Raw genomic sequence first — 71,547 nt, forward strand, 5'->3', positions numbered from 1 at the left:
CCCTTGCTCCCAACACATGCAGTCTCACATCCTCTCAGAACTCAGTGTAACATATCAGCTGTAGATAGACACTGTACAGACTGACCCCCTTTGCTGGAGATGATGTGTATAAAGTATTAATTTTTAATCTGCTTTACCCATTTTAATGGATTGATTTTTTTTTGTTTTTTGTTTTGACTGACTGACTGACTGATTGGGTTGAATGCATTGAGACAAAATAAGATGATGAAGAAAAAAACCCACACAAAACAAATCGGTGGGGGAGGTGCGCTGTGCTCAGGATTCACCAAAACCCTGTTGGCTGTCTAAATCTGTTGGGAGTGATTTTATTTTATTTTATTTTTTTGTTTCTGTTTTGGTTGGATCTGCCTGTGGAAGACATGTACTTAATAAATGTGTCCGACCAGCCTAGTCTTTCCTCTCTTGCCTTTGCTTGTATGGAGCAGGGTGATCGCAGTGCTTAAGGACACACTTTGTTTTTAGCAATGATCGGTTCTGAGGGTAGTCCAGAGAGCATTGAAAATAAGCTATTTTTTAAAGAATGTTTGCTATGTCTGATGTGATCAGTTCCTTTTTTATAGTGGTATCTAACTTAAGTTGGGTGAGTCTTTGATGTACTAACACACCCAGTGTATCCCCAGCCCTGAGCAAATAATAACTCATCATTCAAGGTCCCTGTGGCTTTGTGGTTTACAAATCTCTGGGTTAACTTGGCTTGTTTTGTAACTAAACCACATTTTGGCATATGCTGCTGATGGAGCAAAACAGTGAAGGACAATACAGTTTGTCAAGGTCATGAATGTTCTTTTGGTGTCATCACAGAGTACTATGAAAACAGGTATTACAAAACTATGATTTTTATTATACATTTGGAGAACATTTTTAGTATTGAGTAAGTATTAAGCACTTTTGGAAAACAAACAAACAAACATTAAGGCAGATTTACACAAAATCATCCCAGCTATCCAAATCTCAGTGGCCAATGCCAAGTGGTCAGTGTATGCCTGATGCTCTTCTGTTGAGACATCAAACCTTAAACTTCTTCAGAAGATCCACAGCCTCCTTATGCACCTGCGGAGAAAGCAGTTCATCATTGATTCGGGTAACGAAACGGGTCACATTTTATAATGCTGCATATGACCGAACATAATGGACCATTTTTTTTAGATCTGTACCATTCCAATGAAAAGGAATGTAAAACGTATGCTTTTGGAATTGTGTTATGAGTCTGACTTTTCATGCAACATGCAATGTCATAACATGTTGGGTATTATGGTGATGAAGTATAACTAGGGTGCATGAACAGATATACTTTGTCATAATGTTACAAAGCACTGCCAACAAGGGTTTAAGACTCAATTTTGAGGTCAACACTATTGCAATTATAATTATCATGCTGTTGTAGTGTATGTGTCGCATGGGTGACGTTTTTTAGTAGTGGACTTCATGTGGGGCAACCAAAAAACGAATGCCACCGTTATTGTATTGTTGTGATTAATACTGGGTAATTAATGTATAGTACGCAGTACAAGCAATGAATATGCTTCTTGGAGAATCTAATAAAAATCCAAATATTTAATTCATACAATAGTGGCATTTAGCTGTGGTTGCACCACCTTGACGCCTGCTACTGAAAAATGTCAATGACTTAAACGTTTAGTGCGGGAGAGAGATCGAGAGAGAAGGTGCTCACCTCTTTGTCCTCCTCTGTCTTAGGGACATAGTCCCGCGCCCGTGTCAGCCAGGCCACAGCGTTGTCGTTGTCTTTCATATTCATGTAGGTCTTGCCCATCATCAGCAGGTTCTTGCTGTAGAAGTTGGGATCCACTGTTGCCAGGGTGAAATGAAGACCCAATCAAAACAATATTCTGGTACAAAACCTCATGAAAGACAATGGCTTAGTTCATACACTGTTACAGCTTTTTAAATGTTTATGGGGCATTGTGGTGGCAAAGTCACATGTGACTGTGGTGTGGGGAAAATGTTAGAAACACAAAGACCTTCTACAAGACATCTGTTGAGCCTATTTTATTTACTGTGTTCAACGGTTAGTTACATCATTTTAAAAAAATGTTTACAGGGCATTGTTGCTATAGGGGAATGGAGACAAATGTATGTGACTGTGGTGAGGGGAAATGGAAGAAACCATCACAGTACACACTTATACATACAGTACAGATGTTCAGCGTATTTACTTTTACAATGTTTTAAATGTTTATGCTATATTATTGCTACAAAAGGGGAGTGGTGACATGGTGTACTTGTAAAAGGTGGACTGTACCTTCCTCTGCTTTCTGGAAAAAGGCAAGGGCCTGAAAAGGGTCAAAACAAGACAAAATGTTGCAAATCATTAGAAAGGGAGGTGTTTCAATGCCTTTCATATCTGTGTTGCTCCAACAGTTAAAACTGAAAATGATTTATCCAGAGATGCATCAGGGGAGTTAAGAAAAAGGGAATTACATTACAGTTACATTTTATTAACATGAGACATGAGTCGCTGATCTACTTGTATTGACTGCTCATTGCAGTGAGAGTTGGTGGGATTTGTGAAGGTTTTTTCCTTTCTGAACATAGAAGGACATAAACAAAAGAAAAGTTCCCAGGTACTCAGGAGTACATCCATAGAAAGATGAAAATACATTTAACAAAGAATGTTCATGAGTTTAAAAAAGTTTTAACCCCAGGGTTAGACTTTTTAAACTTGTGAATATTCTATATTCTCTTTGTGTTTGCTTTGCTCTGACGAAGACCACAGTTGTGATGGAAAGAATGCTGGATTTAATTATGAATAGCCACAATTAAGATACATGTAAGCTTCTGGATATACTCCTGAATACCTGATCTTTTCTTTTGTTTATCCTGGAAGTCCCTACCCCAAGAGCACCCCTTTGGACTGGTTTATACACCTTAGCGCCTGGTTGAATTCTCTCTGTATAGAATAGAACATTCCTGCATTGCAAAAACGTATGTGTATGTATGTGCGTGAGAGAGAGTTAGGCTATTTGAGGGGCTTGGATGATCATCTCACCTCCTCGAATGTGGCAGAGGGTGGGGAGGCAAAGATCATGGCAGCTACTTTGCGCTGGTACCAGGGGAGTTCCGCAAAGGCATAGCACCTGTCATGGAAAAAAAATAACACACAACTAATGTTTTCTTTTCTGGATCAAGGTGCACAATTTCTTGAAATCAATCATTACATTTTAGGTCAAACTACCACAAGGGGTCAATCTAGATTGTACAAAGTGAGAGGGACCTACTTGGATTATAGATGTGTGTAGGCAGAGAAAAATGAATTTCAAAAGCACCAAAAGTGCTTATACGCACATATGAGGTACCTTTTGGGGGGAAAAGAGTGATAAGATCAGTTCTTACCAGTAGCCAAGTATGTGGAAGGAGGTGGCATCTTTAGGGTTGAGCTCTACTGCCCTCTACAGTAGAAAAAAGGAAGTTCAGTTAGCTGTGCATTGTTGACATGATGATGCTTGCCTCTTTACAAGTCTTTACAAGTACGTCATAAATATGTACTAACCTCTAGATGTTCTTTGATGATGTAGGAGTTCCCGATTTTCACTTTGACTCCTTCATAATCTCCTATGTCACTAAGGCACACTGCATACCACTAACAAAAAGCAAAACAACAGTCTTAGATTATTGTACTTACGGTACAAAGCGGTGAGAGAAGCACTTTCAATTGAGAGTATAACAACTGTAATATAATCAAGGGCCAGGTAAGGCGAGTTTTTGTTGAGGACAAGAGAAAAAACTTCAGAGGGACAAATACTAGGAAAACTAGATTGCATTCTCACAGAAAATGCTGGAAGCGGGCTTGCCTTTTGGGGCAGAGATGAAACAAAGTACTATTGAGAAAATATCATTTTTTTTGTTGCAATATCTGGCTTGCATTAATTGCAATGAAGTCCTTGTCTCCAGGTACTAACTTTACTGATATTTATTTTCACAGAGGTGCGGGATTAGGGATATCTGAACTCTATGGAAGTGCCTCCCTACAAGTGGCACTGGCACCCTGGGTGTACTACATGTCAATATGTAATTTCATGAGGGATGGGATAATTCCAGTGAACAGCTCTTCAGATTCAGAGCCATAACCTGTTACCTTACATGACTCTCTTCCACCACTCTGTCTGTGTTTACCTTGTGAGCGGCAAAGCAGGCTTCATTCTTCTCTAGGGCCAGGGAGGCGTACTCCAGCGACTCATAGGTCAGCTGCTTCTTTTGCTCCGCCCCTACGTGTGACATCAGAGCCAGGTCCCGGCACGCCCGTGCCAACCTCCACAGACACTCTGCGTCATCGCTGAACGACAGGAGTAAACGTGAGTGTATGTTATTCCCCACCCAGACAACGCCTTTGTGTCAATTACCCTACTTTCTTTTAGAATCCATAAAGTATCTTCTTCACTCATCGAATGACTTATTCTGTACTATGGGCCCCGTCTTATAAGCTTACACTTAGTTTCACTTGGGGAGCCCTTTCCTTCATGCTGATGAACTTCTTTCGTTGCATGCAATTGAAGGATAAATAATGGTGCAAAGAAATAAATTCATTTATTGGTTCATTCATTCATTCATTCTTTCATTCATTCATTCATTCATTCATTCTGCTCTACACTGTAAAACATTGCAGTCAGTTAAACACAAAAAAGGAAGTTGCCCTGCTGCCTTAAGTTTGTATGTTAACTCAACTTGAGAGAGCCTCGAATTGAGTGAAGCCTCAACCTGAGGCTGCAGGGCAACTTACCTTTTTACATTTAACTGGATGCAACATTTTACAGTGTACTAAATGTGCGTTTGGCTGAGCAGTTGTGCAATCTTTTTTTAACTTCCTTTTTGCAGCCTGGTGGGGCTGTTCCAACAGGTCAGGGGCAGCTGATGACTAAACATTGCAACTATGCTCAGCTGCACTCCAACAAAAGAGGCTTTGAGTGGGCAGGTGTTAGAAATGGCATGTGACATATTAGAGGCACTCAAAATTCCATGTTGCATAGCAACGGTTGCTAGGCAAAGCATTTCCCTTAGCAACCAGCATCAATTATGCAGTTTCTAATTGATTTTGTGGTATTAAGGCATATGTACCCTGAGCCATTGTCTTAAAATCACTGTAGCAATGCTGAGAAAGGCTCCATATTACAAATATGCACCCTTTTCCTTACAGTAGCAACCAGCATCAATGAAAACAGGTTCCGAGCAATTATGTGGTATTGTGATGTTTGAATATTGACCGTGTGTCCTAAATCACTACATGAATCCTTCAAGAGGTTATACATTAGCAACGTGTGACAATGGCCCCTTTGATGTCATTTTGTTTCCATTTAAGTCAATTATGTGAAAAATACAATTTACACTTCAATTTACTTTTTGAAGACATAATGTCTCAATATGGTTTATATGTCTCAGTACACATCAGGCCTGTCTTTATCTTTATACATGAGCCTAGTAAAGCCAATTCAGAGGTAAAAAAACTGAACATTCTGGTAAGACAAAAAGCATACATGAATACAGTTAGGACAGTGCTGTGTTGTAAATTGTGACCTAGCAAAGTTATTCTTGACATGTCCTGGTAGCCTTTTATTAATCACTATATACATATAGTGAGTTGGGTGCTACAATATTAAGATACAAACTGGTTTACAAAAAGTTGGGACACTTGGTATTTTGTAAATTAAAACAAAATATTCTTCAATTCATACAAACATTCGATCCATACATAAGATGGAGAGCTGTGCAAAGAGAGGAAAGCTGAGAGGAAAGCAATCCAAGTTGGTTCCTCTACATCAGGACAGTTTTGACCATGGGGTGGCCAGGTTGGGGCCCATTGAAATTCTGCTACTTGGAAATATAACAAGTTCATATTCTGGTTCTGGGCATCCTGTGTGGTGTCGCATTGAGAGCAATGGTATTAGAATAGAATAGAATAGAATAGAATAGAATAGAATAGAATAGAATAGAATAGAATAGAATAGAACAGAAAGCCTTTATTGTCATTATACAAAGTATACTGAGATTTGAGCTTCCCTACGAGGTGCACAGTCCTTTATACTGTAGATGAATACATTCCAGTAAGTGTAAGTTCACTTTAGTGACAGCTTTGGGGAAGAATATTCATTTCAAACTAGGCTAGTCTATGTGGTGCTGAGCGGTCAGTGTGGTGTACCATTGATATTACTGTAATTATAGCATAAGCATATAGCATAAGCATATCTCATCATGCATGCAAACTTACTCACAATACATTCAGACTATTAGCTGTGGAACTCAGACTGTGAACACTATGGAAACCAATTTCAGTCTTTTGCCATAGCTGATGTTTGTGAATCTGGCAAAATGGTGAGGGCTTTGGGAAGAATGTGTGTGGTCTTTAAACACCTTCATCTATGACTGGGTTACTCTTGAACAATGCTCAAGGAACATTTCACTCCTCATCAGGATTGTACAGGTAGCTGTTAATACCTGCTGGGCATTGCTGCCTGTCGCACCTCCTCCGGTGCCCATGGGTCAGCGAGAGAAAATAAGACTTGTGACACAAACATCTTTATTGTATCAATTACTAGACAAACATAGGGAATACACATTCATAATGCATAAGTATCATCTTCAGGTCTTGAGGTAGGGTATAGTGAGGATTCATACATTTCTCTCTACAGTTGTTAATGTCACACCTCCCTAAGAGATGGTCAAGGTGTGAGTTCTGTGATTCTATCTCAAGAAGGCTTCTCTAAACAGTTGCGATCCAATGTCTCCCACTCACCAAGGCTATCCTGCCACAGCATATCAAGAGGGCAGTTGGCTATTGCTATGCAGGCATGTAGTGTTGTATCAGCAGTTGCCCTCTCTGGCTGAGTGGGGATGGACTGGCTCAGCATGGTGGAAGGTTCTTTGGTCAAATTTGCCTAAAACCAGTGCAAATTGTCCAGAGTTGCTGAAGTGTTCTTGATAGAGCAGATGTCAAGACTATGTGTTTATGCGCATCTCAAATGCACTGACTACACAAAGCTGACTGTAAGAAAACAATGCTGATGGCAGTGAAATTCTGCCAATTGATAGTAGAAATATTATAGCCTAGTGTTATATAGAAATGAAAAGTTTGGTACTTTTAACTTTGTAAATACAATATACGCTAAGTAGAGGGGTGTAATATTATTAACCTGACCAGTATAGAGAGAAACACATGTCTTTGCATTCCAAATACTATCTGTTGTTTTGAATGTAACTTATCTTTAACTTGACATATAATTAGGCCCTTTAGGTTGAAAGAATTTTACAGTCATCCTAAATATATTAGTCCATTTAGTTTTGGATATAATAATGAATAATACTGGGGTAAGCATGAGGATCACTGTCAGATGACACTTCTCAACACAGCACGTATGTATCATGTACTATACTGTATGCATTCTTTCTTCCTGATTTTTTTTTTTGCCTGGTCAGTTGGCAGTATTTGGTACATGTATTTAAAGATAGGCCTAGAAACATTTGTAAAGCCAGTTTCACTTGATATGATTTTAAAAAGACATTATCATTTAACATGGAATTATTCGCATAATAACAATGATTTTGGGTGGATAAAATTACATCATAAGGGGTCATTATGGTACATATTTGCCATATAACTTCTTGAAGAATTGCTACAGTGATTTTAGGACAATGTCTCAGGGCACAGATGCCTTCATACCACAAAATCAATCAGAAATGGCATAATTGATACTGGTTGCTAGGGAAAGTGCTTTACCTAGCAACCGTTGCTAGGCAACATGGAATTCTGAGTGCCTCCACCCCTGACATTGATAAGCATGTCCTAATGAACACTTGTGCCAAGTTTCATGCTTGTATCACCTTGTGAGCGATTCTTCCAGTATTTAACACCCATTGCTTACGCTAATGCGTTCTGTATACCGTCCCTTAGTCGTAAATTGCGCCTATAAAAAGAACTTCTCTAACCATTCACATACAGTATTTTCCTGAGGTAACAGTTGTGTGTGCCTGCTTGGATGCAAGTATGTCTTTGTCCTCTTTCCAGATGCAAGACCGCATGAATGCACGCATACAGACACACACACACACACACACACACACACACACACACACACACACACACACACACACACACACACACACACACACACACACACACACACACACACACACACACACACACACACGCTTGGATAATTGCCACATACCTGTTCTTGTACTGCAGAAGAAGCTGGTGCAGTTTCTCCGTCTCTCCAGAGCTGTACAGGTAGTCAGCCTGTTCAAGGACCTCCTCTACTGCAAACACAACACACAGACCAGAAGTGAATAAAATAGGATTAGAAGTAGTTCATGATTTAAGTACAACACTTGTTAATGATATTACATGGTTATTGCACACCAGTTATTGCCCTGTGTAAGAGACAGTTAATGAGGAATTCATGTAGAAAAATAATTTAGGTCACAAATGTTTAAATATGCTACAATTTAAATTTTAACCCATTTTGTCCTAAGCCCTTTATGGGAAAGGGTGCCCTCTGCCTATTAAATCCGAAATATCTCAGCCTCCGAAGCACATACAAACATGAAATGAGTTACATTTAAAAGCCAAGACCCTCCTCTTGCATTAGAATGTGTTCATTCAGCTCTAACATACCCACATATTTAATAAAGCAGCTCAAATCTCAAAATCCTGAATGCAGCGTATATGTGTCTCCAGGACACAATGGGTTAAGGAATTCGTAGTAATTTTGATATTTTCTAGAATTCATAACTTGGTAAGTATAAAAGGATTATTGTAGAAAGTAATGTTGGCTCCCACTACGTAATGCGAATTTAATATTGCTTGTATGCACGTTCGAGGTCAGATTGCAGCTGGATGAGATGGAAGCAACACAGTTTTTTGACCAATCTGTACCGAGACTTTTAATTTCTTATGTAAATGTATTTTTTGAGTTCTTTAAGTAAAAATCATAAGAAGACTTGGTTTCATTCGAGTGATTCAAATACTGATTGCTAGACAAGCTGCAAAGGTGGTACACAACAAACCTTGAGGACACGTAGTGCCACTTCACCGTGCACCTAATGAGTAGCCAATGAGGGTTTTTTTTACTACACCTCTGTACTTACCATGACAACACAACACTACATGCGTTATGCAAAAAAAAAAATCCCCATTGTAACCAACACTACTGTGCACTGTGCACCACGCATCCAATCATCTCTAGATGTGAAGTAGATATGCTTGATGTTTTCCAAAAACAACTCCTCATTGGAGCATGTCCATGCACGCACTTTTATGAAACACTTTGGTCCCATGCCCGCCACCCACCTTCTGGCTTTCAGATGTGAATACTAATGCTGGGTTTTCTAGGAGGCTTTTTTTATTCACATTTGAGCAAAATGTTCACACAGAGGCAGTATACCAGTTCCATGATTTTACATGCAGGGCCATTATTAAATCAAATCGATGCAAAAACATTCAAAAAGATAAAGTGTTCCATCATGGCTGATTTCAGCACCTATTCCTGTTGTCTTTCATCCCTCCCTGTGTGCATGTCAATTTGAGTATATCCTACTCCTTAAAATACGTGTGAATGGTGGATGCTCAGACAGTGTTATGTGAAATACAAGGTCCTGACTGAGGGAGTGGATGCTTGAGACTCAGGTGTTTGGGACTGAACAGGATGCCATTGCTCCAGGGACTTTAACCTTGCAAATGGCTAAAAGTCGTTTCAGATAAAATCATCAGCAAAGTGTAATGTAATGTAATGTAATATAATGTGTAATATAAAATGAAATGAAACTCACCAGGACTCAGTGCATAGACCGTGGCTGCCTTGTGTAATCTCCGGTACAGCTCACCCCCCAGATAGCACACAGCAGGTACAGAGAGCAGCCAGGCCCCACCAGCAGCCTAAACACACACACACACACACACACACACACACACACACACACACACACACACACACACACACACACACACACACACACACACACACACACACGCACATTACAATTTAGTAACATTACACGTCTGTAACATTTCTATCTAAAGTGACATTTACTACAGGGTTGATTACAATGTACAAGTGGGATGCCTTCTCTCACACACAGTTATGCATGCACAGGGTAAATGCCTGGATGTGTGCATCACCGAAAGAGCAGCTCTTTGTTTAATTTTACAGCCAGGTCAGGTCAGTTTCCCACACCAGACTCCCCGAACTGACCGATAATAGCCTTCAACGCCTCAGTCTAGTCTAAAGGCAACCCCATGTCAGGGCTTAGAGCCAACCAAGCTACCGAGGCTGGGACTCCTGAGTTCTTCTGCATTCAAAAACATTTTACACAAGTTTGCTTCCCTTCTTAAACACGATACCATCACGTTTGTTTACATTGGGTATTTGGATAAACAAATAGTATTTTTCCATTTACATTCAACACACACAACTCCAACATTTGGTAACAACATGTATTTCGCAACAGAGACTGTTCAACAATCGATAGGGTTTTATGTCTAGTTTTACGAGCTGCTACATGGTTTGGCGAGGTTGTTTGGCGATCGGATGCCCTTTGCCCTAAATCGATACATAACTGCAACACACATACTTCCTTGACATTGAACACGTTTGGAGAGCACATACCCCTGCATGTCCTTTAAACCATAGAGGCTGTCTTGTTATTGCCGAGCGCGAGCGGAAAGTCTTGCTGAATGGGAAGACAAGCCGGGCAGCAGACCGCAGACTGCTTGATGTCGCCATGACTTCACAAGCTACCACTAAAACTACTAGCTGAAGACAGGACACCTCTCAGCCTAGTGTTGACAGTCCGTGGCCGTCAGGAGGCGTTCGTGAACTGCAACGCCCACTGCGGTCAGCTGTTCTTCCGATCTTTTAACTAAAGTTTTGTTCAACGTGTTGTTGAACATAAATCACACTTTACCATAGATTGTTTACGTTCTATGCATTTTACATTGATGACGGTTCTTTATGATAACGCTAGTGGCATGAGTAACGTGTTTCCTTGCACGTGTGGAATCAGTTCGTTGTTACTTAGTTCCGCAGTCAAAACCATGTTTCAGTACCCTCTTTTGATGTCCCGTTTGTTAAAAAAAAAAAAAAAACTATAATGAGTCGTTCACCTACTGTAATACTGAGAATAAAATGCACACCATCCAAATACCGGTAGTAGGCTCTGTGTCTATAATATTCAAGTCAATGATCTCCCAAGCAACCCGCAGCAGAAGTTGGATTCATGCATGTTGTACGAAAAGTGCTGTGGAAAATGAATGCTATCCAGTAATGCTATCAGATGCGATCAATGGGAGTGAAAAGATGTGGCTTGTTCACAGACTAAATGGTCTGGGTGCCGTCTTCTAGAAACATTGCACCAGTATCGTTGAGTTCGTCATATACTTTTTTTTACAGCTTGTGTTTCTATTCTATCTGTTCGAAACTCCGCCTTTGTACATTCCAGCCCAGCCCAATTTATGACATCATCAGGGGTACCATTTACGACACCGTGAGCAGAAGCAGGGCAGTTGTCATATTTTCCAGCTATTTTCAGGCGATCCTGACCAATTTAACAGGTACGTGTGGGCATGCATGTGTCTAAGTTTATTTATTTTTATATTAACATAGTTGTTGTAGGTTAAGTGCTGAAATGGTAAATGTGTGGATTGCAATCCTGTTTGTCTCTCGTTTCGAAGCTAATGTTTACGTGCCACCTATGGCAACGCGAAATCTTAATATGTTTCTTAGTTCTATTAAATAGTTTTGATATTTCGTTCTTATTTACTAACTTGTACAAATGACTGCGTCGGATTACAGCAACTTCACGTTTCTCTTTCCCCTAACTTCTTCACTCGAATCGTAGCTTATGTTTCGTGCTTTGGATTTGACAGTCTTTGAGGTAGGGACAACATTCGCCAACCATACTTCAGTCGAATGTAAAGAACATTACAGATCCACGTGCCTGTAGGTCTACTGTGGTTGTTGATATTTGCATCCAGATGTTGATTATTATCACATCCATGATCAACACAAGAAATTGCCCTTTTCATGTCAAAACAGTGAAAAGCTATCTACTGTCTACCACCACCACCACCACCATTAGCCTACCACTGTGTTACTACTAGGCTACTACGACCACTACTAATCCTACTAGGCCTACTAAGCTACTGTCACAACCATTGAGAGTAGGCCTAAATAGGTTACAACTACTACCAGAGATTCTGGTCTCTCTGCTACTACTGCAAACCTAGTGGGCCACCTGTAAGAAAGCGCATGAATAGAGCTACTGTGGCAGTAAAACGTATATTGTCAAAAGATGATTGCTCAGTGACATGGACAGTTAAAGGATCTGCTGTCATCCATGGCATGTGCTGATGGATTTGTGTGAGTCATTTCGTGTGAGACCAATGACTGTACTGTAGGCTATAGTCAATAGTCTAGCTGTTTAAGTGTCCAGTTTTGGAGAGTGGAGAGAATGGAAAACATGTGTATATTGTTTTGTTTATTGTTTTTTGGCGTCATGTGTATCAGTGTTGTGTATGTGGTAGCTATGTATGTCCAAGACAAATTTCCTTCGGGACCATTCAAAAGAATCTTGAATCTGTTGTTGGCAATAGGTAGGCTATGGCGCAGCAGTGCGTGTCAAAGGTGGAACTGACGGTGTCCTGTGAGAATCTGCTGGACAGAGATGTCACGTCCAAGTCTGACCCGTTGTGTGTCTTGTTAATGAACTCATCCTCATCGCAGTGGTTCGAGGTAAGACATTCTCAACTTGCAACCTGGACAGGATTGAAAATATCATCATCATCATTATTTATTGTAAACAAACCTAATTCATTGACAATTCACTCTGTAGGTGGGCCGCACTGAGAAAGTACAAAACTGCCTCAACCCAAAGTTCGCCAAGAAATTTCTGTTGGACTACTATTTTGAGGTGGTGCAGAAGATTAAGTTTGGCATTTATGACATTGACAACGCAACGGTGGATCTAAGTGACGACGACTTTCTTGGGGAGTTTGAGTGCACACTTGGCCAGGTATGACATATTTTGAATACAGAAATAGAGACAGACACATCCCTTTTTGTTATATGCCCGTGACTGTGAGTATTCTCATATTCATTTACGTTTTAAGTTGTGAATTCATACATTTTAAAACATATCTATTGATACCTTTCTACAATAACAGCTTTGTGGTTGTGTGTAGACATTTCCTTCCAGTGAATATTATAGTATTAAATTCTTAATCAGGACAATGATAGAGTATGCTCCCTTTTTCTTTTACTTCATACAGTGCCGCATGTTTTTGCCCCCCAACTGATCCATTGAGTGGGGCTCATGCAAGATTTATGGGATTATTCTCTTAACAAATGAAATAATCACTGAGAAACTGCATTTTTGTTCGCTTGGGTCATCCTTGTTTAATGTTTACATACATTTGTTTGGTGATCTGAAAATGCTAAAAAAAAAAAGTGTGTCAAATATGCAAAAAAAAGTAAAATATCAGTAGGGGGGCAAAAAACATACGCATGGCACTGTGTACTGTACACTAATGTCATGATGTATCCGCTGTAAATTGCCCCATTGTGCTGTTACTTCAGTTGCACAACTTTTTAGGAAGTCGCGATCACTAAATGCCAGGACTGACAATATAATGGAACAGCACATGTCCATGTACAGTATAAGGGTCGACCGATATATCGGCCGGCCGATATATCGGGCCGATATTAGCGTTGTTCAGGTGTATCGGCATCGGCCGATACACATGGCCGATACGGCCGATACGCACCCAGCGTCATTTACAAGAGTCTTTCATGCAGATTATGCACAATTTTGTTTATTTATTATTATTTTTATTTTTTTTACACAACTAAAGACTATTAAGAGTCTGTCATGCACATTTTTGTTTATTTATTGTTATTACTATTATTTTACATTTTTTTGTTACTTGTTCTTAACGTCAGTTCAGTCACTTGAAATATTTATTATTTTATGTTATTCAGGTTTTATAAAAGCACCAAGACACTTTATTTTTGTATTACTTGGTTGTTCATTGTTCATTGTTTTTTACTTAAAGTTCTACCTCAATTTGATTATGTTAAATAAATGGCTATTTATTTTTAACTTGAGACCTGGAATATTTGTCATTTTTTAAACTTTTTTTTTTAACCCATATCGGTATCGGAAATCGGGTATCGGAAATCGGGTATCGGCCATGGGCCATGGGGAAAAAAATCGGTATCGGATCGGCCATTAAAAAACCTGTATCGGTCGACCCCTAGTTTTATTAAACATGTGGGTACAGTATATCACGAAAGTGAATACACCCCTCACAGTTTTGCAGATTTTTGAGTATATCTTTTCATAGGAAAGCATTACAGAAATTTCACTTTGACACAATGATTAGTGACCTTTTAACAACATATTTAACCGCTTAGATTTCTTGTTCACTCAGAAAAAAACAAAATACAGCCATTAATGTTTGAACATGTACTCACAAAAGTGAGTACACCCCAGATTAAAATCCGGTAGAGAAGGGGCTGTGTTGGCTTGAATCGTCTCGAATTGAAACAAAATGAAAAGGGATGAAAAGGGAGGTCATCAGTGTGCGTTTCAACCTTTCTTTGCATTGAACTTTTACATTTTGAGTCTGCATCTGGCTTAAATAGATTGGTGTGAGATGTGAATGCAATCCTATGGAGAATATCAGGATCTGCTTCAGTAGTCACAGTGCATGATGACATGCATGTTTCTTTTAGGTGTATTTCAGATTGCCAATGTTGACAACATTCATGCATCCCCAAACCATGTCAGTCCCACTACCATGCTTGGCTATGGAGAGGCTACACCTTTTTTGTAAAACTCACTTGTTTACCACCACACATGCTTGACACCATCTAAAGCAAATTTGTTTATCTTGGTCTCAAGAGAGATGAACAGAGTAAGGATATGGATCACTGGAACCATGTTGTGTGATCTGAAGAGACCAAGATAAACACAACACAGCCCCTTCTCTACCGGATTTTACTTTGGTGTGTACTCACTTTTGTGAGTACATGTTCAAACATTAATGGCTGTATTTTGTTTTTTTCTGAGTGAACAAGAAATTTAAGCAGTTAAATATGTTGTTAAAAGGTCACTAATCATTGTGTCAAAGTGAAATTTCTGTAATGCTTTCCTATGAAAAGATATACTCAAAAATCTGCAAAACTGTGAGGGGTGTATTCACTTTCGTGATATACTGTATGTGGCCTGTGGTAGACGACGAGTGAATGTACGCACATGCCACCTCACTGAGGCCAGGTGCAGGACAAAGGCATATCTATCAACAGAAAAAGTAGGCAATACTGGTGGTAATAAAGGCAATACTGCACAACAGACTGCGTCTGTACATCATCACTGTCTGCCTGTGTCCTTTCAGGTTGTGTCCAGTAGAAAGCTGACCCGTCCATTGGTTCTGAAGAACAAGAAGCCTGCAGGAAAAGGAACCATCACGGTAACGCACTAGAGCATGGCTGTAGTTAACACATTAACACACCCTGAGATCTCTTCGCTGTTAATGTTGGATGTATTATGTGACACTCAATGGATCTAGTTTCAAATTACAGTATTTGTTGTCTATGAGTGAGCACTCTGTTTTCGTTTTAACTTGTTACATAACATATACAGTACAGTACTTCTCAAAGCATTATAATACTATGCAACACAAGGCACACTGGTCCCCCGTTGTCAAACTTTCCCAAATACGTTATTCCATTAGAAGTGTATTAAAAATAGTTGCTCATTCTGACTCCCCTTGCCCGTCTGCCAATGCTCTGGAAAAAAAAAGAGACTGGACCAACTGGATATTCTTGCTGCAATATCATTTGCATTGGTTTTTCCACTGACATCATTTAATGCACGTTTTACGGCTGGACACTTTTTTTAACCTCCTCACTCGTTCAGTGGGACTGTGAAGCTACATATTACTGCTAAGGACTTAATATAGTGACTAGAAGCTCCTTTTCAACTCGGAAACAGCAGCAGAGACAATCCAAATGTACCATACATATTTGTCAAATGCTCATTCTTTGTAAAGCAACTGATTTTTATGTCTCCCTTCAGATTTCTGCTGAAGAGATCAAGGATAACAGAGTGGTGAACTTTGAGGCAGAAGCCAGGAAACTTGACAACAAGGTTAGCGGAACAGCTCTCTGAAATTTCTTGTTCTCTGTCATGCTGGTTGGATATCACTGAAGGGAAGTTTTGAACATTTTACAGCTCACCTGTTTAATCATTTACAGAGGGTGGAAGAAGGGAAGGATATGGGTGGTTGTCTTTTTCCATAGGCTTTGAACATGTCCATCTCTACCAACTTGCTTAGCAACTTGCCAAGCAGTTTGACCTGATTTTTTAATATTTGTTTTGAATCGTCTTTGTCTTTGATTGTGATAATGTGTTGCCAGTTTGTGTCATGCTAACTAATGTTAGTCTGTTTGTGAGTAACCTTAATTAGCGGATCAAGTTACGTTATTCACAGTTGTCGTTTTCCTTCAAAATGGAAGATCATATTCCTTTCTTCCTCCTAAGGTTCCTTTATACTGTTTATTACACTATTATATTACACTGTTATATAGGATTTCTTCGGAAAGTCAGATCCTTACTTGGAGTTCTACAGACAAATGGACTCGGGATGGCAGCTTGCTCACCGGACAGAGGTACTCTCTCTCTCTCTCTCTCTCTCTCTCTCTCTCTCTCTCTCTCTCTCTCTCTCTCTCTCTCTCTCTCTCTCTCTCTCTCTCTGTCTCCTAAGCTACACTTTATAGCACCGCTGGGGAGAGTAGTGCCATGACACCTGCCATGTGAAAACAAACAAATCATGCCGTATACATGGCAGTTTGCGATCTTTGAACTTCACAATCTGTCAAGACCATCCTTTTACCCACCAGGAGTCTGCTCTCATTTAAGTAACCCGTTTAACGTGCATTGTACTACCCAGTACAAATTAGGTTCTGGTTGTATATGACTTATAGTTATAAACCATAAGGTCTATAACAAAGGGCCCTGGACAAAGAGGTCAGTTTTCTGGCGCCCAGGAAGAAGGAGCTGCCCAGAATTTGGTTCCCATGATGATCTTGTATGTATTGAGGAGAGCAGACCTTCCAGAAGAGTTTTGTCCCGGTGTCATCTCGATATAGCCTATCCATTGCTCTGCTCTGCACACTGCTTCCGGATTAGTGGTTAGGGAAGGGGTAAGGACTATGTTAATAGCCCACTGGTAATTGTGTTTGGCAAAGCAACACTTATCGACAGAACCCTGGGCCTGGCCAGCAAGGCTGACAGTAGTGGGCCTGTTATGAGCATCTGTTAAGCAATGTGTTTAGCACAACAAGTGTCAGCTACATCAGCTGTACTGGTGAGAGATGCTGATGCTGCTCGCAGGCCAGGCGAGGAGGAAGTCAGTCAGCTAATTTCATGAGGACGGAAGTCTGTTGTATGGAGGGCTGTTGCAGGCGATAGCCTCTTTCATCGTTTTGTTTCCCATCAATCAAAAAACCTGAAACTGTTGCAAAAGTGCATATCAAAATGTGTTACCAAATTGTTTGTTGAACTATCATGTAGCAACACTTAGTCACATGAATAAAAGAATTAACATTTTTTTATTCTTTTGACAAATATCTTTATTATTTTTTCCTTTTAATTAGCAAACAACCACATACAAAAACAGAATAGAAACAAAATAAAAAGAGCACAAGAAGGCACGTTGACAGATGTAATCTTCAAGCATAACAGTATGTAGATACAAAATCTTGAGATTAACAATGTGAAGACAGTAAAAAAAAGTAATAACATAAGCAAAAGAAAAAAAGAAAATGGGTTATACAATTTCAGACAAACCCCCTCTCTCCAAAAACTCCATTAAGGAATCCCAGATCTTAATAAATGTGTTATATTTCCCCTTGATGACGGATGTCAACTTCTCCATGGCTATACAGTGTGAAAGTCCTTTAGTCCACATTTGCTTACTTGGCCTATACATAGATCTCCATGAAAGAGCTATTTTGTGTTTTGCTTCAAGTATACAGTATATGACCATTGATTTCTCATACTTACTGAGGGTACAATTTTCTGGGAAAAGTCCCAGTATACAAAGCTTAGGACCAGTGCTTAATTTGAGGGGGAGCAAGGGGGAGCTAGCTCCGGAACCTCAGACGAGAGCTCCGGAAGCTTGGATGGAACCTCATGGAAAGACATCACAGACCCTCCCCTCGGGGGGGAGCCACCCATCCTCTGTGCTCCGGGACCTCCCGCTTCACAAATTAAGCACTGCGTAGGACACAATGGAAGATGTGTATCAGTTATCTTAGACAAAGTCTCAATTATCTCCTTCCAAAATTCTTGGATAATGGAACATTCCCAAAGACAATGAAATAGAGTCCCTTTTTGTGTACCACATTTAACACATAGATCAGGTGTGTTAGGATCAATACGATGTTGTATTACTGGAGTAATATATGTTCTCATCAGCCATTTGTACTGAAGTAACTTAAATTGTGTATTTATTGTTTGAACTTGGCTTTGTAAGCATACGTGCTGTCATTCTTCATCAGTTATTTCTTCTTAAAGATCTAGACACCAGGCGTGCCTTTTATCATCTGAGGACTCTAATGATTTTGCAATGATATTGTGATAAAATCTAGGAATGAGTCCAGGTCTGCCACAATAGTTCACAGCTATCATTTCAATTGTGTTCAGGGAGGGCATGTTTTGAGTTTGTTTTATAAAATGTCTAATCTGCAATTATTTGAAAAAATGCTTGCCATCAATGTTAAATCTTTGCTTGACAGTGAAACTTAAAAGAAAGTTGTTGTCATAAAGATCTGATATTTTATTGATACCCTTATTAGACCATATCTTAAAGCCAAGATCATTTGTACGAATTAACAACTTTTAATACATTTTTCGTACTGTCGTGTTTCATGATATTTTCCTTAGTCTAATTGTTAAATTGACTGCAAGGCTTAGGTAGGTAGATAGGCAGGAGTCTTACAGGTTTCCCCCCACATATTGTTCTCGAACATGCCATAAATTCTTTGATAAAAAAACGTTTCAAGTGATTTCCCAGAGTTATCATGCTGTGATGTGATGGGATCACAACTGTGGTTTTAATTACTCAGATATTTATGAATAATCTGTTTCCACAGGTGGTGAAAAATAATCTGAACCCCAGTTGGAGGCCCTTTAAAATCCCCTTAAGGAGTCTGTGTGGGGAAGATATGGACAAACCTATTAAGGTGAGGGTCAACTACACACACTCCTCAGTGGACACACACACACACACACACACACACACACACACACACACACACACACACACACACACACACACACACACACACACACACACACACACACACACACACACACACACACACACACACACACACACACACACACACACACACTGGATCAAGACGGTTTCCAGTTGCATGCAGCTTTGCACTCGATAGGCAATGTATTGTCACTATGCACAACACGACTACTACTGTATGCTCCCACTTTGAAATGCTGTAATGTTGTGTTAAATTGCCCAGCATTATGTCTGTGTCTGCTGTACATGTGTATGTTGTCTCATTGCAAATGCTTGTGTATGGATGTTGTATTGCACGCATTTAGGCTCAGGTGTTAAATGATGAATAACTCATAAGTCAATCAACTTTCAGCTGTAATTTTTCTTGAGCAATACACCCGAAGGTACATGTAAGTTTCTCAACATCAACATTGTCTGTATGTGCGTGGGTGTGTGTGTGTGTGTGTGCTTGTGCACCTGTGGTCTTATTTGCCTATGTGTGCCATCTTTTCTACTGCAATGATCTGTGCATGATGTGTGGAGATACTGTATGTCGGAGTAGGTGTGTGTATGTGTATATGTGTGCGTGCATGGCATGCATGCATGTATGTTTGCTATTGGATGGGCTATATTTATCCAGTGGAACACAAGCAGGAATCATGTGTGGTTATTTCCACAGCCAGTCGGTTAGTGGGTCATATGGACACGGACATCTGCATGCTGTGTGACTGACACTGCTGAGTAAAGGGTGTGCTTGTGGGTGTGAAATGGTAGAGAAGCTTTTTTTTCCTGTAAGTCAGAGGAATTCAATTATATTTCAACGAGGGCCAGTTTTTCAAATTCCTCCCAGTAAAGGGGCCGAACTATACATATGTATTATGGTTGCCGTGGTTGCCGATTGTCAATGAAAAAAATATGGGAGTCTTCATTGAAGTGGAGGGTCTGGGTGTCCTCCCCCAGAAAATGTAGCATTTCTTAGATGTATTTCCTGCATTTTAACGTCCCGTGTCCCATTTCGGCATGATAACGGAGCACATACTTTTATCTCTTAATTCCAAAAAACGATTCTGTATTTGAAGGGGCTTGTGGGGGGCCCAGAACCTTGCTGTCCAAGGGCCGCATCTGGCCCCAGGGCCGCCATTTGAATAGCCCTGCTGTAAGTCATTGTTGGCAGCCCTTTCATGTACATGGGATTACTGGCGATTCTATTCACTGTTGGCTGAAAACGCTTTACTCCATTACTCCATCATAGCTACATTGCTATGACTTAACTGAGAATCTGGAGTATCTGATGAAGAAGACATCGTCATTATCATTTTGGTGACAATAAGGTTACAAAAGTGTTTATATAACAGGGTTCTTAAAGGTTTGTATGAGGAGGACAATTGTGAACCTTCCCGTTCACCCCCCATAGTGATTAGTAAAGTCTCTCTCTCTCTCTCTCTCTCTCTCTCTCTCTCTCTCTCTCTCTCTCTCTCTCTCTCTCTCTCTCTCTCTCTCTCTCTCTCTCTCTCTCTCTCTCTCTCTCATATTCTCCAATTATAGATTTTTAGGGCTGAACATTAAAACCCATCTCTTATTGATTGGACTAGTCAGAAGGATGCACATGTAGTATTAGTCCATAACACAAACATGTATGGTGGAATGCACGGAACACATAGGAAAAGTAGAAGTAGTGGTATGAAAACTAAAGATTAGAAGCCACTTTCTTAATAATTGTTGGTTTGTTTAATGTTTGTATTAATTAATTGTTAAGCCCTCACTTAGTTACTGTAGTCCAATGACAGTGTTTTAAAAGTGTGCTCATGTACCCTCAGCACGGCTCCAGCAGTGCCTAGCAGACTGTTGAAGTGTGTTTGAGTTAGACTAGAGTGTGAGGTGTTGCTGTGTTGACTCTTGGGTTGAGACTTGGGTGAGGTTTTGTGTTTGCCTTGTTTTGGGGAAGTTAATTAATGTTGGACTAACTGCAGAAATAGTAAAAGACTTCTTCTTCCTGTGTTTTCTCTGCTAACGTCCCTCTCTCTCAGGTGGAATGTTACGATTATGACAGTGACGGGTCACATGACTTGATCGGGATATTTGAAACGACTCTTACACGCTTGACAGAGGCTTCGCGTGCATCGCCGGTGAGTGGACTGGAAGAACCTAATACCACTAAATGTCATTCCATCCATATAAAGCTACTGTATTGTACTGCTTCTGTAAAGTAAAGTACTGCTTCCCTTCCTGTGCTTTGCACACTGTGACATTTGACTTTGTGTATTACTGCAATACTAAAATCTCGTTGTGTATAGGTGTATTTCAATGTTTTAATAGTTAATTATAATTAATTATTGAATCGTTTTTGAATAGCATATAATACTATTAGTGTATGACAGTCGTGCATGCTCGCATTTTTGTGCAAAATGGACTTGACACATCACCATGTCACAGAGAGGTTTCATTGGTTGAGTTGGCTTGTGGGTTTTGTGTGTTGCGTTGACAGGCTGAGTTTGAGTGCATAAATTCAAAGAAACTACAGAAGAAGAAGCACTACAAGAACTCTGGCATTGTGGTCATCAAGCACTGTGAGGTAAGGTACTTCCTGTGTTCTCTCTCTCTCTCTCTCTCTCTCTCTCTCTCTCTCTCTCTCTCTCTCTCTCTCTCTCTCTCATTAGTATGTGTGTTAGTACATCTTTACAACTGCAATGTGTCTCGTTCATGTGTGCAGATTACGAAGGAGTACACATTCCTGGATTACATCATGGGAGGATGTCAGATCAACTTCACGGTAAGGATCTTAACATGGGTTCTCTTGTACCTATTTCCAACAAAGAGGACGATGGTTCCAGATTTAGACAGTAAAAGTCCTGCTATTATGCCATTTCTGGCCAATAAGCCACGCCCTCTCAAATGAAGAAGAAAAAAAAATTGTACATATACAGGCCTCTGTATAAGCCACGGCTGTCCACATTGTAACTTTGACTTTATATCTTCAAAGCATTACCTCTCGAGCCAACCCTTTTGACTTTGTGCTTGGCACACGTAATAAACTACACTTTCTCCGCATTGTGGTATAAGGCGCAGGGTTCAAAGCATGAGAAGAAAATAAGCAGGCTATAAGCCAGAATTTATGTTCGATACCTCCAGCCAATAGACTGAACAGCTAATTTCTTCATCAGCTCTTTCATCACTGTGTCTTGACATCACAGGCAGAAGAAATATTTATCAAATTGTGACGTTTTTAATCCATCATGTCTGCTTCTGACAGGTTATCGACTGTGGAATCACTGACTCTTCCTCTCCTGTTGTGTCTGTCTGTGTAGGTGGGTGTGGACTTCACAGGGTCTAACGGTGACCCTCGCTCTCCTGATTCGCTGCACTACATCAGTCCCAACGGGGTCAACGAGTACCTCAGTGCCATCTGGTCTGTCGGCCAAGTCATCCAGGACTACGACAGGTGACTAAACTACCACATGAACATAACTCACCGCAACACAACCCACAACTGTATGTCGTTGTATCCATTGTGAAATATGAGTCCACTGGTTTGATTGCCCATAGTACCTCAGTGCCATCTTGTCTGTCGGCCAAGTCATCCAGGACTATGACAGGTGACTGCCCACAACCTCCATGACATGCAATCACTCTCCATACGTTCTACAGTTATGCATCAAAAACTGCCAGTTTATCCATAAATTAGAAAGAATAAATTCAGACAACATTTTGTGAACAATTTTAAAAGCATTTAGATTTTGTTGACAGGTCAGTCTTTGGTTTACTTTATGTTACTGCCTCTTTAGTGAAAGACCACTGTGTAAAGTAAAGTATGTTTCGCTGTTTTTAAAAATATGCCAAAGGAAGACTAGTATGGACAATGTTGCTCATTACGATTCCAACTCCTCTTCCCACAGTGATAAATTGTTTCCTGCATTCGGATTTGGAGCCCAAATTCCACCTAACTGGCAGGTACAGTCTCTTTCTCCACCTTCAGTATTTCTGAATGCCTGTCTCTCTTTCTCCCTTTCCTATTCTTATTCTCACATCCTCGGAATCTCTCTCTCTCTCTCTCTCTCTCTCTCTCTCTCTCTCTCTCTCTCTCTCTCTCTCTCTCTCTCTCTCTCTCTCTCTCTCTCTCTCTCTCGCACTACATGTTCATCATGTATTTTTCTGTCCCCATAGGTTTCCCATGAGTTCCCTCTGAACTTCAACACCACCAGCCCCTACTGTCAGGGTGAGTTACAATCGGCTGTCCCTCTCTCTGTGATCTGTTTTCAACATCCATGTCGCTATACTCCTAATCTGGATGACATGTAGTAATCTTAATCTGGATGACTCACTAATCTGGATGACATGACTGTGGTTCAGATTTTCAGATGAGATCAAGCTTTTCTGCCTTGCTCATCTGAATTCATGCATCACATACAGTAGGAAGTAAAAAATGCTGTGTTAATTTAACTTCTAGAGTGTATTTGGTACACTCTCTAATTGTTAAATCAACACCACACTTATGACTATGTAGTCCAAGCCCTATGGACCTGCTCATAGTCTATACTCCATGCTAGTATAGTATTTCATCTGCTTGTGTTAATTATTTGGCTGTAATATTTGGTGTACCTTTACCCTGTGTTGACCCCCTCTGAGCCACATACCAGAAATGATTCATGTGGTTCGTGACAAATCCATGTGGGAATGGGGTGGATGAAGAAAAATATTTACCGCTAGTTGGTTTGTAATCTGTTCGGGGAATTACACAATAGTTAAATCTTTCTTTTGAGATATAGAGGCAACATTAAGTCAAGTGTTTCACCACCAAGCCTGGTTTGCCAATACAGTGTGTGTGGGTGTGTGTGTGTGTGTGTGTGTGTGTGTGTGTGTGTGTGTGTGTGTGTGTGTGTGTGTGTGTGTGTGTGTGTGTGTGTGTGTTGTCTGTCTGTCTGTCTGTCTGTCTGTCTGTCTGTCTGTCTGTCTGCTAGGCATTGAAGGAGTAATCGAGGCGTACAGAGTATGTCTTCCTCAAGTGCGTCTTTATGGTCCCACAAACTTCTCCCCGATCATCAACCACGTGGCGAGGTTTGCCTACGATGCTGCCAGCCAGAAATCAGCATCGGTAAGAGCCAAGCTTAATAACCCTTTAGTGCACATGGGATCGCTGGCGATGCGACTCACTGCATGCCGAGAAAACTGAATAAAAACATTGCTATGACATTACCCAGAGCCTTAAGTAACAGATTAAGACATAGCCATTTTGTTTACAACAAGCTTATTATAGATGTTCTGCATGAAAACGTTAATGTTCTCCAGTGCAAGGACAACATGACCCCCATGACACTTCATGCTCCTCCATTCCCTATTTTGTCGTGTCCACTTTGTATTCACATGCAATTTGTAGTGGAATGCAATTGGTTCACCATTGCCAACCGAACTATTTTAGTGTTTTTGTAACCATTTGTACTGTTGAATTGCTTAAAGAAGGTCAATAGACTGAAACGTTGCTATTAAAACACTGCAAATGTGGACAGTGTGCGGGAGCTTTTTTGTGTCTGAAAGAAAGCTGAAAGCCCATTGGGAAACTCCAACTCCCATTGTCATTGTGACACAGCACTCCACAGCACACAAGTGAACACTGCACACAACGAAATTGCATTTATGCCTCACCCGTGCAAGGGGGCAGCCCTCAGTGGCGCCCCATGGGGAGCAGTGCGGTGGGACGGTACCATGCTCAGGGTACCTCAGTCATGGAGGAGGATGGGGGAGAGCACTGGTTGATTACTCCCCCCACCAACCTGGCGGGTCGGGAGTCGAACCGGCAACCTCTGGGATGCAAGTCTGACGCCCTAACCGCTCACCCATGACTGCCCTACAGTGTCTGGTCACATGCAACGCAAGAAACTTCATAAGTCATGTTGATCGGTCCATTGGTCACAAACCGGTTTGCATTTGATCTGCTAATCTTGTTCTTAAACACACATTAGCTGTTTAAGCTCAATCCTGTGGCATTTGCTGTTGGCTTCTTATGTTTTTTTGCTGTCTCGCAATGTACTATCTTTCTCACTTTTTGTCTCTGTCTTTCTTACTTACTTTTCTTTTTCTTTTCCTTTCTTTTCTTTTCTTTTCTTTTCTTTATTTCTGTTTCTCTACCACCGTCTCTTTCTTTTTTCTTTCTATTCTTCATTCTCTCTCTCTTTCTCTCTCTCTCTCTCTGTCCCCACAGCAATACTACGTGCTGCTCATCATCACAGATGGCGTGATCACAGATCTGGACCAGACCCGGTCGGCCATCGTGAACGCCTCGCGTCTGCCCATGTCCATCATCATCGTGGGGGTGGGCGGGGCCGACTTCAGCGCCATGGAGTTCCTAGACGGAGATGACGGCCGCTTGCGCGCCCCCAGCGGAGAGACGGCTGCCCGCGACATTGTACAGTTTGTGCCTTTCAGAAACTTCCAGAATGTGAGTTGTCATTCTCCCCCGGCCCGAACGGTTCTTCCGCCGTCTACCGCATCTTGCTTACTTGCAGTGATGGGCAACCTGGTTTTACCGGTACAATCCAACCAGGTGACCATTCAACCAACTCCGTTTAATTGTATGGCTGAATGATCACCTGGTTGAATCGGACAAGCAAAACCAGGTCATGCTGGATTGTAACTAATAAATCCAGGTTGCTTACTTGGGAATGAAATCAGGGATGACTCTGTCCTTCTAACGTACACAGAAAGACATACACATATGCACATATGCCAGAGTTGTATGAAGTAGAAATAGAAGTAAATGTAGCAAGAAAAACACTCATGAGGTGCAGTGGAATACTGGTGTGAGAAAGAACGTACCGGTGTTGTACTTACATTGTCAATTTACAGCTACTTCTACTTCATTCACCACACGCACAGGCACACACACGATGCATTTGAGGAGACTTGAGGCTTCATTCTGCTTTTGCACATCTTTCCTCTCTGCTGCTTACGTGTATTTTGTGTTGGTTTGGTTGTAGCTACCTGACTGCAAATGGGTCATTCCACGCCAAATCAACAAGAGCCCGCACACTTAGGTCTCAAAAAATTCTGAAAATATTACCAAGTGTACCCATGGTACTTAAGAGAAACACTGTAAATTTATTTGAATGTAAGATGTATATTCTCCATGTTACAGCCAATTTTACTGGGGGAGGGGGGTGCCCATTTTGTTCACACTCTTTTTTTTGTCAAAGTTCACAAGCCCGTAGCTCAATAACTAAACCATGTAGGAAGTTCAAATTTGGCATGCTGGTACATAGATAGGAATAGTTTGTTGCAAAACTGTCAGTTTTGGTCTGTATGATCCTGCATCGTCATGGCATTCCCTCAAAGATGATACAAATTGTACTGGAGTATTTGGCTGTGCTCTGTTTAGGCCTTCAGAAGACATATTTGTGCCCAACATAGCCTCTTGATTTTTTTCCCTTGTAGAGACAAGTAGGAACACTCTCATAAAAATCTATAAATAGAAAGGAAACCCCATTAGTGTTTGACCAGAAGACCTCACAAGTCTGACAAATCATTTTGGGTGTCATTTTCAGAGCTCCAGAACCCCTTGTGGGATTGTCCACAGATTTTTATTTTATTTTTTTCTTCATTCTCCATTAATTCTTCTTTTTAAAAATGCAAATGAGACTTGTCTTATGTGATGTTTTCTTTTGTAATTTCCAACCTGAACATGGGCAACATGCACATTGAGGGCAATATGTTTTCTATGCGTTTCTTCCGCTGCCATCTGCTGGTCAAAAAAAGTAACAACATGACTCCTTGTGCCTGACCTACTGTCTCTTTTGGTGTACGAACCTGCTCCCACATTGAACGCTCCTGAAATAATTTAAATTGAAAGGGATACCTGCACCCCTGCACAGGGACTCTCGGGTGATCATGTCTGTGCAAAATTTGCATTTGATTATTTAGCCTTTACATTAAATGTTATCGAAATCATGTTGCTCTCTTTTTGCATTTTGCCCATGTATAGGGTGGAAATTACAAAAGAAAACATCACATAAGACAAGTCTCATTGGCATTTTTAAAAAGAAGACTTCATGGAGAATGAAGAAAAATATAAAATAAAAATCTGTGGACAATCCCACAAGGTGTTCTGGTGCTCTGAAAATGACACCCAAAATGATTTGTCAGACTTGTGAGGTCTTCTGGTCAAACACTGATGGGGTTTCCTTTCTATTTATAGATTTTTATGGGAGTGTTTCTACTTGTATCTACAAGGGGAAAAAATCATGAGGCTATGTTGGGCACAAATATGTCTTCTGAAGGCCTAAACAGAGCACAGCCAAAAACTCCAGTACAATTTGTATCATCTTTGAGGGAATGCCATGACGATGCAGGATCATACAGACCAAAACTGACAGTTTTGCAACAAACTATTCCTATCTATGTACCAGCATGCCAAATTTGAGCTTCCTACTAGGTTTAGTTCTTGAGCTACGGGCTTGTGAACTTTGACAAAAAAAAGAGTGTGAACAAAATTGGCGCCCCCCTCCCCCAGTGAAATTGGCTGTAACATGGAGAGTATACATCTTACATTCAAATAAAGTAACAGTGTTTCTCTTAAGTACCATGGGTACACTCAGTAATATTTTCAGAATTTTTTGAGACCTAAGTGTGCGGGCTCTTGTTGATTTGGCGTGGAATGACCCAAATGTCATTTTGCTGCCAAAATGCTTACACCACCAATCAGGCTTGTTAACAGTTGGAGAATTACAAAGTGGTGCCAACTATTACATAAGTTTACTGTACATTGGATGCTAATCTGCAGTGTTGGTTGGACTGTTTGGTTGAGTCTTCGGTGATGTTGACTGTTGGAACTTTCAATTGGATAAAATGCAAGTACCATAAGTAGACTGGCTATGTCAAGATACTACATGTACATTATGGATGTTAGCACAGGCTGTAGTGGTTGCAGTGCCTCTTGTCAAGAAATGTTGAAAAGAGCTACCGTCTAAAAGAACGGATTGCTGGTTTTATTCTGCAACCTCTGTTTTTAAAGTGCCTGTTTTGACATGAGTTGGACCTTATTGGACAGTTTTGGTCGGTACTATAATTGCTGGTCAGTGACACTTAAAATAATGTAGGTTTGGGGTGATGGTGAGAAGTTTTTGGCATTTTTTTTAATCAGTTATAACTTCGCCTTATAACGGTACAATTAATCATATTATTACTGTTCTAGCCATTTTGGGTCTGATGTTCCAACAGTCGGCTTAATTATTGAATTGTCTGAAATGGTTGTTTGATTTTGTGGTGAGATCAGTGTTGGCTATTCACAGGTTTGCTATTGTATTTTATATGTAGGCGCTTGCAGCTAACTAAATATGACATATCGTCCTGCAATAGCTAACAGGCGTATCGATCTATCTACTCCAAAGCCAATTGATGGCGCTAGTGAGCGTGCTCCTCCTGAGCTCTCTCTGTGTCTCATTCTCCTTGCAGGCTTCCAAGGAGGCCTTAGCCCAGAGTGTGTTGGCTGAGTTACCAGGACAGGTGTCCGCCTTCTTCAAAATGGTTAACCTGAAGCCTGTCCATGACCCTGATGCTGCATAGACACACGTAGGGCTTACTCCTTCTCTTTCCCTGATCATCCCCCAGTTTGTTTCATAACCTTCATAACCTTCATCCTACCTTGCCTGGCTTTGCTGTTTCATTATCCCTGATCCTCTAAAAAAAAAAGAGAGAGAGTGAGTTGTGGGCAACAGGACTGGAAATTTCGTATTTGGCGTACAGGTTCACTCTAACAAGATCAATAACTTCTGATTCCTGCATCAGAGTTATAACTGAAGTTGTCTCTTACTGAAGAGACTAAACATTTTTCGATCTCCAGAAAGAAGTTGCGTTGCCTACAATTTAACTACTTTGACCTCAGATGATCTGGATGAATGAGAAATCAGACATTTTCTCAATCATCCCCTGGGCGCATGTCTAAATGACATGACCCTGGCATCTTAACATTTCATGTTCATCCATGCTGCTTTATAGGAACCAGTCAATGCAACAAGTAGACTGTTGAAAAAGAATGCAATAAGAGTTTATTGTGATTATAAAATGTATCAGAGTAGCTACTACAGCCCAACCCTCTGCAACCACCTGCATCATAGCGAGATGAATCGCTTTTGTGCAATGTTTTTTTTTTACCCCTCAGCATTATTTTATTTCATAGATGGCATTAGCTTGAACACTGTAATATGCTAACGTCCTGAGAGGCCAATTTCCCTGTCCTGGATGGAGTTCTGCTCGCCAGATACTTCGGATGTAACCCCTTTAACCCTTTGCACAATTACTATAACTTGGTTTAGTCCGGTTATGTGATATTTGATACGTCAGTTGATTATGACCGAAGCAGCCAGTGTGATCTGGTGCAAATGTGAACTGCACATGCTCACATTAGTAATACTGATGGACTTGGGTCATCTAATAATGCTGTGTTAATTCAACACTTAAATGCCATTTTTTGCAATTGCAATTTTGTTGCCATCACCCATAGTACTTTTGTGTAGTTTGCAGCCCTCCTGGAAAAATTGCTTTGTGCAATATCCACAAAACGCCAACAAGAGTCACCAGGGCGCTGTTTTGCAGGCGCTACATCAGTCATGTTTTTATATGTCCATTGGGATACAATAGTGCTAATTCCATTGCAGTCCCACCATGTCAAAGGTTTAAACATACAAGAAAAATGTAAGCTAATAAACACAAGTGACGTCATGGCATACAGTAGATGACGTCACTCAGGGTTTTTTTTGTTTTGGAAAGCCTGCATGTTTAAAACTTTGAAATGGAACTGGAACTGTACTTAACATCATAATTAAGGCCCAATGGCAAAAGTGGTGCTTTCCTTCAAAGAGCACTCTGGGACCAAATACAATCTTTAAGTCGGAACCCAACCACAGGCGAGAGTCAGGTTAGGGTAGAATTGGGCAAAAAGGAGAAAATGGCAGGCATGCCAGGCAATGTCTGTTCCTACTTGTTGCTCACCTCAGTACCTTCATATACATAGACATTTTTTGGTGTCCCCCATCGGTGACGTATGTTGCTTTGAACAAATTTGCTCGCTTGTGTGTATTTTCAGCGTGAGGCTAAAATCACATGAGCCGCATCGCTAACCATCCTCAATGCTCCACATACTACTAACCCGCGAGTTTTTGTGTTTCTCTCTGCAGCCCTCGGGTGCTCTGCTCTGTCAACAGTTCTTTTTGTGGACACGCATGGGGTGGCTAGAGTGTGTCTCTGTGTTTACACTGGGTCATTGTCTATCTGTCCATGTCTTTTACATGTCCATGTCCATGTAGCCTTTTCTGCACCTTCTACAAATTTTCATTGATTCATCTTGTTTGCATGCATGTTATGAGGTGGTGTTTGTTTTATTACTTGTATGCCAATACATGGGTTTTGGGAAGTATGGTAGTGGAGAAATCCCCCCTAATGCTGTTGGTTAATCATTTTCTGTTTTGTCTCACTCATCCTCTCTGTCTCTCTCTCTGTGCTTCTTTCGGCCTCTCTCTGTGTATTTCTGTCTGTCTGTCTGTCTGTCTGTCTGTCTGTCTGTCTGTCTGTCTCTCTCTCTCTCTCTCTCTCTCTCTCTCTCTCTCTCTCTCTGTCTCTCTCTGTCTCCTGCAGTCTCCTAAGGAGGCGTTGGCCCAGAGTGTTCTGGCTGAGGTTCCTGGTCAGCTGGTCTCCTACTTCAACATGACCAAGCTCCCTCCGCCCTCCCAGCCCGCCCCTCCAGCCCAGGAATGAACTTCTCAACAGCCAATTAAAACGCCACATGCAGAGACCACGTCCATTGTGAGCTGTCAGTCAAACTGTTCTCCTCTCCAAGCCTCTGCAGCCTCTGCACACACACACACACACACACACACACACACACACACACACACACACACACACACACACACACACACACACACACACACACACACACACACACACACACTCACACACACACACACACACACATCCCCTTCATATAGCCCAAATGTTAGGGGAAAGCTAGGATGAATGAAATGCCTACCTAGAGTCCCTTACAAGACTGTAATTTGTCCTCAAATACTGTTGTTGGCTCCTATAGAAGTTTTCCAAATTCTCAGGCACAATATGAGCAACTCCCCAAGTGCCAATATGTTTAACAGTATTATTATGTTGATTATACAATATGCTTAAGCTATATTCCTAGGACGCTATACATTGACATGCCATTAGCAGGCGTTTTGGCAGATGAACGTGTGTGTGTAAAATTGACGTCAGAAAAGAAACAGCAGCGTTTTCTTCATCACATGTCCACTTCATCCTGGCTCTCCTCAGTACAAACAAATGGAACACAGCCTTAATGCATCACTGTCATCCTCTGAGCTACTTGGACTGTTATTCTTCTAGCTGGGTTATTAAAACTGGAGGTGCTAATTTCTCTTGTAGGGAAAAGACTGCACTAAAACACACACACACACACACACACACACACACACACACACACACACACACACACACACACACACACACACACACACACACACACACACACACACACACACACACACACACAAGCACACACACACACTCTCTCTCTCTTTGGCTTCTTGTGTAAATAGCAATCGCATTTGTATAGTAAATTGTCATAGATAACTGCAAACAGGAAGACCTCAATGTTACTTCAAGTGCTTTAGCATGTGCATAACGCTAACTCTCAGGCTTACTTACGTACCTACCAAAGTTTCCCGAAATTCCTATGAGCACAAGAAGCAAACATCCCCTAAAGTATAGAGTTGGGCAAAAGTTGTTTGAGTTTACAGAGTTTTTAAAAAATGTTTGTGGACCTGGTTCATTGAAAGTTGGAGTTAGTTGTGCGATTTGGAGACCAAGTAAAAAGCAGGGACTTTATAAGCTGCTATGTCTGTTGATCAGTCCGTTGCAAACTGATTTTCTTCTTGGCGGGTTTGCATGCCAAGTAGGTCTGTTGACCTATGTGGAAAGACCATACCTTGACCAAGATGTAGCCACCTTTTTACACAGACGATCTCATATTCCATCACCTAGTGCTTAGCTAGCATCTTTTATACAATAGTGCGGAATCAGCAGTATGTAACATTTAGCCTGCTGGCTGAAGTTCATCTTTCGCATGGCATGCAGGTAGGCTATGGCATGGCATGCTGCACCACTCTGTTACAAAGCAGATACGGGCGAGATAAGAGCGTTGTAAATGAGCTATCTCTGATGTGGAAGTCCTACATGAACATAGAGCAGCAGTGGCTTACAAAATAATAAATGGGATCAAATGAAGTATTTTGTCAGTCATCAGGTTGTAATGGTCAAACATTTCAGTTCTATGTGTTTACTGCTGCCCAGTTGGTCCAATGTTTAGGTCCCGCTTTGCCACCTCATTTCCAGGATTTTTCAGTTCAGGACTATGTCTAGTGATTGACATACATTATGCAACAATCCCCAGTAAACAAAAAGAGTAGAGCTAGTCCTAGACCTAGATTCGAATCTGCTGGAACTTGGTAGCCACCCAGTGGATGGAGAAGGGACACTTTTGATATTTTCAGTGCTGCTGCAATCTTAAGTACAGCATTGATGTAGCAGTATAACAGCACATGCACTTAAAAGTGACCTAATTGTTTGTTTATGATACCCACTCCTCTTGGGAAACAAGTGTACAGTACACAGGTCCAATAACTAGACGATCTCTGTCGAAAAGCCATATCATGTCTGATTAGCCAAGGAGTTCACAATTAAATAGCAAAGTCAATAAATAGTAGTGTGTTTTTGTAATAAAATAGACATCTGTGATGAGAATTGAGACGTTGACCATAGTTGAGAAGATAATGTCATGTAAAGTACTGTCAAGCAAATGAGTTTAAAGAAATATATTACTTTTCAGATAACTTAGCTGCTTACCCTTTTATTAGCACTTTGTCACTCCAGAATTGGGAAACTTTCTCAATCATACAAATGGCCTTGTGTATATATCTTTCAGATGTATTTACTTATATCCTCTCTAGTATCACGCCCTTGTCCTAATGTAATAGATGCCAAAGTTTCATCTCAGTATTAATTTGTTCGTTTTAGTGCTTTTTGCCAATTTAAATGTTATCTCATATTTTACTTGTTTCAGCATCGAATTAGTTCTGTATATATTTTATCATACATTCACTTATATTTTGTATGTGTTTTTAGCACGTGTATTGCTGTTTTTTACTAAGAGTATCTGTCAAGCAGAGGGAAAGACATCATAAAACACCTCTCCTTCTCTTCTGTTTACACACACACACACGCACACGTGCGCGCACACACGCGCACACACACACACACACACACACCAGGGCTTGACATTAACCTTTTCACCCACCGGCCACTGTGGCTAGTGGTTTTCCCGAGTCACTAGCCATTCAGGTAATCCACTAGCCACAGATTTTATTAAACATTTTTTTTTATCATAGTAGTGCTGGTCTAACCTCAGAAGATGAGGTGCTAAAGCAAGATGGGTGTATAGCTATCTACATGGAAGCATATCAAGTAAATAGAAAACTGAGTTACTGAGATTATTCTTGAACTTATTCTTGAACAACTAATTGATACACAAGGGGCAAACAACAGAATATAGGCTGCTATGATGCGTATGCCATTCCAAGGAATAAGCGGCCAGCCAAATTGGCTAGTGACACTGAAAGTATTACTAGCCACAGCCAAGTTTTACCAGCATTTGGCCGGTTGGCTGGTGCCAGTGTCAAGCCCTGACACACACACACACACACACACACGTGCGCGTACACACACATGTATACATAGACCCTATGACCAAACATTCACAACAAGTCAGAAATTGAAGAGTCATTGAGAACAGAAGTTACTGCAAAATAGACCCTGTCACAGAAAATGTGACTTATAAAACCATGTGTTATTCAACCATTTTGCTGAAATGCAAAATAGATGGCAATGGTGGTCAAATTCAGGGTCTGTTTTGCTGTTACCAAAGGTGCCACTAGGATAGGAAAAGTTATATTGATTTGAAGAGCCCAGTGTCCCATTGGAGCCTCAGTGAGAACAATATTGATAACATTATTGATAATGTTAATACTAAATAAGAGCCCCAAAATATGATTGATAGGTATGGCACATAAATTCTAGTGGGACCATAGCAGTACTTACAGTAGCTAGGATATGATAGACATCACAAGTCATTGTATTAACCGTATGCATCCTTCTGCGTGCTCTCTCCGTAGTTTACTGACAGGGTCTACAAATGTGTCAACAAATAATTTCAATTAACGTGAAAAAAGGGGCATTACGACTGATCACTTGTAATCTGAAATTTAACAGAAGTCTCATGTACTTGATCTGAATATATGATTCCATTGTGTGAAATGTGTATGTCCCAATTACATTCTGAAATTAACAATTGAAACATCTGCAACATAAGTGTGTGTAACATGAAAGCTGAATAAATGCTGTATGTAATTAGTTACCATTGTTTTTTTGTCAAGTATAATTGTGTATTCTGTTCACACACACACACACACACACACACACACACACACACACACACACACACACACACACACACACACACACACACACACACACACACACACACACACACCTTGTAAACCCATTTTTATGATTATAGCATTGTAGAATAATTAATTCATAAAAGGTACACAGGATTCCCGCGCCAAGCCAGACGTGAATTCCATTACTTTTTCCATGACTTCCCCTGACCATAAAACAGAATTTCCATGACCTTTCCATGCCCAACATATTGATAAGATTAAAGTACAAGTTGGTCCTTGTGCACAATCTTTCAGTTGTCCAGGTGCAGGTGTAAGGCAGGAAAACTTGATCAATGTAAAAAGTTCTTTAAACACAGGCTTTTGCTCTTTCAGTGGTTTTCCCGAGTCACTAGCCATTCAGGTAATCCACTAGCCACAGATTTTATTAAACATTTTTTTTTATCATAGTAGTGCTGGTCTAACCTCAGAAGATGAGGTGCTAAAGCAAGATGGGTGTATAGCTATCTACATGGAAGCATATCAAGTAAATAGAAAACTGAGTTACTGAGATTATTCTTGAACTTATTCTTGAACAACTAATTGATACACAAGGGGCAAACAACAGAATATAGGCTGCTATGATGCGTATGCCATTCCAAGGAATAAGCGGCCAGCCAAATTGGCTAGTGACACTGAAAGTATTACTAGCCACAGCCAAGTTTTACCAGCATTTGGCCGGTTGGCTGGTGCCAGTGTCAAGCCCTGACACACACACACACACATACACACGTGCGCGTACACACACATGTATACATAGACCCTATGACCAAACATTCACAACAAGTCAGAAATTGAAGAGTCATTGAGAACAGAAGTTACTGCAAAATAGACCCTGTCACAGAAAATGTGACTTATAAAACCATGTGTTATTCAACCATTTTGCTGAAATGCAAAATAGATGGCAATGGTGGTCAAATTCAGGGTCTGTTTTGCTGTTACCAAAGGTGCCACTAGGATAGGAAAAGTTATATTGATTTGAAGAGCCCAGTGTCCCATTGGAGCCTCAGTGAGAACAATATTGATAACATTATTGATAATGTTAATACTAAATAAGAGCCCCAAAATATGATTGATAGGTATGGCACATAAATTCTAGTGGGACCATAGCAATACTTACAGTAGCTAGGATATGATAGACATCACAAGTCATTGTATTAACCGTATGCATCCTTCTGCGTGCTCTCTCCGTAGTTTACTGACAGGGTCTACAAATGTGTCAACAAATAATTTCAATTAACGTGAAAAAAGGGGCATTACGACTGATCACTTGTAATCTGAAATTTAACAGAAGTCTCATGTACTTGATCTGAATATATGATTCCATTGTGTGAAATGTGTATGTCCCAATTACATTCTGAAATTAACAATTGAAACATCTGCAACATAAGTGTGTGTAACATGAAAGCTGAATAAATGCTGTATGTAATTAGTTACCATTGTTTTTTTGTCAAGTATAATTGTGTATTCTGTTCACACACACACACACACACACACACACACACACACACACACACACACACACACACACACACACACACACACACACACACACACACACACACACCTTGTAAACCCATTTTTATGATTATAGCATTGTAGAATAATTAATTCATAAAGGTACACAGGATTCCCGCGCCAAGCCAGACGTGAATTCCATTACTTTTTCCATGACTTCCCCTGACCATAAAACAGAATTTCCATGACCTTTCCATGCCCAACATATTGATAAGATTAAAGTACAAGTTGGTCCTTGTGCACAACCTTTCAGTTGTCCAGGTGCAGGTGTAAGGCAGGAAAACTTGATCAATGTAAAAAGTTCTTTAAACACAGGCTTTTGCTCTTTCAAGCGAACAACGCGTTTCGCCTAGTGCATCTTCAGGTTTGAAATAGAAAGAGCGAACTCAAAGATGCACTTGGCGAAACATGTTGTTCGTGAGAAAGAGAGACACTAAAGAACATTATCCAGTGGGCAATGTTTAATGAACTTTTTACATATTGATAAGATTGTTAAGACGGTCATCAATTTGAGATCTTATTAATCTTTTCAAATATAAATAATTTAGACTAAACAAAAGGTCCATGTTATTCCCTGAATGTGCATGGAAAACGCTGAAATTCCATGACTTTCCATGACTGGAAACACCTCTGTTGCATTTCCATGATATTCCAGGAATTCTATGACCAGTAGGAACCTTGGGTACATTTATCATACAGCTTCTTACATAGGGTTGAATTGGGTCAACTAAGGCCAACCTGGTTGGGATTTCCAAGTACCCTAAGTGCTACTGAATGGTGACTCGTTGCCACAGGAGTCATATGACCATGACTTGGCACTGTAGAGGGCAAAAATGTATCATTTAACACCAAAACGACAAACAATCACAAAGATCAAACTTCATGATGATGTCAGATGTCTCTTCATTTCCAACAATCAGACTTTGGTCTCTTCAGGTGATTTTGTAACTGACAGATGCATGACAGATTTTCAGATAAGAAACTTTCCATAACTGGGATGAGTTTGTGATGCATGAGTTGCGGTGGTGCTGGGTAAATTTCTCAGCGTGACCATACTCAATATTTCCAATGTTGGTGACTCACCTTCATAGGGCAGTGGTTAAATGACTCATTAGGCTACTCTAAAAAGTGACTGGTGACTCGCAACATTTCCGAGCTGAATGAATCCTCATGGTGACATTAAAAGATGGTATTATAGGCATATGTACAGCTGTGAACATACACATCTATTGTAGAGGAATGTAAATGACAGCTCATGTCTAAAATTAAAGTAAGAATTGAGAAACCGAATTGACAGAATTGAGCAAACCGAACACCAACTGAAACAGAGATTTCGACAGAAATGATTGTACTTTTTGTATGAACTGAGTGGTCCATATAGGCAGGGCTGCTGACAGCTTTGGCTGAAGTCATCTGAAAAGGCCCCCCACCCATCGTGAGGACCCAATTATGGACCCACCATCTCCCTGGGCCTTAGACAGCTGACACCTTTGTCCGCCCTTGTTGGCTTCTCTGCATATGGGAACTGTAAACATGCACTACACTGGTTTGAAACATTAGTAAGCTTTATCTTCACAGTAGATAAGACATGTCTATATTTATGAAAACCGTCAGCCATTTGGCCCATAGATGCCAATTACTGTTATCTGAAGAGCAGAGGCATTTGGGCGCTTAGATAAGGGCAGTAGGACATAGAACATGGCACAATAAGTAAATAAATATAGAGGCCTACATGTAGATATGATGTAGCCTAAAATGTAAAATTTCTAAATTCTTACTTCGTCAGGTGTGATTATTACTTGATAATTACTTATTTGATTAATTATTTATCACTCATTCAAAATTTAAAAAGCTTCATTGTGTAATTGATTGTCAATTACAGCATGCATCAACAAGGCAAAAGTTATAATGTGTAAGCACGTAGGGACATGCATGCGGGCGCGCGCAATTACGCACGTGCGCGCACACGCAGTACACACACACACAAACGTTTATTGTGTGTATAAAAGTATTCTTCACGCACAAAGCAGTTTTCACATAACTGTTTGACACCTAAAGCGTCCCCATAAAATGTTGAGTGTCTCCATTTCCCCGACATTAACCGCCTCTATTTGAAATCAATGCTGCACTATATGAACAGAAATGTTACTGTAGTGCAGGGTTTTTTTTATTAGGGTGGGGAGACCGTTGATTGGGGGAAACCCAGCGGGCCTGGGAAGAATGTTCATAGCGCAGTGCGCACGCATGGATATGAGCCAAATGGGTGTTCCACGTAGAGGGTGTGGCCAACACCATAACTGCGAGAAAACAGTGCCCTTTGAGATTTTGTCACAAACTGGCAAGACACTTGTTTAAAGTTTCAAGGGAGCCATCCTTGCAGTAAGTAGATCTACCTTCTGTAAAATGGGCAGCATCGAAATTATTCAGTCAGAGCTGTAACATCATTATAAGAACGAAGGAAGTCGTACAGCGGTAGCGTACACATCAATTGATCCTATCCAGTCGACCAGCGAATATGCAATACCATATGCGATATCACTATGCTAAGTTTGTTTTTGCGATTTGTAGTGAACTGTGCTGACATCTGAAGTGTTTTTCAAGAGCGATTTGGGCTATGACATAATCACGTGACGAGCAGAAAACCGTAACTCTCACCACGGCTCTGACACATAATTCAGCCATTTGATGCAACAAGTCTGCTGTCAACAACGTCGGGCAAATGTTAAAGCGTCACACTAGATAGGCTACACCATGGTTTTATTCGACAAGTTAACCAAAGTATAAATCAAAAAGTAGGGCGCATGGTCTGATGGAAGCCGTTGGAAATGTGATTCATTTCGGTAAAACATGGCCATCGCATGATAGAACCAGAGAATCTTTGATAGAACATGCATCTACTATGACACGTTATAGGATAATTACAACAGAGATGAAGAAGAACTAAAACTTTTTCAGGTATGGCTGGGCCCGGTGGGCAGTGCGTGGTGAAGGTGGAACTCACAGTATCCTGTGAGAATCTGCTGGACAAAGATGTGTTCTCCAAGTCAGACCCGATGTGCGTCCTGCTGATGAACACATCTGGACACCAATGGGCCGAGGTGATCAGTTCTGCTCCCATAGAAAACATTAAAAAACGTAAACGAGAGTATAATGTAAACATGTCCATGTTTTGACGCTCATTCAAGGCTCTTCTTTGGCATCCAGGTGGGTCGCACTGAGACCGTGCAGAATTGCCTTAATCCAAAATTCGCCAAGAAGTTCCTAATAGATTACCACTTTGAGCTAGTCCAGAAGGTGAGGTTTGAGCTGTATGACATCGACAGTTCAACGGCCAGTTTAAATCAGCATGACTTTCTCGGGGAGACAGAGTGCACAATTGGTCAGGTAAGACAGACAACACACACTCGCGCCTAATATTGTTATTACCAGACAATGCGTTTCTTGTTATGTAGTTATAAGTGAGAATAGCTCCTGGTATTTCAGATCTTACTCCAACCATGTTGAAGCTGATGAATAATACTGAGTTGACTAAGGTGCTTTGATGAATGGGTTACTTTATAATACCAATGAGGATGTCATTGTTTATCTATACTGGTTGTGAAAACCCAGCACGGACATTGTTCTAACACTCTCCTCTCCATTCACATTGTTCTTTCACTTCTACTCTACCGTCAGGAGAGTGCAGTATTGAATACAGATTCTGAGTTAACTCATTTATAACCATTCAACACACACACACACACACACACACACACACACACACACACACACACACACACACACACACACACACACACACACCTCTGTTCATTTGGAAAGAAAAAAGCAACAGTTTAAAGTGGCACAACTATTTTGTCATTATACACACCTGAAATATAACATAGGCCTATAATATTGCCTCATACAAAATCACACATCATTTTTTATTTAGTCTTTATTTAGACACTATTGCATTTGTATGTGATTGTTTTATTCTTCTTCAGATTGTGTCCAGTAGTAAGCTGACTCGACCACTCGTACTGAAGGACAAGAAACCTGCGGGGAAAGGAACCATCACGGTAACACAGCACATGATTTGGTGTGATTGGTGTTTGTACAATAATAATAATAAAAAGCTGGCCTCAACGGCAGCTCCAGTGGCCTAACCGGCACCTCTGGTGGCCTAAACAACGGGCAGGGTGGCCTAGACGACTCTTACCTACACGAAAAAGGCCTAAACGACCCCTAACCCTATAGGCTACAGTAGATGGGCTGTTCCAAAGCACTAGGAAGTAGGATGTTTCTGTCCAACACGGTGAGATGTATTAGAATGCCTGTTGAAGCTAAATGTATAGCTGAGCTGTGAGTTGGGGTCAGGTTGAACTACTGTGACACTTACAAAACAAATTCAGAAAAGACAAATATTTTCAGAGGATCTAGTCAAAGTGTTAGTGAAAGTGAAAAAAGTGAAAGCCCATTGGGAAACTCCAATTCCCATTGTCATTGTGACACAGCACTCCACAGCACACAAGTGAACACTGCACATAACAAAATTGCATTTATGCCTCACCCGTGCAAAGGGGCTGCCCTCAATGCCACCCCTAGGGAGCAGTGCGACAGAACGGTACCATGCTGTTTGTACCTCAGTAATGGAGGAGAGCAATGGTTAATTACTCCCCCCCGTCGGGAGTCGAACCGGCAACCTTAGCGCTACAAGTCTGACACCCTAACCGCATGCCCATGTGGCATCTACATGCATAGCTGAACTGTGAGTTAGAGTCTCGTTGAACTACTCTGACACATACAAAAGAAATTCAGAAAAGAAACATCTTTTCAGAGGATCTAGTCAAAGTGGTAGGTGTTTGTTGTCAAGGTGGCCGCCTTAACTGTTCAGTGCTGGGGTTGAAAATGATGGCGTGCCGTAATTGAGTATTACTTTCAACCAATTTCTAATACATGCCTATTCTGTGAATAAATACTAGGCTGAATTGGGTGCAGTAATGTTTGCCCAACTGTTCATGTGCATTGTCAGCATGATAGTGTATGTAAATTTGGCATGCATGTCCTCTTTGTAAGTTGCTAAAAAGCATCTTCTAAATGTAATGTAAAAGTTTACAAGTATCACTTGTTTGTTTTAACGTAAATCTTAGCTGTGCGTCTTTTTCCCTCCCAGAGACAAAAATGGACATCATGTTTAGTCATTCTCCATGTTTGTTATTTCAACATGGAGTTCTGGAATGCTTTGAGTTGGGAAGCCGCTGACTCCCACTCCCACTTGATACATCCTATTTCCTATTGCTCTCGAACACAGCATAGGCAAGACTTGGCCTTTTGAGCTTTAACGTTTAAGGTCTGATGTACATTTGTACAGCCTACTGCATGTATTAAGTCATTGGACACTAACTTAGTTCTGGATGTAAAAAATAGGTAAAAAATATATTTTTTTGTTTTGTTTATTTTTATATTGAGGCAAACTTTTCGTTTACATTTAGGTTTTTGCTGAGGAGATCAAGGACAACCGAGTGGTGAATCTTGAAGTGGAGGCCAGAAAGCTGGATAAGAAGGTAAGAGAAGAGCCTACTGTAGTGGTCTGTACCCATTGAGGATGAAGTTAGCCTTTTTGAAGAAGCACAAGATACTTCTGTGATACCTTGTGAGACACCGTAGGGCGAGTGTGGCTCTATGCGCTGAACATTATTATAATGGACTAGTTCAGTGGTTCCCAACCTTTTTCTTCAGGGACCCATATTTTCAACATTGTAAGCTTTGGTGACCCATGTTTCCCGGTTCAAAAAAAAGATGTGATGTAGCACTAACATTTTGCTGCTTCTATCCATATATTAATGAAATGCTTTATCATTTTCTTTTCAACATGGGCTTTATATGGTATTAAAATTAAACCCCTTATAGTAAAGTGGGCTCTGCAACCCTCCGTGGATCTTTGGTGACCCATAGGTTGGATCACGACCCATAGGTTGGGAACCGCTGGACTAGTTCAATCAGCTAAAGTGAGAGAGGGGAGGAGAAGGGGGCGCGTCTGTGGCAATTCTCATTCATCAAGGTCATGTTATCCAACATACACATACTGTAGTTAAGTTGTTGTAAGCACCTGTATTTCTTCCTGGAGCTTGGTGTTTCGGAACTCCAGGGGCCTCATTTATCATCAGTTCGTAGAATGTCTTCTAAAGTGTGTCTTACGAGTGAAATTTAGAATGTTCGCAAGTACAGAAAAATCGGGATTTATGAAACGTGTGTTGGCTGTTCCTACGCACACGTCTGCATGATAAATCCCACACCTTCCAAATCACTGTGCACGCGCACATTCGGGGTAATTTGCATCCCGAAACGCCTCCAAGTAGCCATATATGGTATTGAAATATATTCAAATGCCATGTGAATTCGAAGGCGCCACCCTGTTTGGACACACATGAACACACGCGGACACACGCGCCAGTCGAAGCGCTGGCGGGAAATGTGGAGATAGAAACATTTCCGCAGCAGAAGTGGAGGTGCTTTCGACAGGAGGAGGACAGTGTTTCAAAATAAGTAAAAGAAGGAGACACACATGGACGAAAACACTGTAAAATAGCACACTGTCATACTCCATTGTCATTCAAAGCAAGCTGTACCTTGCACGGTCAATATTATTTGCAATTTCGTGTTTCTTCCACTCGCACGCATGGTCTGAGGTGTGCGTAGATTTAGGCACATTTCTACGTTCAAGTACACGTTCATAAATCCCATACTTTGCTCAGGAATGATCGCACGCACGCTTTACGCACAGATCTGTACCTAAGAACGCTTGATAAATGAGGCCCCAGATTCAGTAGGTGAAATACATTGGAATGGTGGTGAGATGTTTATTGCAAACTGTTCATGTCCATTGCAACTTCTCACCGTAAACAAAGATTGTGACGTCAACACAATACTTGTGACACTCAGTGATGTGAATATTGTATGCGATTGAATTTGAGCTTCTAGCATCTAGACTTGAATCATTTGGGTAGAGGAAGGTGAAGTAATCATAACTGACATTCAGTGACTACCGTAAATGAGGTCATTGAACTTCCTTCCTGCTTCATACCCTGTTTATTAGTGGGCACAACGATGCAAAGTATTCAAGAAAATGCCTTGCTAATAACTTGCCAAGCCTGTTTTGATGTGACGTTTACATGCACTCAGTGTTATGTTCTTGCTCTTCACATTGTTGATTGTTTATTCCTATTATTCATTCATTATTTAACTCATTCATTCACTCATTCATTCATCCATTCATTCACTTACTCATTCATTCATTCATTCATTCATTCATTCATTCATTCATTCATTCATTCATTGTTTACTGTCATGAAGGATTTCTTTGGAAAGTCTGATCCGTTCCTTGAGTTCTACCGACAAACAGAGTCAGGATGGCAGCTGGCCCACCGAACAGAGGTATACACACACACACACACACACACACACACACACACACACACACACACACACACACACACACACACACACACACACACACACACACACACACACGCACACAGAGCTGAGTTGAGTAGGCTTAGGCAAATCACAAATTCTTCAAATAGTTCAGAAGTTTTTCTGTATAGTTTGGACATTCAGAAGGACATTTAGGAAACAAAGAACTTAGTGCTGTTCCCAAAGACTAACCCCATTTAGAGTCTCTGAAGTTGCTAACATTGGCCATTGTAATTATTTACAGTTTTGCTATTACACGGAAAGCTCAAATGTATTTATCCGATTCCTTTGTAGCCCATTATAATTATTCACAGATCTATGTTGGGTTGATTGATGGATGTTATACTATGCAACTGTTTCTACTGATACTGATATTTGGTGTGTGTATTACATACATTAACCCTTTTGTGCATAGCCTGTTATAACCATACTGTCACAAAAAATATAATGGCCATGTTTTAATCTGTGCAATGTTGTTATGATGTAGTTGTTTTGTTGTGATTGTAGTTATGAGTATTTTCAGTGTGAGAGTGAATAGGTCTGTCAATGGGCCCATCTGCAGTAAGAGGATACAAGGCATACATTACAAATCAATTGTGTGCGTATGTGTGCAGGTCGTGAAGAGAAATCTGAATCCCTGTTGGAGGCCCTTCAAAATCCCTCTACAGGGTCTGTGTGGAGGAGATGTGGAAAAACCCATCAAGGTGAGTGTCTGAAAACACATGCACGCATGCGCACACACTCACACTCACATACACAAACACTAAACAAACACAAACACACCCAAAGTCTGTTCTTTTGTAACAGGTAGGATTTTGTGGTTAATATAATTTGATATTATATGGGTGGCACTGCCATTGTAATTCCAGGCGTGGGTGAGTATCGTAAGAGTATATACTGTAGCTCTAAACTTACAGTATATGGGAGTTGTACTTAAAACGCTGTAGACATTGCTGTGCTTAATATAGTACAGTTGTAAGTAAATCATGTGTGAAACTGTTGCCTTTTTAGTAATACAGACACGTATTATAGATTTTTGAATAGGTTTTGTCTGCTTCTTAAATGCACCTGTGCACAGTATACGTATACCTAACAGTATAAGTGTACCTACAGTTGAGGACGATATTATTAGCACCCTTCCTGAAATTAGACATCTCTCTTGATTTCTCAGTGAGAAGGACCATTATGAACCGTTTATTCTATTCTGGAAACAAATACACTGATTGAGATTATGTCCAATGAGTTGAATTTGGATTTTTCCATTTTCACAATGAGTTTAAACAAAAAAGGGTAAAAATGGCAAGGACAAAATTATTAGCCCATTGATAATTAATAGTCAATAGAGTGCCATTTATTAAACAAAACTGACATCGGGCACTTTGATTAGTTGTTAACTATGTTGGCACATGCCCTACCAGGGATTTTGGACATTTTTTTCATTGCAAATAGTTAACCTGATCCAAATTACATGGATGTTGAGGATGGGCATTCATTTTCAGCACTCCTCAAAGACTATCTAAAGGATTGAGATCTGAACCACAACATGATCATGGTTTTAGTAACCTTGTCAAGTTGAAGAACATTTGAACAAGTTTGGATGAAAGCTTTGGGTTATTATCTTATTGAAAGATCCAGTGAAGATCTTAGCTTCCTCTATGATCATATTTTTGCATGGTCACCTTCCACATTCGATCATAATCTTCTGTTTTTATGGTGCTGTACACCCAAACAAGGTTTCCTGTGGCTGAGGCTGCACAGAATGATGCTTCTACCACAATGTTTAATTGTGGAAACCATGTTATAAAATTTTAAGGACTATCCCTTTCTTCACCTGACAGAAGCAGGATTCATGCATCAAAGCAGGTGCCATTGAATCTCATCAGATGAAAGCAGAGACTTTCAAAACTCATTTTTGACTTTCAAATGTTCATAGGCAGAGCTCAATAACACTCTGATATGCACTGCCTTTAGTAAAAGGGTTCTTCTGTGATGATGGCCCCAAAGCCCAATATGATGACAAGCCCTAACAGCTGTCTTTCTTGAATTAAAAACTCCAGGTGAGGCCAGGTCAATAACAATCATCTAGGCAGGTGTCCAATGCTTCTTTGGTCTAATGAGACTAAGCAGTTTCCACAGTTACACATAGTGGTGGGGGTATCAAGTTTTTAGACTGTTACTCAGCCTCAGACAGAGGGAGTCTGGTTCTGGATCTGGATTGCTGGGTCCTCCAACAACATTGTAACCCAAAGTAAACATTTAAATTAGTTCAGAGGTTCTTCAAGGACACTAAAACCATGATACTGGAATGACCCGCTCAAAGTCCAGTCCTCAATCCAACTGAGAGTCTGTGGCAAATGTCTATGCTCAGCATCCATGCAATTTCGACCAGCTAAAACACTTTGCAGTGAAGAAATGGCCCAAAATCCCTAGTGGGGCATGTGCTAGGTAACAACTGATCAAAGTGCCTGTTGTCAGTTTTGGTTCATAAATGGTGTCATATTGATCAGGGCGCTAATAATTTTGTCCTTGTCATTTTTGCCCTTTTTTGTTTAAACTCATTGTAACGATAGAAAAATGCAAATTCAACTCATTGGACATTATCTCCATCAGTGTATTTGTTTCCAGAATAACAGAAACGGTTCATGGTCATTCTCACTGAGAAATCAAGAAAAATGTCTTATTTCAGAAGGGAGGCTAATAGTATCGTCCTCAACTGTATACTAGATTCCGTACCTAAGATGTACTTACTTATTATAGAGGTGTACTGATAATAGATTCCATAAGATATACATAGAGTACTTATTATGGAAGTGTAGTGTACACATAATAGGGATGTATGATAGCTTCTGTAAGATGAGTTTGCATACTGACTGACTCTCTGAGGTTTTATCCTCTCTCTCGTCTCAGGTGGAGTGTCATGATTATGACAATGATGGCTCCCATGACTTGATTGGGACATTTGAAACAACACTTGCACGCTTGACAGAAGCGGCGCGTGGAAGACCAGTAAGTATACCTGAGAGAGCAGTATGTATGTAATATTGATTTCTCAATGTGTTCCACAGGAGGTGAATGGGTTTTCCTAATCTAGTTTATTTGTACAATTGTTACCCTGATTTGCGTTTTTTTTTAATGGGATGTTCCGTTTGACAGGCAGAATTTGAGTGTGTGAATATGAAAAAGAAGCAGAAGAAAAGGAGTTATAAACACTCAGGCATCGTGAGCGTCAAACATTGTGAGGTAATGTTCTCTTTCATGTTTTCCTCGCACACCAGCTTCGTGTGTGTGTGTGTGTGTGTGTGTGTGTGTGTGTGTGTGTGTGTGTGTGTGTATGTTTGTGTGTGTGTGTGTGTGTGCGCGTGTGCGTGCGTGTGGCGTGTGTGGTTGTACTACAAAGCTACCACATGAAACAGGCGGCCAAAGAAATGCCATTACCACAATTATACAGTTATACACATCACATTTGTGCCAGAAATGTTTGACCACTTTGACAGTTTCCTTTTTATTGAATAGTAATTTCCTTGATTTTGTCTGTTCTCACCATGTGTGCAGATTGTGAAGGAGTACACATTCCTGGATTACATCATGGGAGGATGCCAGCTCAACTTCACGGTAAGAGTTATTCTCTGGGGTGGATTTGATTATTAGGACAGCCATGGGGTAGCCATGTGCCACGGAGGCCAGCAGAGCTGGGTAGTAGAACGTTCGTAAACCCCCCTCCATCAGAGGCAGACATGTGTCCCAAAGATTGCCAGTTCGACTCGCGACCCGCCAGGTTAGTGGAGGGGAGATAATTAACCAATGCTCTCCCCCATCCTCCTCCATGACTGAGGTACCCTGAGCATGGCACCATCCCACCGCACTGCTCCCTTGGGGCGCCATCGGGGGCTGCCCCATTGCACGGTGAGGCATGAATGTAATTTCGTTGTGTGCAGTGTGCAGTGAATACTTGTGTGCTGTGGAGTGCTGAATCACAATGACAATGGGAGTTGGAGTTTCCAGTCGGGCTTTCTTTGGCTTTCGCTTTCATAAGCCTCACACAGATGCGGTAGTGCTGAAGTATCAGCCTGACCCTTAAGCCCAGTGGTATCATAACTGTAGTCCCATGCGAACTGCTGCTGTGACTGAGAGGTCACCTGTCCATGTCCCGGGTGGCTGATTGCGCAGGAAGATCTAATGGCTTACTCATGGGCAGCCATGTTAATGGTTTGGCAGCTAGTCTTTGGATCAAATTTGTTGGTTCGAATCCCACCAGTAGGAAGAATGTGTTCCAACACCGGGCTGTATGCATGCATGGCTGAAGTGCACTGCCTGAGCAAGGCACTTACACTCATATTACTCTAGGGGCTCCAGTTACCATACACTGAAATAACTGTACATTTCTTTGGATGAAAGTGTGAGCTAAGTGTAGTGTAATGCAGTGTATTGTTACGTTACGTATAGAGATGCACCGGATGCTGATTTTTAGGATCCTGCCGGATACCGGATCCACTCCTTAAGATCCTGCCGGATCCGGATACCGGATCCTATGAAAGGGTCGAAACACATAGCCAACTCGCACACGTGGGCCCTTTTTATTACGTTGGCGCAAACTATTTTTAAGACTCATTGACTTACTGCCACACTGCCTTCAACGGCCGCTTCCAAAGGGCTTTCACTCCATGCAGCGATTGGGGTTGTGAAAGACTGACTGAAAAGCCTAGGCTACATAAAAAGTAGAGATTCCCCAGATCCTGATTTTTAGGTAACTGCAGGATACCGGATCCACTGCTTAAGATCCTGCCGGATCCGGATAGTCTGAAAAACCCTATTATCCTGCCGGATCCGGAACCGGATCTTGGATCCTGTACATCTCTAGTTACGTACACTTAGCAAAGACTTTTGTTCAAATGGACTTACAAGAAAACAACATAATCACTGGCATAAAGTATGGAGCCTTGGACCGTTTCCATAACAATGTATGCACAAGTGCAGATGCAGACTCGCAGCACTGACTCTTCCTCTCCTGTTGTGTCTGTCTGTGTAGGTGGGTGTGGACTTCACAGGGTCTAACGGTGACCCTCGCTCTCCTGACTCGCTGCACTACATCAGTCCCAACGGGGTCAACGAGTACCTCAGTGCCATCTGGTCTGTCGGCATGGTCATCCAGGACTATGACAGGTGACTCACAATGCACTCACTTTCACAGAGATTGAAGTAAACTGCAGGGACTGACTGTAATATTTTAAATGCCCGTCACAATGGTGATTTGTTTTCTCTACATGCTATGTAAATGTGATGTAAATATGTACATTATAGGAAAACAATATCGGATTTTAAAATATCTGCATAGCCTACATGTAGCCAAGGCCTTCGTAAGAACAGTAGCTATTCTTCTTCTCATGCTCTTATTAACGGGACTACAGTATATGTGGCATTTGTGTAATTTTGGAGTGTCTATATGGGGGCAATATGTTATAAAGTGATCATTTTTGAGAATATGCTTGCTGCAGTCCACCATCATATAACGTTTGGTCGGTATGTTACTCACTATCGCCCCCAGAGACATAAACAAGAATGGACCTCCCAAGGCTAGTTAGTTCACACACAAACTATGAAGGAGATCTTGACAGTGCTATTCATTTACTTTGGTGAGGACATAGGATTATTTCTTCACACCTTTTGGGTTTGTGTGTATTGTAGATTGTGCATGCATTACACTTCAAAATTACACAAATATCACATGTTGGATCTTAAACTGTTGAAAGTTTATTTGAGTGTGTAGTTGAGTAAACATGACAATGTAAGGGAAATGTGACTGCAAAAAGACTGTGGTGCAATGAACCTTTTTGGAATCTTTTCTGGCCTACAGTGATAATCTATTTCCTGCGTTTGGGTTTGGCGCTCAGATTCCACCTACATGGCAGGTATGTGTTAACACTCTCACACACACACACACACACACACACACACACACACACACACACACACACACACACACACACACACACACACACACACACACACACACACACACACAGAGTTTGAGATTTCTTCCATGATGTCTACTTCATGTGTGTTGTTTACTCAGGTGTGTCAGTGGTGAAGTGTGTTTTATTGTTTCTTCAGGTGTCTCATGAATTCCCTCTGAACTTCGACCCCGCTAATCCATATTGCCAAGGTGTGTACATTTCCGTTCTCTCCTCTTCTCCTCTGTCAGTTTTGTTAGCCTATCTCTATCTTTGCTTTTTTTGCCTTACAGGCCAGACTATATGGCATGGAATACATAGTCTGGCCCCACGCCATTAACAAAGGCGGTAACCAGGGCTCTAAATTAACCCCCGCCAACAGGCCAAATGCTGATGAAAATTCGGTTTTCTAGCCTTACTAGACTTACTAGCCACTTTGACCCCTTGGAGAGTGTGTGTTTGACTAGTAATATTAACATATAATAGCCATTTTGGCTAGTGATACATATAATTGGGAGCCCTGGCTGTAACTGCATACAAATAGCCAGCGCAGCCTCGCTGAGTCCTCCACATTTTATTTAAGCTCTTTGTCCAATTCTTTGCTACTACAGCATTACAATGTTGCTATGACACTACGGAAATTCTTTACAGACAGTACAACAAGTATACAATTGTCAGTCTGGTGGTAATAAACGTCTAATAGGGTCAGTTGAGGAGTTTTAAACCCCTCGGACAAAGCACACAGTCTGGGCCCGGACCTATACACAGTGAGCACTGTTTTCCACCACGCTCCAGCCAAAATGTATACGAATGAAATCTTCCAGCTACTTAAACTTTATTTAATCAAACGTGCCTCTGGCACAATGTACAATGTATGGATACGAGATAACAGCAAAGACTGAAACTGGAACTGATAGCTCATTGATCAATTCTTATCATTGAACTGTGTGCATGTGCGCGTGTGTGTCTGTGTGTCTGTGTGAGAGACAGACAGACAGACAGACAGACAGACAGACTGACAAAGAGAACGGGAGAGAGAGGGGGAGAGCGCATGCATGTCCCTCACCATGACTGGGTTGGTAACGATCATGCCCTTGCACTCCTTGTGTGGTGTGTGTGTGTGTGTGCGTGTGTGTGTGTGTGTGTGTGTGTGTGTGTGTGTGTGTGTGTGTGTGTGTGTGTGTGTGTGTGTGTGTGTGTGTGTGTGTGTGTGTGTGTGTGTGTGTGTGTGTGCGTGTGTATGTGCGTGCGTGTGCGTGTTAGGTATTGAGGGTGTTGTGGATGCCTACAGGCGATGCTTGCCGCAGGTGAAGCTCTTTGGTCCCACAAACTTCTCGCCTATCATCAACCATGTGGCACGGTTTGCACACCAGGCAGCCAGCCAGAAAACAGCATCGGTAAGACACTGATATGTTTGTTACATTTCATTATTACTATGTCATGGTATCACATGGTGTCTATAGGAGAAAACTGACTCTTGTATACAAAGTCTATTTGTGTCTACACCCCTGTATGACTCTTATTCCCTTCTCATTTCTTTTTTTCCTTTGGTTACTTTATCAATCTCGCTTGCTCTCTCTCTTTCTATCTCTCTCTCTTTCTCTCTCACTCTCTCTCTCTCTCTCTCTCTCTCTTTCTTTCCACAGGAATACTTCGTCCTGCTCATCATCACCGATGGTGTGATCACCGATATGGACCAGACTGTGGCGGCCATCGTGAACGCCTCGCGTCTGCCCATGTCCATCATCATCGTGGGGGTGGGCAGGGCCGACTTCGAGTCCATGGAGATCCTGGACGGGGACGACCAGCGCCTCAGAGCTCAAAACGGCGAATTGGCAGCCCGTGACATCGTGCAGTTTGTGCCCTTCAGAGATTTCCGGAATGTGAGTGTTGTGCTGCCCTGTTGCTTCAATGTTTACAAAGCTCCACTGTTGCGTTTTGGTCATGCATTGGCTAGCTAGAGTGACCCCACACACACACACACACACACACACACACACACACACACACACACACACACACACACACACACACACACACACACACACACACACACACACACACACACACACACACACACACACACACACACACACACACCACACAAAGATGCATACACATGTCACATATCATCGTATAAGCATGTGCCTCTGGAATCCAAAAGATTCATTGTGTAGATTCAGACTGAAAAAAAGATATGGCCATCTCATGAATTTAAGTAACCATCTTAACACAGTTACATCATGTTAACATTTAATATAATTGTTTGGTTTCAAAACTACATAATATGATGAGATTGTACACAAACTTGTTCAGAGGATGTAGGGATTAAGTTAATCGCAAATGATTATCAAAACATGTTTCAATCACATTGAATCAACACAGAATACACAGTTTTATTGAATATGAAAGGTCACTTAATTGCACTAAGTTCTGAAACATTAAAATCTAAACATTTGTGTGCAACCACTGCCCAACAAACTTTCCGTGCATTATCTGTATCTGGTTAAGTGCCTACAGTTAGTCCTAAATTAGCACTAGTGTCTCAGTGGACGCAAAGTGCCAACTCGTGGAATCCAGGATCAAGTTTCTAACTTTGCTGTGCTTGAATACACGCTTGGATATGATTGCATGTGGTTTGGGGTTTACACTCTTGTGGTTAAAAGTAGCCTGGAAGTTAATCTAAAATTAAATTAGAAATCTGATGACATGTTGTTGTCAGTAGTGTATACTTTGTGGGAGCTTTTCAAAGAGACAATTCACAGCAGTTGCTATCCAGGTTTATTTGATTCCTCCCCAAAGATGGTCACGTTGCCCACATTGTTTGCATGCACATTCTGAACCCTGGCTCTAGCTACATATTTGTGATTTTTCCTAATTAATTATACATTCCTTATTTACATTGATACATTGAAAATGCATGTATAAAACCAAATTTCACAATAGAAAATGCAATATTTTTGTAGTATAGCAGCAACACAAAATGCTCTCTGCATATTTTCCTTTTTTCACCTCTGCCGATCATTTGACTTATTTCCGTGATACAGTATCTGAAGTGGGCTGCCAGGCCTGATGATTAGGGAGTTGGTCTTTGGATATGAGAGTTGCAGGTTCTTATACCACCCTTACCTCTCCCTTCTCCCCTCACACAGAGTAGAGTAGAGTAACTTTATTGATCTGAAGGAAATTAAGGAACAAGCAACAAGGAGGGACAGCTTTAACATCATTGCTTCAGCGTAACCAATACCAATACTGTTACCAACACTCTGTACTGAAATAATCGCCAATCGATAAAGACCACAAGATTCTGCGTGCAGCCTTTTGACATGTTCAGCCTGGAGAGTCGCCATCTTGGTAAGGGGCTCCTATAGTTTTTCACATTATCCGCCAAGATGATTACGTTTTAGGGAAGGTATGGCGATGGTATTCTCCTAAGATTCTCTCTCTCTCTCTCTCCCGCTCTCCTTTCAGGCTCCCAGCGAGGTTTTAGCTCAGAGTGTGCTGGCTGAGTTACCAGAGCAGGTGTCTTCTTTCTTCAAAATGGTCAATCTGAAACCAATCCATGACCCGCCTGCTTCAAGTTGAAAGTAGGACCCACTACCCAAAAATGTATTAACCGCTTGCTGCTTGCAAACTCCCCACTCAACATTGAAATAAATATGCTTTGTCGTTTTTTTGTTTTCTTCCATCTTCAGTGATCGATTTTTGTATCTTCGGTTACTCTTACTTGCATTTTAGGCAACATAAAATGCATGATGTCTTTTGAAAAGGGATCTTACAGGGCAAAACAAAACTGCTACAGCGACTAACCTCGTTACTGACTACCGTTTATGGCATAGAGCAGTCTAAACTACATGGTGGCGGTGGCTTTGAATGAACGTTGTTTTCAGTGAATAGAAGAAGGGCACTGCTGCTGTAATACTACTTTTTTTTACACTATAACCACTTTATTTATTTATTTTTTGTGAGTTGGAACCAAAACTTAAGCAATCGAAAAATAAATTGTGATATCGTGAAGTAATAGTGTTGCTCTCTACTAGGGCTGTAACGATACACTCAACTCACGATTCGGTTCGTATCACGATTTTTTACCTACTGTTCGATACAACCCACGATTTCTGAAATGTGTCTCCACTGAAGTTTGGAAACACTATCACATCAAATCATAAGGTTGTTTTCTGGACTAATGGGTAATAAAACTTTGAAAAGGTGTATCACGATACTGCCTCCTTGTATCACGATACAGTATCGTGACTCAGTGTATCACGATTTCTCGGTTCGATACAATATCGTTACAGCCCTACTCTCTACTCCTTCACACTAAAAGCGATATCATGATAGTAGTAGTAGGGTTGGTCAGGGCTATTACTGTATATCCTCTCTGTGCAAAAGAGGAGCAGAGAGAGAGAGAAAGAGAGAGAGAGAGATTTCTGAATGGTATGCATGTTAATATCTCAGTGGAATGCATGTCATGTATGTGTTTATGTGTGCTCATATTGCGTGTGACTATACAGCTTTATCCCTTGTCTTTGATGGTTGATTTGTTCAATCTGTTCAGTGCTAACCTACTAAACACTGGCTATCAAAAATGACTTTCTAAATTCTGCGAGCATTGATCTGACAAAGTCTGACCTTGTAAACCAAGGCTTCGCTCACGTCCACAAGATGGCTCTGCAGGCTATTGGTCGAAGCTACAATAGGTCAGATCACTCTTTCCTTGTCTAAGCTACAGGTGGGGTCAGTGACAGAAGTCATGGGTCTTTACCTTAAACCCTCCCCAGCAAGCCCTTAGAAATGCTCAATTGGGCTCAATGGGCTCCCATGCTCGGGGGTATTAGAAATGTCAGAGATAGCCAACTTGTCCAAACTGACTCTAATGTGAAACTTTGTTCTGTGCCAAAAGAAGTGTATACAGGGCCAGGCTAGCGCTACTAATTTTGACTACCTTAATCTGCCACAACTTTATTTCTCTCTCTCTCTCTCTCTCTCTCTCTCTCTCTCTCTCTCTCTCTCTCTCTCTCTCTCTCTCTCTCTCTCTCTCTCGCTCTCTCGCTCTGTCTCCTGCAGTCTCCTAAAGAGGCGTTGGCCCAGAGTGTTCTGGCTGAGGTTCCTGGTCAGCTGGTCTCCTACTTCAACATGACCAAGCTCCCTCCGCCCTCCCAGCCAGCCCCTCCAGCCCAGCCCTGAATTTCAACAGCCAATTAAAACACGCCATATGCAGAGACCACGCCCATTGTGAGCTGTCAGTCAACCCCTGTCTCTCTGCTTTCAGATGTCTCTTATATAACATTCCTATGTGCATGATGGCATGACAACACTTAAGCATGTCTGCATACACGCTCTCAAACCAACAAATACACACACACACACACACACACACACACACACACACACACACACACACACACACACACACACACACACACACACACACACACAGAGACCAGGTGCACCAAAAGGCCTTGTCTGACCTGAGATCAAACATAACGACTGTCGATACACCATTATGTGTCTTTTCACACACACACACACACACACACACACACACACACACACACACACACACACACACACACACACACACACACACACACACACACACACACACACACACACACACACACACACACATTCAGAAACCAGGTTGTCTAACCTGAAATCAAACATAAGGACTGTTGATATACCATTATGTGTCTTTTCACACATATACACATGCGCACACACACACACACACACACACACACACACACACACACACACACACACACACACACACACACACACACACACACACACACACACACACACACACACACACACACACACACACACACACACACACACACACATACAGAAACCAGGTGCACCAAAAGGCCTTGTCTGATCTGAAATCAATCATAAGGACTGTTGATATACCATTATGTGTCCTCTCACACATACACACACACAAACACATGCATGTACATTAGCACACATTGACTTGAGATTTGTACAATTGAACAGAAAAACCTCACTGCTGCATTTAACATGTGCATTGTTGCCTTAGCATGTACATGAGGCTTTACATATTATCTTCAATACCTTCTTTTTTGTATTGGTTTTACCACAGCCCCTTTAGAACAGCCTCGCCACTCACTATTGAGTGCTATCGTACCAGCTTTTTGGCTGCAGTTCCAGCATAATTCCACTGGGGGCAGTCAACAGAGGGCCAAATGAATGGGGCTCTATTGAGCTAGGCTAAAATGGTCTATTCCACCCAATTGTTGTTAAGTGTGCTCGAATGTATTTTCTGAGGGTTCAACGTGGGTTTTATTTCAAAAGTTTAATGAACGAGTACATATGTCCCTTTGATTTATTACAGGTTGAGGTTTTTTGTGTATGATGTCCTTGACATTTCTTCATATCACTTTTTAAGGAACTCTAAAATTGTAAAACTCAGCTGTGAGTATTGTCTTTAAACCCTCTTTTGAAAACAACATTCGAATGACTAGACAATACTTAGTCCTGAGATGAGGGCACTTTGAGGGGTATAGGCTATAGCTGTTTGGGCACTTTGCGGGGTATAACTCTACATGGAAATAGAGACCGCAACCAAACAACCTCATTCAGAAACGGGAAATGCACCGTTTAGAGTACTGTGAGTTAACACATCTGTTCCTAGAACTTCTGTGGTTTTAGTGCAGCAAAGCTACTTTCTTTGCTATATGGAATGCAAATCATCTCACATTTTGACTCTCAGTGCTTTGCTCATCTCTATTGTGCCAACGTTATCAGTAGTTTACAGCATTAAAGCAACACTAAGAAAGATTTTTAGATGATGATTACAGTATTCTGTCGTTCATCCATGTGTAACAGTGGCACATTTGAATTCTCTAAATGCAGCCCTCCTATTCAGTATGTATAGCTATAGGCTATGACTTTGGCCTATAATTAAGTTTGGAGGAACTGGCCATCTTTCCATCATTCACATGAGAGCTGATTCTCCTTCCAATCCCAGTGCTCTATGACACTTCCGGCTCTTCGCTTTTGACAACTAGGATGTGCGATCCAGTAGTACCTTGAGATCAGTACTTCCAACAGAATGACTGTGTCCATCTCATTATCTGAACTCCCATCCTCGCCTTGTGCTTGTGCACTCGAGCTTCCGCCTCCCGTGGAGAGAACAATAGAGTTCCCCCTCTGTCAGCCTAGGCACAACAACTTTTCGGAGACCTTTACTTATTTAACATCCCGGTTGAAATGAGAAATTGACATTTCAATTGTGCTTTTGCAAGATATTGGATAAACCGCGTTCTGTTGTCAAAGATGTTTTGCCTCTCATCAGGAGGTCACAAGCATGAGGAGAGGATTGGGGGTTAGACATTGAACTGGACACACTCAGTGATGTTCCGACATGACTGCCCCCTACAGGTCACCTGCCATACTCAATGTGCTACCACAAGGGTGCCAAAGATAACATATGCATTTAAACGTATGCATTATTTTGTAGAAGATGCCATATTATCAATATGAAGATACCATAATATATATTGTGTATTAAATAAAACTTATCTGGAAATTATGTGGAAGTTATTTGAAAATCTATATATGCATTTCTTATTTCATGGTAAGCAGTGTCTGTGTTTTTGTACTTTATGTTCACTGTTTTCAACATTTCTTTATACTTTTTATACTGTATGTATTTTATGCCTTGTAGAAAATGGACATATTTAAGTGTTGATTTTTAAAACGCACAATGGAAAAGTTTTCATAATATATACTTAACACACACACACACACACACACACACACACACACACACACACACACACACACACACACACACACACACGGAGACACTCACGTGCGTGCGCACACACAAACAGATCTTAATCTAAATGTGTCTTTGCTTTTAGTATGCCATTTATATGTATTAACTGCATAAATCTAAACCAATAACATTTCAAAATGACTCGCCAATCTGACTGTCTAATGTAGATTTTTCACCCAAGTATGATTCTGTTTAACATACTTTCTGTGTAATGTATTAAATATTATGAGCAGCTCATGAATATGGTATGCATTTCTAACTTGCAATAAATGCCTTTTTAATAGTTATGGTGAACGTCTTTTTCCCGAGTTGGTGTGTCCAAACTCTCAGTCAATTTATACTCGCATTTTATACGATAAACGTCTTGATAATTGCTGGTTGAAGTAGAGTCCCCCTGTCGGCAAGTGTTAACCAAATTATAAGTGTCTCTTTTATACTGTAAGTACTATCAACTACTTTGGTGTGCTAAGTTCACCGGCCAATGTGGGCAGAGGCGCATCTTGCCACCAGGCAAGGCAGGCAGCCGCTTGGGGCCCCCAAGCCCCTAGGTAGTGAATAACAGCCCATACTGTATTAAAATAGTGGTGATTTTGGTTCAAATATTCACTCTTTTGCATTTTCGCTTGGGGCCCCATCTGACCCTAGAATCGCCTCTGATTGTGGGACTGGCAAATGTGATTGGTCATGCCATAGCCCTACTGTAATTTGCAAATTGATAATCTGTACAAGATTTTTTTTTATGTTTATGTCTTGGTATTCTTTATTTAGTCTTCTTTCTTTTTCTTCTCTTCTTATTATTATCATTATTATTATTATTGTTATTATTACTGAACACTAGCACACACCCAGATGGAAGCTCGTAAGTGACGTAGGCATATGGCGTTCAATACCCTTTAGCCCAGCCTTTGAAGGCCTATGGCTTATGGCATTGCTCAGTAATCATTCCTCATTTACAGTAAGGCCTATCATAGCTGGCTGCCTGCCTTGGCAAGTTAGGGAGATGGGCTCTCGCCCAAATAAAACTGTGAAATGGATATCTTAAGACGTGGAGATGATTCATTTGCGTCAGGTAGTGTGTTAGTGCAGCAGACATCACGTGTTGGGTTTTAGGGCTACCACAATTTTGTTACTGAGGAAATCACATAAATTGAATTTCTTGGGCCATGTGCTGTTGAGTGTTGTCTATTTTCAGACTTGGCCTCAGGAGGGGGACTAACATGTTGTGAAACAGTGTATTGGGTACTACATGCTTGCCACTATCTGTTCATGCGTAGGCCTATGTGTAATCTGGGTTCCACCCCCAGTCGATGACCAGTCCACCCCCGTTGTCACATTCAAATCTGATGAGATTTTAAACAGTAGTCATGTGAATGCAATGCAGTGGGGGGCCCAACTCCCAAAAACACAGTGCTGGTTTGGTAGTAGGTTAGTGTGCCAGTAGTCTGTTCCCCCCACCCGCACCACCTGTGCCTGGTAGGGATCCAGTTACAGTGTGTAGGATTCAGTCTTGGGGGTCTTGGAAGGCAAAGTGAAGGGGCGGGGGAGTTACGGTGTTTTTAATTAATGCCGTGTCTAGACTATAACATTTACGAAGTGCCCACTGAGTGCACTTTTTAGGGCGATTTGCCCCTCTCGTTGTGTTGCGTTGGGCCTATTTCTTGCCGTGTTGGATCAAAAGACTCCGGGGAGGGGGTCGCGACTGACAGTCTTGCAACTTTGATGGCAGAGTCACTGTCTGTTTATCCGCTCAGTGAGTCCTTCAAACGGAGACAGCGAAACATTCTTAATGGTAAGCAAATATCCCTTTGATTAAAAGAAAAGACGCATGTAGGCACATGCTGTTTTCGTTAAGTTCTTAAAACATCTTCTGTCAGTCCGCGCGCCAACAGCAGGCGCAATAAAGGTGGTTGTATGGCACGTTTTTCACATTCAGTCTTTCACATTCAAATAATTTTAAAACTGGCTAATGCCTGTTGTGCGTAGCCTACTGCAAATCTAGCGGGCGAACACAAGCAATCGCAAAAATAGCAGTATGACTCCGGCTAGAGCCGTGACTCCGGCTGTCAAAATGGTGCCACTTGGTGGCAGCAATTCTTTTCCCCCTGGTGTCGCCTATAGTTTTGAAGGCAGGTTGGATTTTTTTCCCCCCCTTTACGCTGCCTTCGGGATCCAAATGCAATCAATTTCTGGAGTCATGTTACTGCGTTTACATAGGCTAGCAAAGAGACTTCATTCCTTCTTTTACAGTGACGACGACGCAGCGAGTCTCCAATGCGTCTCCAAAAGACAAGAGTCGCTCGTACCGTATGTTGAGCAAAACAGAACTACTTTAAATGTCAAGCCTGTCTGTGTCAAATGACAGACTGTATGGCTAAGCCACTGACACCACTTTCTCTATACGACTCTGCTCATATACGCCACTCAACCATTAGATGCGGACCATATAGGCTATGCGCCAGCCTTATAATAACTACGCGCACACATATAATGCTCCCATAACTGCATGTGGGCCAACACACCCCTGTGCCTATCCTGACATAGCTATATGCACGTATCACACATACCATTTACAGTAGCCTGTGCCATTTAAAGTTTCATAACCGACCATTTATTATACCCTTGCATAAATAAGAACCGTGTTATATGTTTATTATTAGATTCTGTTAACAGGATCGATACTACTACAGGAGCCTGCTACAGCATGAGATGATGTGAAACAAAACTGTGTTGCAGCCATGTCAGCACAGTTGTGGGTGGAATAAGATAAGGACTATGTTGTATTGCTGCGGAATATTAGATGATCAATTTAACAGGACTGAAAGACCTACTACAACAGAGATGATATGAAATCAAGCTCTGTTTCAGCCATTTCGGGGCAGTCAAGGGTGGAATTTATTGTACCATAAATAAGGACTCTGTTATAGTGCTGATTATTATAATTTTAACAGGATGACTGATACTTGTCAGATATTGAAATGAAACTGTGTTGCAGCTATGTCGGCCCAATCGAAGGTGGAGCTCACAATTGCCTGTGAGAACCTGCTGGACATGGACATCTTCTCCAAATCGGACCCACTGTGCGTGCTGTATGTGAACCCATCCGGAACGCAGTGGTCTGAGGTGTGAGCTCATCAAAATCAAATATGCTAATATCAGCATGGCAAACCTACTATACTCTTTCACGCGCACACGCACACACACGGGGAGCTCAAATCAGGGGAGCAGGGTATGAGTCACCAGGGCCCCACGTATGAGGGGGCCCCCTGCAGAAAGGGAGATTTTTTTACATACAGTATTAATTTGATATAAAGGGGGCCTATTGGAGCTGGCTGTACATAGGGCCCAGAATTCAGAATTTGGTGCTTCACTCCTGCACATAGATAGATACATTACATACAGTATACAGTACGTAGGCCTTTACATACATACACTGTACACACACACACACACACACACACACACACACACACACACACACACTCGCACACTTTAGGAAAAGCATGCAATGACACTCCAGTTTCAAAAAAATAAATAAACCGACTCACTGTAAACTATTCCTTTTTTGTGCATTCAGGCAGGCCGCACTGAGATGGTGCTGAACTGCCTCAGCCCTCATTTTTCCAAAAAGTTTCTCCTGGACTACTATTTCGAGGTGGTACAGAAAGTTAAGTTCGAGCTTTATGACATCGACAACGCCTCAGACGATCTCAGCAAACAAGACTTCCTGGGCGAGTTTGAGGCCACCCTTGGTCAGGTAATGTATACTGCAACGTGTGAAGTCTATGTCTCTTTCTCAAACAAACACACACATGCATGCACGCACGCACACACACACCGACGCAAGCACACGCGCACACTCCAAATACAGATACACATACTACACAAATGCAGTTTTTGTATGTGGTAAAACAATTATACTGTCTGTCCTGCATCAGATTGTGTCCAGTAGGAGACTGACCCGCCCATTGGTCCTGAAGACTGGCCTGCCAGCAGGAAGAGGAACCATCACGGTAACATGGAACACACAACATGTGGGACTGGCCCACAGACCTAGATTAATAATCTATGTCTGTGGACTGGCTCACTATACACCATTTTGTCATTTCTTTCGACATGCTGACGTGCTAAACAATGTGGAAATGTCATGTTAATTTTAGCTCCTCAATCACGACAAATCAAAGTGAAAGTTACATTTAGGTCATTTATTCTTCTCTCATCTATAATGCTTGTTTGAATTCAATATGTGACCAGTCACTTGGTGCCTGTTTCCCTGTATGTGTGATGTGTGGCAGATCAATTTCATAACAGCATGTCATTCCTTTCGATATGCGGAACAATGTGATATTGATTTTTGCTCCTCAACAACAATACATACAATTGAAAGTTTCCTGTATGTCCATTGGTGGGTTTTTTTTGTCTTTCTTCGCTGTAATGTTCATTCCAGTGCTTAATCACCTGCAGATTTATGCGGAGGAGATCAAGGACAGCAGTGTGGTGAAATTTGAAGTCGAGGCCAGAAAACTGGACAGGAAGGTAAGACAACAGCCTTGCATTGCACTGCTTTCAACACACACAGTTTTTACAGTGAAATCAACTTGCTGAGAGACTCATCTGATATTTTTGGAGCAATGCACAGTAATTCACATCAAAGCTTACGCAAGTTAGTTACATAATGTCTGCTGCATAACTGTACTTTACACCAGAAACGACCATAGCAAGTGGCCGAAGTTGTTGAAGTTTCGCCATGACTTTGCTGTATTTGCTCTGGACGTGATATTGACATGTTTGATTTAGCTAATCATGTAACGGCTCTAGCAGAGAGAGTAGAGAGAGAGAGGTTCCATTGGCCCATTGTTTCCTGGTTCTATTATGGCCCCCCTTAGGCAGACCTAGGCAGACCTAAGGACTGTTCTATTCATTGTAGGAGCATTATGACACGCCCCTTTAGGCAGACTGGAACCTGGTCGCGTTAGGTGCCCATAGAAACCTATTATGTTGGCATATCTCTATTAAAGAATCTCTCGCTGTAGCTTGTCAGTCTGGGACATTCTGAAGATATGAACATTCCAATTGTTTTTTTGTCAAATTGCGTCATGGCTCATTACTATGATATTAGGTGACGTTTATTCGCTGAAATTCGCTGCGGTTGTCCAATTTGTTTCGCCCCGGGCAAATCCATCGCACTGGTCACTTCGGTCGCTTTGGTGTGCACACAGAGGAAGGCCTTTTTTAAGACTTGTGAATTGTAAGTGCTTCAAAGTCCTTTTTGCTTCAATTTTAGGATTTCTTTGGGAAGTCTGATCCGTTCCTGGAGTTCCACAGGTACACAGAGACTGGATGGCACCTGGCCCACCGGACAGAGGTTAGTTAACTCAACCTTAACTCTGAAGTTATTTGCCAAAGATAGTTTCATATCTCTGACCCCATGGGGGAAACGAAAAGCTATTTGGATTTTTAAAAATAAAGTATCGGGACTCCTCGTCGGCCACTATTCCATACATAACAAGGGGCCTTAAGTGATGCACTATGACTTGGTCATTGCCATTCTGGTAACCGCAAATGTATAATGCTGTGTCTTAACGGGTTAAGCATCTATGTGTACACTATGCAGATGGTAAAAAGGAACTTGAACCCTCGTTGGAGACCCTTCAAGATCCCATTACAGGGTCTGTGTGGAGGGGATCTGGCAGAACCAGTTAAGGTGAGTGTCAGAAAGTGTATGAGAAAGTGTGCAAAGTATTGGAGACATACAGTACATAGTTAACTGTTTAATTTGTTTAAACTGTTCCACCTTATGATGTTTTGTCTGTCCTGTTTGTCTACAGGTGGAGTGCTACGACTATAACATAAATGGGTCACATGCCTTCATTGGGATGTTTACGACTTCACTTAGACGTTTGAAAGAGGCCTCATACAGCTCACCAGTAAGTATCACACTGGGGTGAATGACTGAATCAAGAGTGCCTGGGCAAATAAAGTGTGTTGGACCCCATTATTGGAAGTGGGTTGTCTGGGGCATGGTGTATCTAACATTCAATATGTATATGGTGCTACCACCAGGGCCCATTAGAGAAGGTGGGCTATAATATACATGTATGTATAATATATGTACTGAGATTTCATCACAGCGGGTCCTGCAAGGATAGCATTATCAATCAATCAATCAATCAATCAATCAATCAATCAATCAATCAATCAATCAATCAATCATGCATAATCAATACAGCTCTCATCCACCAAAGTGTGTGTGTATGTTGACAGGCTGAATTTGAATGCATAAATCCGAAGAAGAAGAAGCGGAAGAGGAGGTACAAGAACTCAGGGGTTGTGATCTTCAAGCGGTGTGAGGTAATGTTCTGGCTCTTAGTCTTCACACTCTCATTCTGTACTTAATGTGCTACTAGTATACCATTGGCTCATATTGAAGTGCCAGTGCCAAAGAAAGAAAGGGAAAGAGACATTTTTTTGTGTTTTCTTTTTTCTCTCGTGTTAAAGTTACTGTGTGTGTGTGTGTGTGTGTGTGTGTGTGTGTGTGTGTGTGTGTGTGTGTGTGTGTGTGTGTGTGTGTGTGTGTGTGTGTGTGTGTGTGTGTGTGTGTTTGCGTGCGCGTGCGTGTGTCTGTGTCAGCGTGTGTGGTCATTTTGGTTTACCTGATTGCATCTTTATGTGTGCAGATTGTGAAGGAGTACACATTCCTGGACTACATCATGGGAGGATGCCAGCTCAACTTCACGGTAAGGGTCAATGAGCACAGTTACTGTACATGCACGGAATATTCCAGGTGTAAACAGGAATATTATCAACATTCGGATTAGAACAAATTTCGGAATGTTCCGTTCACATGTGTGGAACAGCGAAAGTTTCCTGGAACATGGCAACATTCAGAATGAATAAAGAGATCACATGACTCACTCATCCCCAATATGCCATGTAAATAGGATCAAACAACGGATGAACAAAAACCCTGTTTTGAGAAATATCTGCATACGTGTAAGTAACCAAAGCCGTCGCTTTCTTACAAACTTACAGCACTGACTTTTACTCTCCCGTCATCCTGTGTACCGTAGGTGGGTGTGGATTTCACAGGGTCTAACGGTGACCCTTACTCTCCGGATTCGCTGCACTACATCAGTCCTGATGGGGTCAACGAGTACCTCAGTGCTATTTGGTCTGTCGGCCAAGTCATCCAGGACTATGACAGGTGACTAAACTACCACATGAACATAACTCACCACAACACAACCCACAACTGTATGTCGTTGTATCCATTGTGAAATATGAGTCCACTGGTTTGATTGCCCATAGTATTGTATTTGGTACTACACAGTATGCACACTATGAAATTATATATATGGTGCACCAAGCCAGCATCTGTACTGTACATGTATGTACATGGGTAACAAAGCTCTGAATGTTGCACATGTTTACCTTGTGCTTTCTTTAGTTTAAATAGCAGCTCTGGATTTCTTTTTTCAAGCATGACATTTTTGTGTGTGTATGTGTTTTTTTTGCTTACAGTGACAATCTGTTTCCTGCATTTGGGTTTGGAGCTCAGCTTCCACCTGACGGGGAGGTACTCTGTTCTCTCTCTCTCTCTCTCTCTCTCTCTCTCTCTCTCTCTCTCTCTCTCTCTCTCTCTCTCTCTCTCTCTCTCTCTCTCTCTCTCTCTCTCTCTCTCTCTCTCTCTGCACTGTTGTGTGTTCATTCCAGATGTGTTTGTCTTTTGTCTACAGGTGTCTCATTGCTTTCCTATGAATTTCAACCCCGAAAACCCTGACTGTCGAGGTGAGCTGGCACCCTTTCTTGACTTGGCACTGCAAAAATGGCATCGTAACAAGTTTAAGTGATCTAATTTTAGCACAACTGGTCACGATATTGAGGGGAATAATATACAGTTATCTTATTCCATTGGCAGATGAATTGTCTGATTTCTAGCAAAGGAAATCTTCTAACAAGACAGAAATTGAAATAAACACACCAATGACATGTATGGTCAGTGAAACACACCTATCTGGCAATGGAATAAGATAATTCTCGAAAAGATTGGCCCACACCAAGATAACTCACTTATAACAATAATTCACTTATTTTTTTGTATTCGGGTGTTCTGTCTGGTGGTTTATTTGTATCATTAATAGATTCACAGGTTCAAAAGAGGACCATCTGATTTTCTGAGTTTTCATTGCATCTCAATAAAATGTGTGTGTGTGCGTGTGTGCCTGTGTGTGCGTACGTGCGTGGTAGGTATTGACGGCATTGTGGAGGCCTACAGGATGTGCCTGCCGCGGGTAAAACTCTTTGGTCCCACAAACTTCTCACCAATCATCAACCAAGTGTCAGAGTGCGCACAGCAGGCAGCCAATCAGAAATTAGCAGCGGTAAGAAACTGATACAGTATGTTCATGTGCAGAGCAGCAGGGCAGCAGAATGTGGTCCTCATTACATGGTAACTTTGCTCTGGGCCTGGCCAAATCTATCAGCGGCACCTGTCCATGTCTATTAGCCACTGTGGCCTAGTGTTTAGGGAGGTGGACTTAAGATCAGAGGGTTGCAGGTCCGTATCCCACCCTTACCAGACCTCCTTACACCTCCATCCATTGCCCATGAGCAAGGCACCTAACCCCACATTGCCCAAGGGACTGTAACCAATACCCTGTAAATAACTGTAAGTCGCTTTGGATAAAAAGCGTCAGCTAAGTGTAATGTAATGTAACTACCTGTATGTCCACTGCTCTCCTCCACTCCACTACAAGTCACGATACACTGAAATCTGCCTCTGCCTCTGCCTCTCTCTCTCTCTGTCTACCCCAACCCTCTCTTTGTCCGCCTCTCTCTTTTTCTTTTTTCATTCTTTGACCTGTCGTAATGTCTGTTGTGTGTATGCTTGTCTTGCAATGCTCATTTTTTGCGCTATAAGCTCTTTTCCACTGCCGGTTTTCTGGTAGGCCTACAGCTCGATACTGCGCGACTCGGCCGCCTCTTTTTGCTTTTCGAATAGGCATGACACGGCTCAATCGTAAAGCAAAAAGTGGCAGCCGAGTCACGCTGTCTCGAGCTATAGGCCTACCAGAAAACCGGCAGTGGAAAAGAGGCAAAAGTGTACTGTGTGTAAGCTACTTGATACCTTAATACTCTTCTCTCTCTCTCTCTCTCTCTCTCTCTCTCTCTCTCTCTCTCTCTCTCTCTCTCTCTCTCTCTCTCTCTCTCTCTGTCTGTGTCTCTCTTCACAGAATTACTTTGTCCTGCTGATCATCACAGACGGTGAGATCACGGACATGTACCAGACGTGCTCGGCCATAGTGCACGCGGCACGTCTACCCATGTCCATCATCATCGTGGGGGTGGGCCAGGCCAACTTCGACAACATGGAGATCCTGGACGGTGACGACAAGCGACTGACCGCTCCCAACGGCGAGGCAGCAGCCCGGGATATTGTGCAGTTTGTGCCCTTCCGGGATTTCAAGAATGTGAGTTAGAGAAACTTAATTGATCCCAATGGAGCTACAGGTTTTTGAGGCATTTTTTTAAAATCTTGCATTAAACTCAAAATGTGAAGTGAAAGCTCATTGGGAAACTCCAACTCCCATTGTCATTGTGACATAGCACTCCACAGCACACAGTGAACACTGCACACAACGAAATTGCATTTATGCCTCACCCGTGCAACGGGGCAGCCCTCAATGGCGGGACGGTACCATGCTCAGGGTACCTCAGTCATGGAGGAGGATGGGGGAGAGTACTGGTTGATTACTCCCCCCACCAACCTGGCAGGTCGGGAGTCGAAACGGCAACCTTTGGACTACAAGTCTGACGCCCTAACCCAGTGATTCTCAAACTTTTTTGAACAAACGCCCCCTTGAATTCATCATAAGCCTCCCAACGCTCCCTTGACCTTATATCACAAGCCTGCCAATGCCCCTGTTAGTATTGAAAAGTAAAATAGACTAATGCAACTCAATGGTAACTAAGCCCCACCCCCACTCAGCTGCATCCTTCTCAACGCCCTCCCTAGGGCTCCTTAACACTCCCTGGGGGGCTGTACCACCCCCGTTGAGAAACACTACCCTAACCGCTTACCCATGACTGCCCATAAATGACTGAATTAATGAATGAATGTGTGAAAGATTACTCCACTAAGCAGTGAAAAGTCGCACTCTCGAAAATTCATTTTGAGGCTGAAGGTGACTTTAGCCAAAACATTTGTCTATTATTGTATGTTTTCCTAACGCAAAAGTAAAACACCATAAAATGAATATTTGAGAGTGCCGCTTGCCACTACGGAGTGATTTACAGAGCCGCCAGAGCTGTTCCTCACCTGAGTAAGGCCTAATGTTGGCCTAATGGTTAGGTTAGCTGGTTAGCTGTCCCTCGTCTGAGTAAAGGAAGCTGTGACTAAATGGTTACGTAGGGCAGTGTTTCCCAACCAGGGTTACGCGAGCACACCTCAAGGGGTACGCGGAAAAATGTAATAATAACAAATATATTGAGTGTAGTCACATTGGGATAGAGGAACAGAGCCTGAATGAGGGCGAGGGGGTACTTATCATATGAAAAAGTTGCTAAGGGGGTACGCAGGACAAAAAAGGTTGGGAAGCACTGACGTAGGGAATATGAAGATCGCAGGTTTGAACCCCATATCAGTAGGGATTATTCAGGTGGTCTTCCTGCCAGGAGATTGTAAGTTCCTTACACCAATAGGAGGGGGTGGTATAAGTGAGTGACTGTCGGCCCCTCCATCCGCCCCTATTTCTACATTGCCACGAGCATGGTGCTATCCCCAACAGACACTACTCCCTTAGTGCAGTTCTCACAGTTGACCCCTTGCTCCCCCTTGGTCACATTTGTGTGATGGGTGAATGCACGATTGAATTTCGTTGCGTGCTCTCACTTTGTGATGTGATGTGTCATATGATCGGGAATAACCAATGGGTATGACAGTCCAATCTGTTTTTTTTTTCTTCCAGTCTGGCCATGAGGCTTTAGCTCGGAGTGTGTTGGCTGAGCTACCAGAACAGGTGGCCTCCTACTTCCGAATGGTCGAACTGAAGCCAGTCCTTGATCCTCATGCCTCTTCTGCTGAATGTATGGAAATTACCTCCTGAGATGTCTTACAAGCATGCACACACACACACACACACACACACACACACACACACACACACACACACACACACACACACACACACACACACACACACACACACACACACACACACACACACACACACACACACTAACTTGAAATATTGACCTACTTATAAGAAAAGAAATTACTTGCTGAGGCGTCCTCCATTTAATTCTTGCCATGCCATATTCCACTGTATTATCTCATACCGAGCTTAGCAGCATATTTCTGTTTAAATCAAGTCAGAAAAGAAATGAGATGTATTATAAGCAAAAAATGCATAGCCTAATATACAGAGAAGATCCATTAAAGGGACACTGTGCAGGAAATGGTCAAAAAGGGTACTGTAACTATGCTACTCATTGAACCTGGGCTGCCAATTGCCAAATTTGATCTTTACATCAAAGTTTTCTAAGTAATAAATTTTTTTTTTCTAGTATGGTCCAAGTAGAGTCATTTTTGCAGCTAAAAATTGCTATTTTTGGAAATTCAAGATGGCGGACCGTGGAGAAGATCCCCCTTTTCATGTATGAAAAATGCAATTTTCCCAGTCATAATGAATACTTAGAATTTGATAGTGGTGGTAAGTATTCATGAAAAAGGTAATATTTGTGAATGGGCAGCATGAATTCTGGAAATAAACAATTAGAAATCTCACACAGTCTCCCTTTAAGGGATTATAGCTTATAGCAAACTTGTAGCCAGGAAAATGATGTGTTCATTTTTAAAAATATATATTTTAATGTTTTTTTGTGCCTTTATTCATGACAGGACAATAGAGATTGACAGGAAATCAGTTGACAGAGAGATGGGGGCAGGGTTGGGAGATGACCCAGGCTAGACTCAAACCTGGGTCCCTCAAGGGCATGCAAGCCCAAATGTGGGGTGGATTAGCGCGCTGCGCCACAGTGCCCCGACATGTTCACTTTTACTTTCAATTGGACAAAATGTTAGTGTTTGGGTGGATCCAGTGGTCATGAAGCCATTGCTGAGCTATTTTGACGAGCCTATACACCTCCAGGACCAAAACATTTGTCAGTAGTGCTAAACCAGACCCTCCATTTCAATCTAGTACATCCCCTTTGCTGGTGGTCGCTGATGCCCTGCCTTTATGGAGAAAGTTTCCCCAACCTAGGCAGAACTTTTTTTGTGGGGGGCTTTTCCCCATTCAACATCCCAATTGCAAATAAGAAAAGGACCTTTGAATTGTGCTTGTGCGAGACATTGAACAAAACTTCTATCGTCAATGAAGTCTTGACTTGCACCACGAGGCAGAAGGCGAGGACGGGAGGTATGAGATTAAGTTGGACAGTCTGTGTGAAATGAAAGACTATTATACAGTATTTCCGAGGGCTGATAGTATTCAGGCTCCATGCCTGATTTCAGGCTTGACAGAGTTTGCAAAAATAAAAACATTGATAATAATTAGCCATTATGTTATTCTTATCTCAGAAAGTGTTATAGGTTCAGGGCTTTCTTCTACGATCAGGCTTGAATAATGGTCATACACAGGTTAGTAAATGTTTGAATAATGTGTCAAAATAGGCCGTTACGTCACCATGCAGTATCTTGTCGTCGTCGTTAGAGCAGGGGAAAAGTTCAGGCTTAGGATTTTTTTTCACTATCACCCATGATTTCCTCTCTCTGTCTCTTTCCCTGTAGCCTCAGTATCTCCCTCCAATCCTGGCCCTCCTTCCTCCGCACCTCCCTCCAACCCTGGCCCTCCTCCCTCCGCACCTTTTCCATCCTCTGCACCTCCTCCTCCCACCTCACTATTCTCTCCCTCCGCTCCTGGCGATCCCTCCCTTCCCGTGGTTCCTTCCGCTCCTGACTCTGAGGATGACATTGACGACTGCATTGGCCTGAAGACAACAAATTGTCATGACGGCAAGTAATAGTGTTGCCTGCAGAGTTGTCAGTCCTGTGTTCAGAAAGCATGAATCCTGCCACGAATCAGTTAATTATAATTAGTACTTAAGACAAGCAGATCAGTTACTGAGTGAAGCCTCATGTGTTGGGAACTTAGGAAACTGTGGCAGGTTGGTTATACTTCTGAACCATGTTTTTAACACCACTGGGTTTTCCTAACACTCCCACTGTAAGTACAGCACATTCAGATACTCTGTATGAAAACACATCATATTAATTCTACCACTGCTGTTGAATATTGAATCATTTTTGTCAGTTCACTAACATCACTCTCTGTGTTCCTGTACCCTCAGCCTTCCCCTCCGCCCCTATCTACCCCTCTATTCCTGTCTGCTCCTCCGCTCCTGGTCCTAAGGAAGAAAGCACTCAGAATCAACATGCCTTTGTCTACGAGAAATCTTTATGTAATGATGGCAAGTAATGCGTACTCGTTTCTCAAAATCGCCTTAACTGCTAACCAATTAAAAATGTAGTCATTTGGCACTGTTGAGAAACGCACGCCTGGAGTCTACGCCTCCAGGAGGAAACTATTTCTCCACACTGGAAACCCTTAACAGGAAATGCAAGGCATGTTCAACCGCTGCAACGTTTTGCTACATTTCGTTTACTAATTGAACAACTGGTTTGGTGGCCACGTAGCAAAACGCTCTGCAACATACCTTTGGGTATGTTTGCTACTGTTTGGTAGGTGTGTTCGGCCAATTATTCTACTGCCTGGGATTCAGGGCCTCCTTGGCTCTTGGGACCCTGGCCCGGTAGGCTTTTGCAGTAATCTAAACCTGTCAGCATGGAGTCTCCCGCTCCTCTGCCATTGGCTCAGTGCACGCCGTTTCATTAAGATGAAACATGCTGCAAGGGGCAGGCTTACCCAGCTGGTATTTCCCCCACTAATTTTGAGT

The 71,547-nt window shown here is 41.6% G+C and overlaps 4 protein-coding genes across 6 annotated transcripts in view; 3 read left to right on the plus strand and 1 right to left on the minus strand.

The window, feature by feature from the left end:
• Positions 1–841: 841 nt before the first annotated feature.
• Positions 842–10,985, minus strand: rmdn1 (regulator of microtubule dynamics 1). Its single transcript, XM_063206882.1, has 10 exons — positions 10,632–10,985; positions 9,796–9,901; positions 8,196–8,283; positions 4,153–4,312; positions 3,530–3,619; positions 3,373–3,428; positions 3,029–3,116; positions 2,282–2,312; positions 1,694–1,827; positions 842–1,071 (listed from the first exon to the last, which is right to left on the minus strand). The coding sequence occupies exons 1-10, from the start codon at positions 10,746–10,748 to the stop codon at positions 1,027–1,029; spliced, it is 915 nt and encodes a 304-aa protein (XP_063062952.1). The 5' UTR covers positions 10,749–10,985; the 3' UTR covers positions 842–1,026.
• A 507-nt stretch (positions 10,986–11,492) lies between these two features.
• On the plus strand, positions 11,493–34,780 carry LOC134455665 (copine-3-like). 2 transcript variants are annotated; one of them, XM_063206881.1, is made up of 17 exons: positions 11,493–11,575; positions 12,617–12,755; positions 12,856–13,035; positions 15,419–15,493; positions 16,102–16,173; positions 16,614–16,694; positions 19,182–19,271; positions 21,355–21,453; positions 21,813–21,899; positions 22,038–22,097; positions 22,633–22,766; positions 23,221–23,275; positions 23,489–23,540; positions 24,283–24,416; positions 25,521–25,757; positions 28,766–28,882; positions 30,944–31,041. In XM_063206881.1, exons 2-16 carry the CDS (start codon positions 12,624–12,626, stop codon positions 28,874–28,876), a joined length of 1,599 nt encoding a protein of 532 aa, XP_063062951.1. In that variant the 5' UTR covers positions 11,493–11,575; positions 12,617–12,623; the 3' UTR covers positions 28,877–28,882; positions 30,944–31,041. The 2 variants fall into 2 exon arrangements, with proteins under 2 accessions (XP_063062951.1, XP_063062950.1); XM_063206880.1 differs by lacking the exon at positions 28,766–28,882 and having other exon boundaries at positions 30,944–34,780.
• A 3,879-nt stretch (positions 34,781–38,659) lies between these two features.
• On the plus strand, positions 38,660–55,405 carry LOC134455661 (copine-3-like). 2 transcript variants are annotated; one of them, XM_063206876.1, is made up of 17 exons: positions 38,660–38,763; positions 39,340–39,482; positions 39,589–39,768; positions 40,368–40,442; positions 41,856–41,927; positions 43,717–43,797; positions 44,451–44,540; positions 46,744–46,842; positions 46,990–47,076; positions 47,389–47,448; positions 48,863–48,996; positions 49,688–49,742; positions 49,945–49,996; positions 51,048–51,181; positions 51,431–51,667; positions 53,256–53,371; positions 54,852–54,946. In XM_063206876.1, exons 2-16 carry the CDS (start codon positions 39,342–39,344, stop codon positions 53,367–53,369), a joined length of 1,611 nt encoding a protein of 536 aa, XP_063062946.1. In that variant the 5' UTR covers positions 38,660–38,763; positions 39,340–39,341; the 3' UTR covers positions 53,370–53,371; positions 54,852–54,946. The 2 variants fall into 2 exon arrangements, with proteins under 2 accessions (XP_063062946.1, XP_063062945.1); XM_063206875.1 differs by lacking the exon at positions 53,256–53,371 and having other exon boundaries at positions 54,852–55,405.
• Positions 55,406–58,971: 3,566 nt separating this feature from the next.
• LOC134455664 (copine-3-like) overlaps positions 58,972–71,547 on the plus strand; it is a 15,711-nt gene continuing 3,135 nt past the window's right edge. Inside the window, exons 1-18 of the mRNA XM_063206878.1 lie at positions 58,972–59,383; positions 60,587–60,714; positions 61,169–61,348; positions 61,530–61,604; positions 62,056–62,127; positions 62,876–62,956; positions 63,206–63,295; positions 63,420–63,518; positions 63,856–63,942; positions 64,269–64,328; positions 64,662–64,795; positions 65,113–65,167; positions 65,328–65,379; positions 65,839–65,972; positions 66,825–67,061; positions 68,559–68,676; positions 70,382–70,606; positions 70,942–71,061. Of these exons, the coding sequence (XP_063062948.1) occupies positions 59,314–59,383; positions 60,587–60,714; positions 61,169–61,348; positions 61,530–61,604; positions 62,056–62,127; positions 62,876–62,956; positions 63,206–63,295; positions 63,420–63,518; positions 63,856–63,942; positions 64,269–64,328; positions 64,662–64,795; positions 65,113–65,167; positions 65,328–65,379; positions 65,839–65,972; positions 66,825–67,061; positions 68,559–68,676; positions 70,382–70,606; positions 70,942–71,061 (2,017 nt within the window). The 5' untranslated portion in view covers positions 58,972–59,313. The remainder of the gene's footprint in view (positions 59,384–60,586; positions 60,715–61,168; positions 61,349–61,529; positions 61,605–62,055; positions 62,128–62,875; positions 62,957–63,205; positions 63,296–63,419; positions 63,519–63,855; positions 63,943–64,268; positions 64,329–64,661; positions 64,796–65,112; positions 65,168–65,327; positions 65,380–65,838; positions 65,973–66,824; positions 67,062–68,558; positions 68,677–70,381; positions 70,607–70,941; positions 71,062–71,547) is intronic.

Source organism: Engraulis encrasicolus, chromosome 9, assembly GCF_034702125.1.
Source record: "Engraulis encrasicolus isolate BLACKSEA-1 chromosome 9, IST_EnEncr_1.0, whole genome shotgun sequence".
In the NCBI taxonomy this organism is placed as follows: Eukaryota; Metazoa; Chordata; class Actinopteri; order Clupeiformes; family Engraulidae; genus Engraulis; species Engraulis encrasicolus.

Excerpts from the sequence above, each read along its gene's own strand:
- rmdn1 (XM_063206882.1), bottom strand. The coding sequence starts at position 10,748 with ATGGCGACATCAAGCAGTCTGCGGTCTGCTGCCCGGCTTGTCTTCCCA. Across the intron at positions 8,284-9,795 it reads GGTCTATGCACTGAGTCCTG|TAGAGGAGGTCCTTGAACAG; the intron begins GTGAGTTTCATT and ends TTGTGTTTGCAG. Across the intron at positions 3,429-3,529 it reads TCATCAAAGAACATCTAGAG|AGGGCAGTAGAGCTCAACCC; the intron begins GTTAGTACATAT and ends TTTCTACTGTAG.
- LOC134455661 (XM_063206875.1), top strand. The coding sequence starts at position 39,342 with ATGGCTGGGCCCGGTGGGCAGTGCGTGGTGAAGGTGGAACTCACAGTA. Across the intron at positions 39,483-39,588 it reads CTGGACACCAATGGGCCGAG|GTGGGTCGCACTGAGACCGT; the intron begins GTGATCAGTTCT and ends TTTGGCATCCAG. Across the intron at positions 46,843-46,989 it reads AAGCGGCGCGTGGAAGACCA|GCAGAATTTGAGTGTGTGAA; the intron begins GTAAGTATACCT and ends TCCGTTTGACAG.
- LOC134455665 (XM_063206880.1), top strand. The coding sequence starts at position 12,624 with ATGGCGCAGCAGTGCGTGTCAAAGGTGGAACTGACGGTGTCCTGTGAG. Across the intron at positions 22,098-22,632 it reads GATGTCAGATCAACTTCACG|GTGGGTGTGGACTTCACAGG; the intron begins GTAAGGATCTTA and ends CTGTCTGTGTAG. Across the intron at positions 22,767-23,220 it reads GTCATCCAGGACTACGACAG|TGATAAATTGTTTCCTGCAT; the intron begins GTGACTAAACTA and ends CTCTTCCCACAG.